This window comes from Vicia villosa, linkage group LG1 (genome assembly GCF_029867415.1).
Source record: "Vicia villosa cultivar HV-30 ecotype Madison, WI linkage group LG1, Vvil1.0, whole genome shotgun sequence".
Classification (NCBI taxonomy): domain Eukaryota; kingdom Viridiplantae; phylum Streptophyta; class Magnoliopsida; order Fabales; family Fabaceae; genus Vicia; species Vicia villosa.
Window position 1 is genome coordinate 238,440,872 of NC_081180.1, and position 72,089 is coordinate 238,512,960.

General features: G+C 35.1%; 2 protein-coding genes and 1 pseudogene across 6 annotated transcripts; all 3 read right to left on the reverse strand.

Annotated features, from left to right (window-relative positions):
• Positions 1 to 30,931: 30,931 nt before the first annotated feature.
• Positions 30,932 to 32,383, reverse strand: LOC131624090 (uncharacterized). Of its 4 annotated transcripts, none has more exons than XR_009290464.1 (4): positions 32,193 to 32,383; positions 31,725 to 31,883; positions 31,492 to 31,606; positions 30,932 to 31,404 (listed from the first exon to the last, which is right to left on the reverse strand). XR_009290464.1 is itself a non-coding variant. In XM_058895092.1 (4 exons), the coding sequence occupies exons 2-4, from the start codon at positions 31,848 to 31,850 to the stop codon at positions 31,270 to 31,272; spliced, it is 387 nt and encodes a 128-aa protein (XP_058751075.1). In that variant the 5' UTR covers positions 31,851 to 31,877; positions 32,193 to 32,383; the 3' UTR covers positions 30,932 to 31,269. The 4 variants fall into 4 exon arrangements, 3 of the variants coding, with proteins under 3 accessions (XP_058751075.1, XP_058751063.1, XP_058751069.1); XM_058895092.1 differs by having other exon boundaries at positions 31,481 to 31,606; positions 31,725 to 31,877; XM_058895080.1 differs by having other exon boundaries at positions 31,481 to 31,606.
• An 11,064-nt stretch (positions 32,384 to 43,447) lies between these two features.
• Positions 43,448 to 59,574, reverse strand: LOC131645003 (uncharacterized). Of its 2 annotated transcripts, XM_058915650.1 has the most exons (14): positions 59,267 to 59,574; positions 58,977 to 59,094; positions 46,740 to 47,054; positions 46,347 to 46,655; positions 46,152 to 46,268; positions 45,757 to 46,065; positions 45,405 to 45,662; positions 45,240 to 45,311; positions 44,874 to 45,154; positions 44,681 to 44,794; positions 44,400 to 44,513; positions 44,230 to 44,311; positions 44,041 to 44,136; positions 43,448 to 43,939 (listed from the first exon to the last, which is right to left on the reverse strand). In XM_058915650.1, the coding sequence occupies exons 3-14, from the start codon at positions 47,043 to 47,045 to the stop codon at positions 43,841 to 43,843; spliced, it is 2,157 nt and encodes a 718-aa protein (XP_058771633.1). In that variant the 5' UTR covers positions 47,046 to 47,054; positions 58,977 to 59,094; positions 59,267 to 59,574; the 3' UTR covers positions 43,448 to 43,840. The 2 variants fall into 2 exon arrangements, with proteins under 2 accessions (XP_058771633.1, XP_058771634.1); XM_058915651.1 differs by lacking the exons at positions 58,977 to 59,094; positions 59,267 to 59,574 and adding an exon at positions 53,965 to 56,687.
• On the reverse strand, positions 50,596 to 53,231 carry LOC131645004 (uncharacterized; annotated as a pseudogene).
• Positions 59,575 to 72,089: the final 12,515 nt, after the last annotated feature.

Genomic DNA, 72,089 nt, shown 5'->3' on the forward strand with positions numbered 1-72,089 from the left:
TAATCCCCCAATCGTTATTTCCTCATGAACATCCAAAGTTGCAAACAACCTAAACAACATCGCACCATCTTGCACAGACTTATTCACTTCCAATATTATCAAGATGGTAAGACAAGTCTATCTCATTCCAATACGATTCCGTCTACTATCAACAAGAGATTAAGGGTGATCAGTTCCTCAATTTGTCAATAGATAGCCGACAACCATAATGGTAGCGTAAACCATCGTTACTTAACTGCAATAGAATCCTTTACGTCACCAAAAATACCATACTTCATTAACTCCCAAAATCATCTGAACATGCTAACACACACCTTGTGATAACATTAGAACATAATTCCTTTACACCACTATCAACACTTTTTATTCTTGGAATTGTAGCAACCTGCCTAAAATTTCAGATTTAGAGCCGCCACCTATTCTGAAGGGCGAATAGGAAACCCTACGCAGATAAGAGATTGAGGGTAAGTTATTATAATCAGGCTGAGGGAAGGTGTTAGGCACCCTCAGCCCTTTCCTAAAGGCTAATGTTCAAAGATTAGGGTTGCATGGCAGGGTTTGTAAAGAAATGTGGCAAACAGAATTATAATAACATGATTGAGATTTTGAAGAGGGGGACTCGCCTTGTTGCCAAGTGCCTACGTACCTCCTTAGGGAGGATCAGAGTCTACGTAGTTCGGGAAGGGTTGTACGCCATTTAGAGTTTGAATTTGATTTGATATGGTTTTTTAGAGGCTTTTTGAATGGCCTATCGTAGTTTGATATTTTGTAATTTTGGATGGATTTGAGAATTATTTGAAGGTGTGGGCGTACAACCCTGATTTGGCACTATTAACCGCAATGATCAATAGGTTTGATCATCATAGTTAAAAGATTTGAAATTTGCATCACTACCAATTTTAATCGATTGATTCGATTATCACTAATAATGAATTAAGGTATATTTTAATAATTTTTATAGAATTTTTATATGTATTGTTACCCCTCGTAATCGATTGATTCGATTAAAAAGAATAACAAATTAAATCGAAGGGAAGACGGTTAATCATCACAATTAATAAAATAATTGCAACCATTTACCCAAATAATAGAGATTGATTGCATTTTAATTAAATAACATTTTAATTAAAATCATCGTTGACTATAGCGATTAATTGATTTAATCGGAACGGACAACGAATTATAATTTAATACAAATATTATATATTAATTATTTTATAAAAAGATAATTATTATACAAATAAATATTAACAAAGAATTAATTAAAATAATATATCAATTAAAATTTATTTAGTTTATTAGGTTTATGATTTAATAAGGCTATTATTAAGGCTCATGGTATAGGCACTGGATTCTGGAGCGTTGGATCTAGATGGGTGATAGATCAAAGGTCAGATCTGAGGGACGCATAGTGTTCTATACGCAGGCGCATGTACTGGATCAAGAAGTCATGTTTTCAGAAAAAATAATGAAGGAGGGGAGGCTCGAACCTGCGACCTCCCTCTCACATACGCGCCTGCTAACCACCCCAACCAAGTCACTTATTTGAAATATATATGCGCCCAGAATATTATATAATGAAATCAGAGTCATGTAATGAAAAGCGCGCGGGAATTCAAACCAGCGAATCAGACGATGACAAATCATCATCTTCCCCAACACACCTGCAAACAAACCTGAGGAATTGGCTACGAATTCGCTACGAATTCGTTCGTAGCAGAAGAACCTGCAAAATAGCGAACAGCACATACTGGGCAATAAATATTTCGCACCTGTCCTATTCCCTTCGTTTCAACCACGCGAATTCATTCACACCATTATCGCGACCTAATTTTACTCCTATAAGAAACCCCTAATCCACGAACCCTAATACCTTGCTCGGTCAACAATGGCAGATCATTACAGAGTGCCCAGAAATCCAATTAAACACACCAGAACATTCACAATCATCATACAAATCATACCACGCAAACAAATTAACACATGGATGCATAAATCGTGCCAATCGATTCAAGGTTTAGAACGACTTACTTCGGCTTGTAGGAGGTTATTCTGGGGGTGCTGATGAAGCGTGACGATCCAGGTAGCTTCCAAATTGCCTGAAGAAGCTTTTGCAATCTTTAAATTTCCTTGAGAGCCTCTAATTCTCTGAAACCGAATCCAAGTTCTTGAATGACTTTTGAAGTTCTTGCAAGTTTGCGTTCTCTCAGAATTTCGTCCCCAACCCTTATGCCTTGTGTTTAGTACTTATAGGAGAATAGAATTAGGGTAAATCTTTGTCCAAAACCTCACTTAAATCCAATCTTCCTAATTTGAGAAATTGATTTTATTTCTTGCACTTTAAGCTACTATTCTTGGCCCAATTTATATCAATCTTTTCCTAATTGATTTGCCACGAAAATTGAAGTGTATTTTGCCATTATTGTTGATTGGAAATCAACCAAATATAATTCTTAACAAAATATTTGATTTTTAATCTTAATTAAATCATAAAAATGAAATAAAAAATCATATTAATTCAAATATAATGCTAATTTTCGTGGAAAATGCTTTTGGGCATGCTGATGGCTTGTGGACCAAGTTTGCATAAAAAAACCATAGGCCCATTTGCAAAATTTCTCAATTTGAACCCTCTTTTTTCACATTTGGTTCCTCAAAATCACCTGACTTTGATCAAGCATATCTCCTTCAATTTTTAAGCTATGAGGGAGATCTAATACTTTTTGGAAACCTCAAGAGGTCCTCTACAAGCCACTTTGGAATATATTTTTCATTTGGAGCTTTTATCTTGATCATATCCTCTTTGGAAAAAAACTGTTTCTGAAGGATGCCTGAAAATGACCTGTAATCTTTTGCCTTGTATCTCTTAAATGAAGCATTTTTAGCCTTGGCTTGTGAGACACAAAGTTGTAGAGAATTCAATTTCCTTCACAATAGGCTTTGAGTGGGGAATTTCTGATGTTCCATGTGAAAGTTATGCCTAGTCAAAGTTGGGTTGACTTTCTCCTAAGAAACCCTAATTTGAACCTTTCCATCTTTGTTCATCTCTGAGTTTCTATTAATGGAATCATGATCAATTCTTGATCAAATGATGGTTATGCACCCCATACTTGATATTTGCCCAATGGTTAAAGTTTGGATCATGCCTTGATTATGATTGACCTTTCAATTTGGATCAGTTGACTGTGAATTATCTGGATTATGTGAATGAGCCATGCTTTGAGATTTGAGCCTTGCTTTTGTTATGAGAAAAGTGTGGGAGGTAAATTTTGGGGTATGACAGCTGCCCCTATTTAATTACCTTGGATTGGGTGACAAGAGGGTGTGTAGACTTCGCGTCGTTCCGATCGAAGAGTTATTAAATACTGGAAGACCCTTAAATTTACCTTGAACCCGGTAGTGGAGAGGGATGCTTTGTTAAAGTAGTTACCTTGCTTATGGCGCTAGCAGGGGTTTGCAGCTTATGGGTAACCCACTTACTATAATTCTAGTAAGTCGTCGCGGTTGGTATACCCATTCACTATCGTAGTTGGAATAAGTCTGTCGTAGATGGTATGACCCACTTACTATAGCTCTAGTAAGTCGTCGTAGTTAGCCATACCTGCTTACTATCGTAGTTGGAGTGAGCTTATCGTAGATGGTAAGGTCCACTTACTTTTCAGTAAGTCGTCGCAGTTGACCGTACCTACTCATTATCGTAGTTGGAGTGAGTTTATCGTAGATGGTAAGGTCCACTTACTTTTCAGTAAGTCGTCGTAGTTGACCGTACCTACTCACTATCGTAGTTAGAGTAAGCTTATCGTAGATGGTAGGGCCCACTTACTGTCAGTCTAGTAAGTCGTCGCAGTTAGCCGTACCTGCTCACTATCGTAGTTAGAGTAAGCTTATCGTAGATGGTAAGGTCCACTTACTTTCCAGTAAGTCGTCGCAGTTGACCGTACCTACTCACTATCGTAGTTGGAGTGAGTTTATCGTAGATGGTAAGGTCCACTTACTTTCCAGTAAGTCGTCGCAGTTGACCGTACCTACTCACTATCGTAGTTAGAGTAAGCTTATCGTAGATGGTAGGGCCCACTTACTGTCAGTCTAGTAAGTCGTCGCAGTTAGCCGTACCTGCTTACTATCGTAGTTGGATTAACCCCAAAAGGGTTACTTGTCTTGATGCGGGCGAGTTGTGTGTACAAAAGGTTATCTTGCAAATGTGTATGCTTATGATTTTGTTATTCGTATGATGAATGTTTGTATGCGAATGCAGGTCATGTGAATGTTTTGTATGTAAATGCGATGTGTATGAGTGTTTATGTAAGTGAATATGTAAGTATGATGACTTTGGGGCACTATCTTTTGTCACCAATTGGAATTTGTTTAAGATCTTTCGAGCAACTTTACGGGTCTTGACTCAGATCGCCCGGGGCTAGTATGTTGGAATGTGGCGGTGTGTTTTTTTTTTTTTAGGGTTATCAGATCATCAGGCGTATATTGGCTGCCGGAGGTATCGTGGTTTTATCCCCTTTATTTCAGTCTAATGATTTGTAAGTTTCCTGTTTTAAATTCGAAGTTCAAAGTTTATGAGAAATAAATTATTCTTTGCACTTGGTATTGAAATGATGAAAAGATAAGTATGAAAGTGAAAAGCTTTTATTGATTATTGCCTTAAATTGGCGAATGTACAAAGGGTATGAGAGAAAGAAAAATGACAAATAGAAATGACATTAATACTGCTATTGCTCTTTTTTGCTATCGAGGGCCCCAGTAATCCTTTTGACTTCGGAAGTTGATGATTGCTCGATTTCCTATCCTTTACGAATTGTCTTGGGCTCGTAGCTTGAAGCCTTATCCCTGCTAGGCATAGTACCTCTTGACTGCATCTGAATTGATTGGGTGCGGTAGCTCATCCCCATCCATTGTAGTGAGGACTAATGCCCCTCCCGAGAACACCGTTTTTACAATGTATGGACCTTCGTAGTTAGGTATCCATTTTCCACGGGCGTCGAGTCGAGGTAACAGTATCTTCTTGAGGACGATGTCACCTTCTTTGTAGGTTCGAGGTCGGACCTTCTTATCGAACGCTTTTTTCATCCTCTTCTGATAGAGTTGTCCATGACACAAAGCTGTCAGTCGCTTTTCTTCAATGAGATTAAGCTGATCGAAACGAGTTTTTACCCATTCCGATTCTTCTAACTTTGTGTCAGCTATGACTCTTAATGACGGGATCTCCACTTCGATTGGGAGGACAGCTTCCATACCGTAGACTAGGGAGAAGGGAGTTGCCCCTGTAGATGTACGCACCGAGGTTCTGTAACCGTGTAGGGCGAAGGGAAGCATCTCGTGCCAATCCTTGTATGTTTTCACCATCTTTTGTATTATCTTTTTGATATTTTTATTTGCAGCTTCGACAGCGCCGTTCATTTTAGGCCTGTATGGTGAAGAATTGTGGTGTTCAATCTTGAACTCCTCGCACAGCTCCCTCATCATGTTATTGTTTAGATTCGACCCATTATCGGTGATAATCCTGCTTGGAACCCCATACCGACATATGATATTATGCTTGATGAACCGAGTGACTACTTGTCTTGTTACGTTGGTGTAAGAGGCAGCTTCGACCCATTTGGTAAAGTAGTCTATGGCGACTAATATAAATCGATGTCCGTTCGAAGCTTTAGGTTCTATCATCCCTATCATGTCGATTCCCCACATTGCAAATGGCCATGGTGAACTCAGAACGTTCAACGGGTTTGGTGGTACGTGCACCTTGTCAGCGTAGATTTGGCACTTGTGACAGGTCCTTGCATATTGGAAACAGTCGGCCTCCATCGTTAACCAGTAATACCCTGCCCGCAGTATCTTTCTAGCCATTGAATGTCCGTTTGCATGAGTTCCGAAGGTTCCTTCATGTACCTCCCTGATAATTTCCTTGGCCTCGTTTTTATCTACACACCTCAATAACACTGAATCATAGTTCCTTTTGTATAGGATGCTTCCGCTTAAGAAGAACTTGGATGCAAGTCTCCTCAGTGTCTTTTTATCAATTGTTGAGGCATTCTCCGGGTATTCTTGTTTTTCCAGGTACTCTTTAATGTCGTGGTACCATGGTTTGTTGTCAGACTGCTCCTCGATCGTGAGACAATAGGCAGGTTCGTCGAAGTGCCTAACGGTTATTCGTGGTTCATGGTTTGGCCAGGTCACTTTGAACATAGAGGAAAGCGTTGCTAGTGCATCGGCTATTTGATTTTCTTCCCTCGGGATATGAGTAAAGGTGATAGTATCAAATTCAGCTGTCAACTCCAGTATAAGGTCTCGGTATGGGATTAGCTTTGCATCTCGAGTGTCCCACTCTTTGTTGACCTGATGGATTACCAATGCTGAGTCTCCGTATACATCAAGGAGTTTGATTCTTAGGTCGATTGCAGCTTCTAACCCCAATATGCATGCTTCGTATTCTGCAATGTTGTTGGTACAGTCGAAACATAGTCTTGCAGTGAAGGGTAAGTGTCGGTCATCGGGAGATGTCAATACTGCCCCTATGCCATGTCCTAGTGCATTTGAAGCACCGTCGAACATGAGTTTCCATACCAAACCCGGTTCGGGTCCCTCATCGGGTCCCGGTATTTCATAGTCTCTTACTAGCATAATATCCTCGTCTGGGAAGTCGAACTTCATAGATTGGTATTCCTCGAGTGGTTGGTGGGCAAGATGTTCTGCCAATACACTCCCTTTTATTGCTTTTTGAGTTACATACTGTATGTCGTATTCGGACAACAACATTTGCCATCTTGCAATTCTACCCGTGAGAGCCTGTTTTTCGAACACGTATTTCAAAGGATCCATTCTCGATATCAGCCATGTGGAGTGGTTCAGCATATATTGCCTTAGACGTTTGGAGGCCCATGCTAGGGCGCAACATGTCTTTTCCAATGGTGAATACCGAGACTCGCAATCCGTGAATTTCTTACTGAGGTAGTAAATAGCGTGTTCTTTCCTGCCTGTTTCATCTTGTTGCCCCAGTACACACCCCATAGACCTTTCGAGTACTGTGAGGTACATGATTAGTGGCCTTCCGGGTACAGGAGGTAAGAGTATAGGTGGTTCTTGTAAGTAGTTCTTTATGGTTTCGAAGGCTACTTGACAATCATCATTCCACTTGATAGGTTGATCTTTCCTGAGTAGTTTGAATATAGGCTCGCATGTAGCTGTTAGATGTGAAATGAACCTTGAGATGTAATTCAATCGACCCAGGAAACCTCGTACCTCTTTTTCTGTTTTTGGAACGGGCATCGCTTGTATGGCTTTTACTTTATCGGGATCAACCTCTATACCTCGTTGGCTTACAATGAATCCCAACAGCTTTCCCGATCTTACACCAAACGTACACTTGTTCGGGTTTAACCTTAGCTTGTACTTCTTTAGACGTTCAAACAGCTTATGTAGATTTGTAATATGTTCTTCTTCAGTGCGAGACTTGGCAATCATATCATCTACATATACTTCGACCTCTTTATGGATCATATCATGGAATAATGTGACCATGGCTCTTTGATATGTTGCCCCTGCATTTCTCAACCCGAATGGCATTACTTTGTAGCAAAAAGTGCCCCAAGAGGTCATGAAGGTAGTCTTTTCCATATCCTCGGGAGCCATCTTAATCTGATTATACCCGGAGAAACCATCCATAAAAGAGAACACTGAAGCTTGTGCTGTATTATCCACCAAGATATCTATATGTGGAAGTGGGAAATCATCTTTTGGACTTGCTTTATTTAGATCCCTGTAATCTACACACATGCGCACTTTCCCGTCTTTTTTAGGAACCGGCACTATGTTTGCAATCCAAGGTGGGTAGTCAACCACAGCAAGAAACCCGGCATCGAACTGTTTGAGCACCTCTTCCCTAATCTTACTATCCATATCTGGTCGAACCCTTCTGCGCTTTTGCCTGACCGGCGCACATCCTTCTTTGAGAGGTAACCTGTGTACCACGATGTCTGTATCCAACCCCGGCATATCACGGTATGACCAAGCAAAAATCTCTGCATACTCGTGGAGGAGCTTGATTAACGTTGCTTTTACGTCCTTACCTAGCGTTGCCCCAATCTTAATGTTTTTGGGTTCTTCATCTGTTCCCAAGTTTATGGTTTCAATGGCCTCTTGTGGAGGGAGCATGCTCTTGGATTCCTTATCCACTAACCTTGACAACTCTTCCGGAGGTTCATCGTCTTCCTCATCCCCTCCTTCAGCCTGATTAGCGAGAGCCTCGAGTTTGTATAGAGTCTCAGCAGTATTATTATCGGTGGTGTTAGGAAGTGATCTGCACATGTTTTATGTTTGTTTTCTTTTAGTATGCAGATGTGAACGTGCTTTGTTTGTGCAAGAAATTTATTTGTCATTTTCAGAAATGGGAAAGGAATAAATGCGAGAAAAGACAATATTTTCAATACCAAAATGCAAAGACAATTTTATTAATAAACTTCGAACTTGAAAGTAAATGGGGCCCTTACAAACCAGCTCTATGCTTCGGGCGAGGCATGAGCGTTATTGTTTTTCTTTATCAAAAAGGGGAAATAAAACACACAAAAGCAAATTACTTTGAAATGAAAACTATCTCCGGTATCTCCAGGCTTGTCCAATTCTGAAGCTGTTCTCCTGGCCTGATCTCTCGAATGAAATTGGATGTCCCTTCTTGAGAGTCCTGATTGGACACCATAGCCACATGCTCATAACCGCCAGTCACAAAAGTTTGCATTATTGGGGGAAATGGTCGTTCTTCTTTCTTAATGCTTGTGACCTTGGTGGGTTGGTATCCTAACCCCAGGCGATCCTTCTTCTCCAAAACTTCTGGCAGCTTGCCCCAGCCTTTAGTATCTGCGTCTTGTAGGTCTTTCCATGAGGTTACCGCCCTTCTTATCTTCTCCACTGGTAGTGTGATAGCAGTTGCAATTTCTAGAGCTTGAAATGCGGTACCCAATGCTTCGTCTCCAGCCTCAATATATCTGTATGAGTTTAGATTGCTGATAAATATATCCTCTTCTCCATTGATAGTTACTATGGAGTTCCCATTCACAAACTTTAGTTTCTGATGGAGGGTGGAGGTGACTGCCCCAGCTGCATGGATCCAAGGACGCCCTAGTAGGCAGGTATAAGCTGGCTCGATTTCCATCACTTGGAAGTTGATGCAGAAGGTGTGGGGACCAATTATGACAGGAAGGTCTACTTCTCCAAATACCGGACTCTGTGATCCATCGAAAGCTTTAACCACCAGACGACTAGGTCTAACCACGAGTCCCTCTAAGGCTATCTTATCAAGTGTGGCTTTTGGCATCACGTTTAAAGATGACCCTGTGTCGATCAAAACTCTAGCCAGATGAGCCTTCCCACATTGCATGGAGATATGCAAGGCTTTGTTTCCTTGTAAGGGTAACTCATTGTCACTGAAACCCAGGCATGCCCCAGCAGTTAGATTGGCCACCATCCCATCAAATTGATTGACTGTGATGTCCTTAGTTACATGGGCAGCGTTTAGGATCTTCATCAAGGCATCTCGATGCTTCTCGGAGTGTATCAATAATGATAAGAGCGATATTTTAGACGGTGTCTGTTGCAACTGATCTACCACTCTATAATCACTCTTCTTAATCAGAGCGAGAAACTCCTCATCATCTTTATTAGAAGTTTCTTTATCCTTAGGTTCAGCCTCGTCAATTGGTCTCGTGACAACTTGTTCTCCAGATTGTGTCAAGTTTCCACTAGACATTGGTTGTGCTTGCGCAGTTTTGAATATGCGCCCACTACGGGTCATACCTCCAGGTCCAACGATGCTTGATACTGCAGTATTAGTATCGGTCTCGTATTCCCATGGTACCGCTTTCATCTTGTCCAAAGGATATGGTCCTCTGATTGGGATGATCTTGGTACGTTCTTGCGCAGGTATCATCACTGGCGGTCTAGAGCATGGGATAATCAATGGTCTCCTTGCCCCTTGTGCAGGTATCATTAAAGGCTCGTTTCTTTCCACCATCGCCACATATTCCTCTTCAGGGTGTTCCTCCAATTGGATCAATCCTTGATCCATGAGTCTTTGCAAAGTGTCTTCGAAAGCTTCGTTATGTTCTAGGATAAACCCCTTTATAAGAAGATACCTCTTAAGTGCATCTGTGGGGGAGTTCCGTTGTTGAACCAACTCTTGCTCATTGACAACTTCTATTGCATTGACTGCGCCTTCATGGTGTGGCATTGGATTTGTTTTCACATTGGGTTTGTCAAAAGCAATTGCTCCTGACTCTATCAAGTCCTGAACCTTGTGCCTAAAGGCCCAACATTTTTCCAACGTATGTCCAGGAGAATTATCGTGAAATTCGCACCTCTCATTCGGGTTGAATCTGGGTGGAATCTTTCCTGGAATTAGGGGTGGCATAGGTCTAAGCTCTACCAATGATTCACTCAGCAAATATTTTAGTATTTCACTCTTGGAAGTGGGTAGAGGATCGAATTTCCTCGGAGGACCTTGGAACCTGCTTTGTTGAGGTGGGTAGGACACAGGAGGTCTAGGCTCTTGATGCACTACTGCGTTGGTCTCCCCTTCCTTCTTTTTAGCGAAGGTTGAGGTGGGCCTTTTTGAGTGATAAGAGTTAGATGATGCTCCCTGTATTTTCCCGCTCTTAATTCCGTCTTCTATCCTTTCACCAATAACCACTAAATCTGAAAACCCTGAAGACACACTCCCTACCATTTTATCGTAGTATGGCCCTTGTAATGTAGCCATAAACATTTTTACGAGCTCTTTTTCCAACAGGGGAGGTTGGACTCGGGAGGCCATTTCCCTCCATCTTTGTGCATACTCCTTGAATGATTCTTCTTTCTTTTGTGACAAATTTTGGAGTTGCATCCGATCGGGTGCCATGTCCAAATTGTATTTATATTGTTTCAGGAACGTATTAGCAAGGTCGGTCCAGCTTCGGATGTGAGACTTCTCTAATTGCATATACCAGTCAACCGATGCTCCACTCAGGCTATCTTGGAAAAAATGCATCATCAGCTTTTGGTCATGAGCATAAGCAGCCATTTTTCGCACATACATGCGCAAGTGATTCCTCGGACAAGAGAGTCCCTTGTACTTTTCGAAGTCGGGTATCTTGAATTTGTGAGGAATAGTCAAATCCGGCACTAAGCTCATTTCATAGGTATCCACATCAAAGACATCATATCCTTCCATTGCTTTCATCCTTTCTTCCAGCGCCTTGATTTGTCCACTCTCCTTGGAATTCTCCCCAGAATCAACGGAGGTCAGCTTTGGTTGAGGGACTTGATCTGTGTCATTAGTGTCCCCATACTGTAAATCCAAGTAGTCCTCATCCCTAAGCGGATTGTTGACTGGAATGCGAACGGTGCGAGACGCCCCTTCTTTCTGAATAGTAGGGATAAATCCTTCTTGAGAAGCCTCTCCCTCTTCATGAGTTGTGATAGTCCTTTTTGAGGAGTGGGCTTTTGCCTTGTAAGGGTCATGACCCTTAACATATCCTAGCAATGGATTGCCATCTTTAGGTATCTCTTCATACTGATCATGAGCTTCCTTAGCTTTATCTTGCTTATCTTTGAGTTCTTTCATGAAGCTCAGCACTTGGGCCATTCCTCCCTGGAGGTCTTCAACAGTACCCTTTAGTTGGGTCATTTCCTCACGAAGGGCGGCTTGGTTCTGTTCCAATTGTTCCATTGCTTTCTTCTTCTGAGCTCTGGTCTTGATTTGTGGTTGAGTTGCAATGGTGTGACTGGAGATGAAGATAGTTTTTTGCTTTAATGCTTTGAGAAATAAATATGATATGCATGTTATGAATGATATGGTTATGCAATGTTTATGTCTTATCCACACTATTATAATACACATATATATTTATATATTATTTTTATTCTTCTCTTTTTCTTTTATATATACATGTACATTTTTCCCTTTTTTTTTGCGCATATGTATTATGTATATATATATATATATTTTTTTTTTACATATGTATTTATAATTTTTTTTTATATATTTTTTTGTACATGTATATACACATATGTTTTTTTTAGAGAGGTAAACAAGGTTGGTGAATTTTTATAGAAACGATGAGTAACGAACAAAAAGAAACACACTTTATTGAAAGGAAATACTAAACAACTCCATTGTTGGTTTACAAAAAGGAAAAGGAAACTGAAATTAAAATGCTCAAAATAAATTAAATTAAAAGTACTTGAAATAAAAGCAACAAGGAAATAACATAAAGCTAAGAACGCCTTTGGATGTCTTCTTTGAACTTGTCCACCATGTTCCTACAAAGCTCCATAAACTCTTTGACGACTTTCGGAAGGATGATGGGAGATGATTCTGCTTTTTCCAAACTCTTTGGAATATCTTGAATTAAATCATTACACAGGAAGACTAGCTTATCATAATCATCGCGACATTTCTCATAGTCTTCGAGCATCTTAGGAACCATGCTCACATGCTCGTAAGCTGTAGAAACAATTGTGTATTGTCTTTTCCAATAGTCTCTTTCGTTCAAGGCTGCCTCGTGTATCTCTTTTTCTCTCATGAACACTTCCCGAAGTGATACCATAGCTTGAAATGCTCTTTCGTACTCACCGGTGCGCTGTAAAAGTTCTTCTTCCGTGGTTAATCTTCTTGCGTGCTCTTGTTGTCCAGCATTGAGGGCTTCTTGAAGATCATATTTGAGATTCCTTATTTCATCCTCTTGATCTTTAGTCCTATCAGTTAATTCAAAGATTACAGCTTCCAGATTTTTCTCAGATTCTGCTTTGTCATGGGAAGCCTTCTCATAACGCCTTCTCCACCTTGCAATTTCCGTATTAGCTTGCTCCAACCTCTCATCATGAGCCTCTAAATTAAAGTTAGCACTTAAATACCCTTCAGTTGCACGCTTTCTTTTACTTCTTTGCCTATCATTTTCTTCTTTCATTGCTTGGAGTTCTTGATTTTTCTCTTTAAGGTCAAAGCGTAGTTGGCTCCTTTCATTAGTAAGCTGATGCAAATCAAGCTCTAATTTCTCTTTCTCCTTTCGGGACGCCTCTAGGGCAGCCCTAATTCCTTCTATCTCTTCGATGGATAAAGGAATTGGATCAGGAGAATCAGGCTTGTAGGCGGGATCCACAACAAAAGGAAGCAATACTTTCTTAACTCTTTCTTGAACCCATGTGGTGTAAGGTTCTTTTGCAATCGCATTCTTTGGCCCAAAATCTCTTCTATGAACACTACTCCAAGCTTGAATTACCTTCTTCCATGTCCTTGGCTCACCTTTCCCATTATCATGCAAAATCAATTCTTTTGTACGTTGCTCGGAAGGTTCTTTATCCATGGAATGACCCAATTGACGTAGTGCTAAATTAGGATTATAATTAATACAACCAAGAGTTCCTATCAATGGCACATTGTTGAATTCTCCGCATTTGTAAATGATCTTATCTGAATTTAATTTTCTTGCATACCATAGAATAGAGTCCGCTTTAAGAGCCCTTAATTTTTGAGACCAATCGTTCCTGGTTAATTCTTTGATAAAGCAACTAGCTTTGTAGAGATGGGAAGTCAACCAAGAATAAAGCAAATGAACGCAACAAACTAGCACTCCTCTCTTTCTTTCATACCTCATATGAATAGCATAGTAAATGTTTGCGAGGATAGTCGGAGTTGGATCTTTGTCAAAAAGTCTAAAAGAAGTGAAGGCATGAATAGCAGAAGGATCCACATAATCAATATTTTTTGGTAATAAAATGACACCAAAAATCAAGAGAGCTAACACATGTCCACAAATGTCCCATTGTTTCCTTTGAGCAAACATTAATGCTTGACTTTCTAAATAAGATCTTTTGAACCCATGCACTTCTCCTTCAGTTTTATAATGAGTTTTTAATTCTGCAGCGGACGTTCCCAAAGCTTTCTCTAAATCTGAAAAGTCAACTTCTTTACCCACACCAGTATAGAATTCCTTTTTTATTTTTGAGAAACCCAACATAGCATCCATCTCTTCTATGGTAGGTGCTAACTGAAAGTCTTGGAAGGTAAAGCATCTCAAAGGCGGATCATAGAATTGTACCAAAGCAGTGATAGCTTCTTCTTGCACTTTTACCCTTAGCAAATCCAAGATATTACCATAGCGAATCTCAAACCTATCCAAAGCGCCTGATGGCAATTTTTCTTTGATGATCTTCAATTTCTTGATGTCTGGAGTAGAAACAGTAAAGTGGACAATTGTCTTCTTCGTACTCATCCTTCCTACATATTCACCACCAACATACATTTTACGAAAAAATAAAATATACATATATGTGTATTATTATTTTTTTTTTGTGGATAAGATATGATGAGAATGCAAATGGTTAGATGATGCATGCAAACACACAACGGCAAACAAAACATAATAAAAATAATGCAAACATAGAAAAACAAAACAACAAAAAAAACAAACAATTATCATGAAAATTCAAGAAACCCAGGTTCATAGGTTCGACGTAGGGGGCTCTCGGGAGCCAACCTTTATATGGGGGGTCTAAAAGGTCTCATGGGGTCGTTCGTAGCCTCCGAGACTTTTCGTCTCTTCGGGTTTTGGAACAACTCATTTTATCCATGAGGTTCGAATTTTTGGGTAGGTTCCCGGAGAGATCAGCTAAGTATCCAGTCCAGCCCTCCACAAAGTCTAGCTTCGTTTCGGACCTTTCCAAATACCTAACCCACTCCGAGTGGAGTTATCAGTGAGATTCGTAAGGCGATTCATGTCCCCTTTTGGTCTCAAAGTTAACTCCCACATTTAAGGTTTAACCGACATAAAAATAGAGCAAAAATATAATAATAAAAGCAGATATTTTCAGGCAGATAAAAAACATAAAACAAATAAACAAACAGATAATTTAATGTTTATTAAATAAATAGACCTCCCCCAAACCCTAAATGTGGCAATTTGCCAACCCTAAAATGCGCCACAAACCCTAAACCACAAACCACGAACCATAAACCTAAACCCACTCAAGCCTTAGGAGCATAATAATTCACTAAAAGTGTAGTCCCCAGCAGAGTCGCCAGCTGTAGCAACCTGCCTAAAATTTCAGATTTAGAGCCGCCACCTATTCTGAAGGGCGAATAGGAAACCCTACGCAGATAAGAGATTGAGGGTAAGTTATTATAATCAGGCTGAGGGAAGGTATGAGGCACCCTCAGCCCTTTCCTAAAGGCTAACAGTCAAAGATTAGGGTTACATGGCAGGGTTTGTAAAGAAATGTGGCAAACAGAATTATAAGGACATGATTGAGATTTTGAAGAGGGGGACTCGCCTTGTTGCCAAGTGCCTACGTACCTCCTTAGGGAGGATCAGAGTCTACGTAGTTCGGGAAGGGTTGTACGCCATTTAGAGTTGGAATTTGATTTGATGTGTGTTTTTTAGAGGCTTTTTGGTTAGCCTATCGCAGTTTGTTTGGTCTTTGTAATTTGAATGGATTTTAGAATGATTTTTTAGGGTTCGGGCGTACAACCCTGATTTGGCACAATTAACCGCAATGATCAATAGGTTTGATCATCATAGTTAAAAGATTAAGGATTTGCATTGTTACCAATTCAAATCGATTAATTCGATTATCACTAATAACAACTTATTGTATTTTATTATTTTTATAGAATTTTTATATGCATTGTTACCCCTCGTAATCGATTGATTCGATTAAAAAGAATAACAAATTAAATCGAAGGGAAGACGGTTAATCATCACAATTAATAAAATAATTGCAACCATTTAACCAAATAATAGAGATTGATTGCATTTTAATTAAATAACATTTTAATTAAAATCATCGTTGACTATAGCGATTAATTGATTTAATCGGAACGGACAACGAATTATAATTTAATACAAATATTATATATTAATTATTTTATAAAAAGATAATTATTATACAAATAAATATTAACAAAGAATTAATTAAAATAATATATCAATTAAAATTTATTTAGTTTATTAGGTTTATGATTTAATAAGGCTATTATTAAGGCTCATGGTATAGGCACTGGATTCTGGAGCGTTGGATCTAGATGGGTGATAGATCAAAGGTCAGATCTGAGGGACGCATAGTGTTCTATACGCAGGCGCATGTACTGGATCAAGAAGTCATGTTTTCAGAAAAAATAATGAAGGAGGGGAGGCTCGAACCTGCGACCTCCCTCTCACATACGCGCCTGCTAACCACCCCAACCAAGTCACTTATTTGAAATATATATGTGCCCAGAATATTATATAATGAAATCAGAGTCATGTAATGAAAAGCGCGCGGGAATTCAAACCAGCGAATCAGACGATGACAAATCATCATCTTCCCCAACACACCTGCAAACAAACCTGAGGAATTGGCTACGAATTCGCTACGAATTCGTTCGTAGCAGAAGAACCTGCAAAATAGCGAACAGCACATACTGGGCAATAAATATTTCGCACCTGTCCTATTCCCTTCGTTTCAACCACACGAATTCATTCACACCATTATCGCGACCTAATTTTACTCCTATAAGAAACCCCTAATCCACGAACCCTAATACCTTGCTCGGTCAACAATGGCAGATCATTACAGAGTGCCCAGAAATCCAATTAAACACACCAGAACATTCACAATCATCATACAAATCATACCACGCAAACAAATTAACACATGGATGCATAAATCGTGCCAATCGATTCAAGGTTTAGAACGACTTACCTCGGCTTGTAGGAGGTTATTCTGGGGGTGCTGATGAAGCGTGACGATCCAGGTAGCTTCCAAATTGCCTGAAGAAGCTTTTGCAATCTTTAAATTTCCTTGAGAGCCTCTAATTCTCTGAAACCGAATCCAAGTTCTTGAATGACTTTTGAAGTTCTTGCAAGTTTGCGTTCTCTCAGAATTTCGTCCCCCAACCCTTATGCCTTGTGTTTAGTACTTATAGGAGAATAGAATTAGGGTAAATCTTTGTCCAAAACCTCACTTAAATCCAATCTTCCTAATTTGAGAAATTGATTTTATTTCTTGCACTTTAAGCTACTATTCTTGGCCCAATTTATATCAATCTTTTCCTAATTGATTTGCCACGAAAATTGAAGTGTATTTTGCCATTATTGTTGATTGGAAATCAACCAAATATAATTCTTAACAAAATATTTGATTTTTAATCTTAATTAAATCATAAAAATGAAATAAAAAATCATATTAATTCAAATATAATGCTAATTTTCGTGGAAAATGCTTTTGGGCATGCTGATGGCTTGTGGACCAAGTTTGCATAAAAAAACCATAGGCCCATTTGCAAAATTTCTCAATTTGAACCCTCTTTTTTCACATTTGGTCCCTCAAAATCACCTGACTTTGATCAAGCATATCTCCTTCAATTTTTAAGCTATGAGGGAGATCTAATACTTTTTGGAAACCTCAAGAGGTCCTCTACAAGCCACTTTGGAATATATTTTTCATTTGGAGCTTTTATCTTGATCATATCCTCTTTGGAAAAAAACTGTTTCTGAAGGATGCCTGAAAATGACCTGTAATCTTTTGCCTTGTATCTCTTAAATGAAGCATTTTTAGCCTTGGCTTGTGAGACACAAAGTTGTAGAGAATTCAATTTCCTTCACAATAGGCTTTGAGTGGGGAATTTCTGATGTTCCATGTGAAAGTTATGCCTAGTCAAAGTTGGGTTGACTTTCTCCTAAGAAACCCTAATTTGAACCTTTCCATCTTTGTTCATCTCTGAGTTTCTATTAATGGAATCATGATCAATTCTTGATCAAATGATGGTTATGCACCCCATACTTGATATTTGCCCAATGGTTAAAGTTTGGATCATGCCTTGATTATGATTGACCTTTCAATTTGGATCAGTTGACTGTGAATTATCTAGATTATGTGAATGAGCCATGCTTTGAGATTTGAGCCTTGCTTTTGTTATGAGAAAAGTGTGGGAGGTAAATTTTGGGGTATGACAAAGACGAGTTGATGAAATAAGTTTAACTGGCTAACAACCTAGTAAATTAATTAAATTTAGCTTCATTTTAGAGGAGCAACAGTGGCGGCGGGTGGCGAGAGCAACAGTTCAGTGAAAATTAATTTTTTGTGAGTTATGGTTTCGACTTTATGTCTTTTGGAGTTTGGTTCTAGATATGTGTTTTGATGAAAGGAAAGAAACGTAAATAAAGATGGAGAATGGTTGGACCAATATGAAATTTGAGCTTAACGATGTGTTCAATAAAAGATTTAGAGCTTAATTATTGTCATTGATTCGATTCATTAGTTTGGCGATTTCTAAAAATTAAAATCAAGAATCGAACTAAACCATGCTAGTTTTCATTGGTTCGGTTCGGTTTTGGAACCGAATAATGATACAAAAACATATCATATGTTTTAACTCGATTCAAATGTGTTTTGATTTTGATTTTATGTATATTTGTAGTACTATGCTTGTAGTATGTGCTTATTTCAAGTATTTAGGAGTTGGAGGCTTATGTGCGATAAAATGCTGAGAAACGCCAAAAACGGGAAGAGATTGCAAGCTTTCTACTATCATGACGGTCACTTTAATGTCCTTACGGTCGTCAGCACCTCAGGGGAGTCAACCTGTTAGCGAAAATTCAACGAAACAAAGAAGAAAAGCTCGAGCCATGTCACAGTTGGATCGTCAGTAAGAAGACGATCGTCATGGTCATGATGGACACAATGTCAGCAACGAGACGCCCGTCATGATGCTGTAGTCCAATTTTTTCGCCCTCAACTCAGAATTTAATTTCCCACCTCCTCCAATTTCTCCATCACTTTAGCACAACTTTAATAACTTCCAGTACGAGTATTATTGATATATATGTGTAACTACATAGTTTATTATTTCATTCTTTTCTCTACTTGTATATAGTTAAGATAAGTAGCTTAGCTGACATAGTTTAATTGGTCACTGTATACCTGTATATAAACTCTTATCCACTTCTGTATCAATTAAGTGAGAATAATACTTTTCTTCTTCATCTTCTTGTTCAATGAGCTCTCTCTCTCTCAGCTGCATGTGTGTGTTCTGTTATTTCAGTTACACCATTTATGCATAGTTAATATGGTATCAGAGCTCACACAGCTCTGGTAGCCATTGTTGATCACGATCCAGCTCCTTCGTCTTTCCCTTTCTTCTTCCACATCTTGCTCGATCGCGTTTCTCTTCTTGTTTCATGTTTGTCTTCAATGGCTTACCAAAATTACGCCGATTTCACAACGAATCCCTGCAAATCCGTTCTATCTACTCCCAAACGAGAATCCAGCACTCGTTCTCGTTACGCCGGCACTCACTGATAAGAACTACCACACCTGGGCTCGATCTATGCAGATAGACCTAATCTCCAAGAACAAGGAGAAATTCATTGATGGAACTCTTACGAAGCCACCAGTTAGGGGTGTGCATGGATCAATAACCAAACCAAATTGAACCATATATATGGTTTGGTTTGGATCTTAAAACTATTTTATTAAAACCGGTTTATTTTTTTAAAACCGATTTACATATGGTTTGGTTCGATTCTAAACCGATTTTTTACAAAAACCAGTTTTAACAAAAAAACCTGTTTTAAACCGGTTCTCTCAAAACCAGTTTTTATTTTCTTTTTAAAAAACCAATTTTATAAAAAAAAACCAGTTTAAAACCAGTTTTTTTTTTTTTTTAAAAAAAACAATTTTAAAACCAAATTTATATAAAAAATGGTTTTATTTTTTGAACCATCCTTTTTATTTTAACTTAAACAAACAAATGTTCAATATAAGTGACAATAAGAATAAAGATGACAACAATGACAATATTTCACTTGGCAGAAGGAAACAAAAAACAAGTGAATTCAAGTGCCCTCGAAGCTGCATGTGTTTGGCTGGAGGATCCTTCGCGATAGGCTTCCGTCTAGAGATCAATTGGCTGCTCGTGGAATTATCTTAGACAAAAGTGATTCGGTATGTGTGTTCTGTTATAACGAATTTGAAACCGTTAACCATTTATTTGTTGATTGCTGTGTTTCAAGAGCTGTCTGGCAGAAGATGGGGGTATGGTTAGGAGTGGTTTTGAATAGCTATGAGGAAATTGATGACCATCTGTTGAGTTTTGCTGAGAATTTAGTTGGGTTGGTGCATAAACGGAAGCGTCTTTTGGTGTGGTTGGCAACAGTTTGGGCGCTATGGTGGATGCGGAATGAGATCATTTTTAATGATCAAGATTACCATGAAGATGAGGTGGTTCACAAAGCAATTACTTTAGCATGGATGTGGAATGTATTAGGCTCTAAATCTACTATTGTATCTGATTTTTACTTATGGTGCCATTGTTCGGTCCAATTCTTAAATTGTCGATAATTGTATGTTTATGTCTTGAGTACGTTTTGTGCTCTTGATTTTTCAATATATCATTGCTTATCAAAAAAAAAAGCGAACCTTAACAGCCACGAAACAAATTCAAACTATATAGTAGGCTTACAGACAGAAAATAAACCAAAAATTGAAACAAACTAAAGATATAATACAAGAAGATCAAGTGTACCAATGAGGAATAAGGACACCGACTATACATATTCTAAGCAAACATAGTTGTCGTTTGTTTTCATCCCACAACACCATGCCATTTGTGTCCTTAATCTCATCGACCTATGTCTTCTTCTGTCTCTCACAAACAAAAACACGTACACAACTCTTCATATTTATATATCTCTCTCTATACTTCAACATTAACATGTTCAACAAAAACCAATGGCATTGGTGATGATGCTTCCTCAAACAAATGATTCACATGATACAACAATTATCAAACTTGAATCAGCATATTCTGATTTAGAATTACTTCTTCAATCATCATAACAAATAGAACAAAACATCGAAACAATGGAAACAAGGTTTGATCTTTTACAAGGATCAATCACAACAGCCTCAAGAAGAATCAACCCTATACAATCTTTGTCCATGTCAAGAAAAGCACTTGATGCAAGAATCAACAGAGCTATTTCACCAGCTCTTTCTCTTCTCGAAACGTTCAAACTCGCGGAATCGCTTCAAAAAGATCTCCTTAATCATTCTTCATATTTAGAACAATGGACCTTTCCTTATAAATTTTCATATTTGTAGTAACTCCCAACAACTAGTGTGTTCAAAAAAATAAATTGACAACAGTGTGTGAATTCTATTTATGCTACCAAATTTCATAATTCGTACATTACATGTATTAATGATAGACTTGTGGATGAAATTGGTAGTTGTCTTAGTTTAATAAGCTAAAAGTTGTCTCTACTTCACAACTAGAGATTAAAGTTGCTGCTACTTAACAATGGGTTTTGCTTGTTGCTGCTAGAGTTAAAACTGTGCACAGTGGATCGCACTAGTGAAAACTACCAATTTTAGATGGTAATGAATTCTGCAGAATAAAAACCTTTCTACATTCAGTACATACAAAAGAGTCTAAGTTGAAAAAAGATGGAATCAGGGAGAAAATTATAGCAGTGATTGTCCATAAAAAAAGCTCACGTTTTAAAGCAGTTTTCCCCTTAAGTTTTGTTTGGGATAAGTCTAAGTTTTTTGCTTTCTTATGGTACTGCTTTTCAAAAGAGTTGCAATACCAACCTTTCATAGCCATTGGGAAAGAAACATTTTCCTATACTTTTTCTCATTGTTCAAATAAGCACTTACAAATAAGCTATTCCTATTACACAAAATAAAATAAACTCAAATCATTTTCAACAGTAATATAAAAAGATTCCTATACACTATAAACCTCCGGTACTTTACACTTCACAACAAACTAAATCACCATAAAAACAAAAACTTTCAATGGCCAAATACAAAATAATAACTGCATCATATATTTATAGTTTATAGCTAGATAAACAATGGATGCATAGTATGAAATTTATCTTGACATCAGTCTCAAAGAATGGTTAGCGAAGGATCACACTCTCAGAGAAAATAAGTTTTAAGATGGAATAGGCTTAAAGAAACTCTCAGATTCAAACAAGTGCCTAAGTCATTTTCACAGATTTCCACAAACGATGCGACCAACGGTTTAGCAAAATACAAACATGTCAAAGTAATCGATGGTCTCCTGGATATAGTAAACAATGGAAAGCTTTCCTCACAATGGTTAAGGCTAAGCCGATCCAACAAAAAATTGTGTACCACAAAGAACTTCTATTAGTATTTACTAACAACCTATGTTTCATGCATACACTAAGAGTTTACGTTTGAAAATTCATACCTGCCTTGTGACTCTTATTGAAAAAGAAAGGGAAAAATTAATTTTTCAAAAATTTCCACTCACTACCACTTTCATGCATGTTGCTCCACTGTTGGTATTCTCATTGTCTTGCCTGAGCTTTTCATTATGCTGTGGAACTACTCATTCTAAACTGGGGATAAATAACAAAAATAAAAGCATAAAATTGAAAAGTGCAAAAGAGTAAATCCACCCCCAAACTTGAATTAAACATTGACCTCAATGTTTCAGAACAAGCCCGGGGAGGTTGACTCACAAGGGGTATTGCCATATCAATTGATTCTTCCTAGCTTTCACCAGAAAGGTCCCCTTATTATTTCCTGAAATAAAAATAAACAAAACAAAATAAAAAATAAAACATTAGAAGTGTGGGTTACCTCCCACGAGGCGCCTCGTTTAACGTCACATGGCTTGACGGTTCATGGTTGAATAATCAACCATTGTCTCTTTTTCTTGGTACTTTTTTTACCAATGTGAAGCCCCAAAAGTATTTAAAGTTTGCTTGTTTGGTTTCTTCATCCTTAATTCTTACCACTTCAACTCGCGATCTCTCTTCCTTCATTTTTTTTTTCTCTCCTCAAGAGAGATAACCTCCTTATCCGTTAATTTCTTCGTCGGTGAGAACCTATTCTTGATGACTTTGACACATTTTTGCTTTAACTCTAGACCTTCTAAGAATGGGATGGTGATTTGCAAACGGCTAAACATCTCCATTGGCCGAAAGTAATGACTCTCATTCCCTTCTATATTAGGAACTTGTAGAGGAAGGAATTCCAATGAGATTTTATGCTTCTTTGCATTACTACTCTTCTTCAACTCTAAGTCCACCATATTCTCTTTTGAAAAAGTTTCAACTTTTGAAGTTTCTAACTCATTCACGACTTCTTTGATTATATCCTCTTTTTTTGTTCCTTCGACTAACACATCATCTACTTTTTTAGGAGGTCTTGGATAAGGTAGCTTCATTGAGAGCTCATACTCAACTTCTACATTTTTCTTGATGTTTACATACTCTATATTATCCTTTTCAACAACATCTTCCTTGTCATCCACTTCCTCCTCCACTCTCTTATTTCCAACATCCTCACCAATCACTTTTACACTCCTTATAGAAGTAGTATTGCAAGTTTCTACACAAGTCGTAGGGTTTTGAAAAGTTGAGACTTGACTTACGTTTTGCTCAGTTAAGAAGTTGGGAAGTTGAACATCTTGAGGTTCCCGGTTTTGTTGAATGGCTAAAGAGAATTGCATGAATTGATTCATGGTTTCCTCTAACTCAGAGGGACCTCTTTGATAACCTTGATTATAGTGTGAAAGCCTTTGTTGTTGATATTCATGGTTAGCCATATGATACTCCATCGCATCTTTCGGTGTGCACCATCCGATATCATGAAATTCATTAACTTGAGGTGTGAACTGTGACGCACTTTGAAGGAGATGTGCCATTTGTTGAGTTAGGATCTCGTTTTGAGCATGAATCGCAGCATTTATATTTGGGTACAACATTCTGACAAACAAAAATCTACAAAAATAGCAAACAACTGAAATAACAAGATAAAAAAATAATAATAATAAAAAATCAAAATTAACAGACTATTGCAATGCGTGCAATATTGACACAGTCCCCGGCAACGGCGCCAATTTGTTGAAAGTATTTTGGGTAAATATTTTCTAATATCGTATCCACAGAGACTGAGTTAATTTTGCTGTCATTCTATAGTCGAATTATAATGAGTAGTGAAAAGTCTTGGTTTTGATTGTTTAATCTCAAATTGCAAATAACAGAATAAGTATTAAATGGCTAAAAGCTTAAAGAACGAATAACAATGGTGATGAATATGTTGAGTTCTAGGGTTCATCAACCTATTCATATGCAATAATCAATTAATCCACAGGTGAACATTATCTAAGTTATTATCTTCATTCATCCTCAAAACTGTTATTATGTCTAATGATCAATTTAGAAACACCTCCACCAATATGATATTCGATCTCTTAGAATAACTATAAAGATAAAGGGAATTAACCACGATGATTTATGAAAACTTCTTCAAAATCTCATCTCTGAGTAGTAATCAACAAGTCAATATAAGAACCTAGGGCAAAAGTATAAACCCTATCTCTCGATTGATAGTTTAACAATGATGTAAAATAAAAGCAAGGTTCTTTATTGATAATAAAACTTAAACAATTGTTCACAGGAATTAATCAAAGTAATTGCATCTTCATAGGTTAACTACTACCTTAAACTCAACACAATGGGGTTTAGCTCTCCATAGACACGAAGAACACACAAAACTTCATAGAGGGATTCATCTTCATCAAGAGAATGTCTTCAATTGATGTTAAATTCTCCGTCGGATGTTGTTTTCTGCTCTGGAATAGGATTTCTCTCTGAATTTCGCTCACCAAAGATCTCATTCTTATGAGGATTAGGGCTTCTATTTATAATAATTTTCCTTATTAACGAAGCTACCGCGACTCGGCACGGATTGGCGAGGCGCAAGCCAATGTCAGAAGTGATGGCGCGTCTCGCCCCTAATCACCGCGGCTCGGCCTCTGCTTCATCCTCCTTCTTTGTGATTTCTCTTCTCCAGAACCTCTACGCCTTCGTGTTTCTTCGTCTTTTACTTTTCAACTTTAAAATCTGCACAAATAACACCCAAAGTGATGCAAGTCGCTCTACAATTAGCATCGAGCCTCTAAAGTTCGATTCTAACCATAAAATCCTTAAAACTCACAAGATATGTTCAACTTAAGATCAAACAGTAGTTATTTTAACACATGAAAACACTACTAATTCACTCCTAACACTGGCCCCACAGGCGCTGCTAAAGGCCCACTTTAGCCAGCGCTTTTTTCTTAAAAGCGTTGTTAAAGGCCCCCTTTAGGCAGCGCTTTTCTGAACAAAATTTTTAAAGAGCTTTTAGGCAGCGCTTCTCTTTTAAAGCGCTGTCTAATGTCCACGAAATTTTTAAATGCATCTATTTAAAAAAGGCTTGCCCCAGGTTTTCACCACATTTTGCACCTGTATATACCATTACAAATTTCACATATAAACAACAAAAAAAACTCTATTTTTCAGAGCTAAGATGGTAAGAATATATATATATATATATATATATATATATATATATATATATATATATATATATATATATATATATATATATATATACGAATAAACTTTGTATTTTTTATATGCTAAGATGCTAAGAATATATTAATAAACAACAACAAAATTACATCCAATTCAATGAAAACAATTTCATCATCCAAAACATTGTTATTTTTTACACAAGTCAAAAGGATGCTAAATATCTACTTTTTCTTCTTGCCAGCAATTGTAACCTTTTTACCCTTCAATATCCTTGCATCAAACCATTACAATCACAAAACAGAATAACAGAAAACCAAAAACAAAAGAATATAAAGTTGAAAAACATTCTACATTAGTGTCCATAAAACCATTCTACATTTGCCACGAATGTATTTCAAACGGCCTACATATCACTAAATAATCTATGTAGATAAATCAAATATTGCAACATGCACTTGGCTATACACAAAATTCTCATCAATTATAGTAAGATTTCAATATACCTATTCAACTTTCAACTCAATCCTGAATTGACACCAATCCTCCTTAAGTTCATCCAACTTAGATCTTGAGTAAGTAGCACACTTGAAGTCATCAAAGTACTACAAAATAATATAACATGGTATGTTTAAGTTAAAACTATTTAATTATATGTGAAATATGTGTTAAATATTAAAATAACTCTTAAGTTAGAAATCCATACCTTGGACGGAATCTCTATTTGATTCAAAAGAAGAATTTCTTTCATAAATCGCAACATGTAAAAACCGCAATCTACTTCATTACACTGCTCAGGACACTACACATGGAAAGAAAATATGGATAAGGCCTAAGTTTTATCACGTATCATCACTATTTATATAATCAAAATTGTGATAATTAATTAATATACCTCCACTCGAATCCACGTGATGTTGTTGGCTTTACTCTTTGGTACTTGACTTCCTCTCTGTGCTCGAAAAACTTGTATAACGCTAATAAAACATAAACGCATAATTTAGAACAATTCACATAAATAAATAAATAAATAAATATACACACGAATATTTAGAACAATCTCACTTACGTATCAACCAACTCCTTCATAGCTTCGTATGTACTAATTAGATCATTGTGTAAGGAATACAGAAAATATACAACTTCTCTGATAGGATTAATCGCGACCAACAACCAATGTCCACTGTAAGGCAAAACAAATGTGAGATGAAAACTTTCTACACAATGTCAAAATATGAAAAATTATAATAGATGGATTTAGAATTAAATTCTAACTCGTTGCCAGTATTAAACGGTAAAAAGAACAACTTTTATGAATTTATGCTGGCCATAAAACGGTTGAGTACATACGCCATGACTTCATCCGGTTTAGATATGATTAACCCTAAGTTGGTATTGAAGGGAGCTAAGAAAGCGAATCTTTGCCTCAATCCACTCGGGTGCATCAGTTTAATCTTAAATAACACTTTTGTCAACAAAAGAAAATCTTATGTAACACTCAAAGTAAATTCTAAACATAAGATCAGGCAAAGAACACTAGCAGGCTGTATAAGATCCCATAGAAATGAATCAATCCTCATATAATTAATGATAAACTCATACTCTAGTCCTCTAGTCCACAGCCAGCAAATTCTTTAATAAGATCAAGATAGGCCGCAGAACTTGTTTGAGCTACTTCGAGAGATCGTACAAGTAGTCCATGCTTCCTCATCACATTGCTCCTTGCTCCTTGGCTACTGGAAGGAGGCTGAGAACTTCGGCTGGAAGCAGACAGAGATTGTGCCGGGTGAGTGGAACTCAAAGGCGGTTGCCAGGTTGACGTAATAATCTCAGAGAATCTACAATCACCATTTCCCTGCCCATACACACACGGAGTTAATACAACTCTAAAAACAAACATACTTGAATATAATAGCCCTTAAAATTCTCACCATAACACAACAACACCAATATTTTTTTTTATGTCGAAAGATTGTGCGGCAAAAGCCACGTCCATAGGGACAGTACTTGAGTTCATCCTCAAATGAGTAGAAATTACAATCACTGATGTTATTTTCCTGTCAAATAATAAATGTTAAGATATATAACATAAAACAAAAATTTCAAGACTTGCCTTATCAAAACCAGGGCATTTGTAATATGGACGACCCATGTTAGGGCCTTTTGTTGTTACCTTCCTGATTAGATATCCATTCCCGCAGGGACATGTAAGCTCCATGATTCTGAAGTTTAGTTTACAATGATTAAACAATAACAACCCTAAATTAAAAAATCCTAACTAAAAAACCCTAAATAACAAACCTGAGTGAGAGATAACAACAATCATAAATTAATTAATTCTAACTAAAAAAACCCTAAATAACAAACCTGAATGAGAGAGAGGAGGAGTGGAGATTCTGACCGGAGAGAGACAGACGAACGGATAGAGGACGAAGATTTATAGCATCTGAATTCAAATGAGATGAAAAATGAAAATTGATTTTAGGAAAACTAGAGATTAAAGAGAAATGGAGAGAGAAGAGCACCTTTATTTTTTAAGATTTGAAGAGCCTTTGTGGTTCTCGTTCCGTCGGAGTTCGTGTGTGGTGGTGGATGATGTCTACGGCTTTGTTTGGAGTTTGAAGCGGAAGAGACTTTTTCAAGGGTTTTGGAGTTTGGATTCTTTAACAAATTAATAAAATATAAACTCATAAAGAAAGTTATTTTTAATTTTAATTTTAAAATAAATTAAAGAATTTGGTTTATTAATTTTTTTTAACGCAAAAAATCTTATTAATATTATTATTCTTAGCTCAACAATTATACATAAAATTAATAATAATTATTTGATTTTTTTTAGAGATATGTAGTGTTTGGTTGTCATCAAAATATAGCAAAAACTCATATACGATGGGTTTGAGGTGTTCCACACCCCGGCATATCTATGGTTCGGAGGCGGACGACGAAGTGCGTTCTCCTCCACGCCAAAACTCAAACCCCGGTGTTGAATGCGTCAAGGAATTTAAATTTTTCCCTGAGCACCTGCATGGCACCAGAGACAATTTTTGTATATGTTTTGTTCAACATTACAAAATATAATAACTTGTTGGCACAAATGTATTTAGCACCTCGGTAGAAACTATTTCCTTTGAAGTTGGACTTACATTCATTTTTTGGGATGGTCTAAAGTTTGCTCCACTAGCATGCACTATTAGTAATATCTACTTCACGGTTTTTTTTACCTGAAGACTTTGTAAGATCATTAAATTTAACTTCTGCATCAAGATGCAATTAGTTTAACTTTGAAATCATACTCTCATGCATTTTCTAGAATATTTTGTCAAGCGCGTTGAAACCCAGATTTTGATAACTAACCCATACTTTAACTGGATATGATAGAGAACTGACATGCAATCACCCGGTGTAACACCCAATACTTATGGTTACACCTTATACTTACTTAAGTCATGAGTGTTATGATTCAGTTCTCTATCATATCCAGTTAATTAAAGTCTGGGTTAGTTATCAAAATCTGCTCAAGTGTTTTGTCTTGAATGAGCTGCATCATAGACCTCTTAAGGCTCAAAAAAATAAGAAATTATTCAGATCACTGCAAGCAACAAAGTTTTTCCAAACTACAGAACTTGATTTGGTTGAAGCAGGATGTCACTCCGGTTTTCTATTGGGGTATGGCTCGCTCAGTCTCTCTCTAGCTCTATGTGTTTTGATATTTGCCTAGGTTTTTTTGGGGTTTTATTTGATTTTGCTTCAGATCTCTGCCCTGCATATACTCATATATCAACTAGGCAGGTGAAAGATTTTTAATAGCATAATGTCATTATGTAAGTGAAAGATTTTTTCACACCTTTTCTGGGTAGCCTTTTGGTTTAAAAAATAATTAAAATAAAAAATTAATAAGTTAATAAATATTTTATGAGTGTTATGATTCAGTTCTCTATCATATCCAGTTAATTAAAGTCTGGGTTAGTTATCAAAATCTGCTCAAGTGTTTTGTCTTGAATGAGCTGCATCATAGACCTCTTAAGGCTCATAAAAATAAGAAATTATTCAGATCACTGCAAGCAACAAAGTTTTTCCAGACTACAGAACTTGATTTGGTTGAAGCAGGATGTCACTCCAGTTTTCTATTGGGGTATGGCTTGAGTGTGTTCCAATGGCTGGATTTCTTTGAATCTTGTTGAGCCTTCCTCTCCAACTCAATTTGCATTAAGTGATGACAATGCCACCAATGTTTACTTCTTCGAACACCATGAGATTGGGGTACCAAATACTTGAAAGAAATATCCAGTTGTGCTTCTTCGATCTTCTTTATCTCCACAATAATCAACATCTGAAAAACAAGTAATTGTTGCTTCTTTGTCTTCAGAATCTCATCGAAATAGAATTCCATAATCCATCGATCCTTTTAAGTATCTCAGAATTCTTCTTGCAGCCTCCATGTGTGACACTCTTGGTTCACCTATGTATCTGCTCACTAATTCGATAGCGAAACCTATGTTAGGTCGACTGTTGCACACATATCTTAGTGATCCAATATTTTGTTTGAACAACGTTGCGTCGACTTTGTATTCCTCTTCGTGCTTCTCCAAATTCAAATTTAGTTCATCAGGTGAAGATGCAAGATTCGCATCATCCATTCCTAACCTTTTGAGTATCTCTTTGACATGCTTACTTTAATTTAGCATCATTCCTTGCTTCGACATTTGAAAATCCATGCCTAGGAAATAAGACAATTTTCCCAGATCCGACATTTCAAATTCTTTCGTCATCATTTCTTTGAACTTCGAAAAGTTCTCCAAGCTACTTCCAGTTGCCAGCAAGTTATCGACATACAAGCAGATCATTGTAATATTTTGTGCCACAACCTGAACATAGACACCATACTCGGATTTTCATTTGAAAAATTCCAATTCGACTAAGTATGAGTCGACCTTCTTGTTCCATGCCCTCGGTGCCTGCTTGAGGCCATAAAGCGCTTTGTGCAACTTATATACTTTACTCGCCTCCTTATGAATCATAAACCGATGAGATTGTGTGGCATAGACCTATTTGTCTAAGGGACCATTAAAAAATGCTTATTTCACATCTAAGTAAAATGTCGATCAACCTTAGTTACATGCCAACGCTACCATTAGTCGAACAGTCTCCAGTCTTGCTACAGGAGAAAATACTTCAGAGTAGTCGAGTCCTTCTCTTTGAAGAAACCCTCGAGCTAATAATATTGATTTATGTCTTGCTATCGAAACATTGAAAAATCTAAAAATAAGCATATTAAAATCTGAAAAGAAAAATGAAATCAAAATAAACTATATTTTTTAGTATTTAAATATGAAAAACTAAAAACTAATCAATTAATATTTTTTTGTGTTTTTGCAAGAAAATAGTCTAATTAATCTAAACATATTTTAATATTTTAATAAAGAAGATAGAATTTAACTAATCTAATTCTAATAAAACTTAATTATAATATATATATATATATATATATATATATATATATATATATATATATATATATTATTTAAATAAAATAAATAAACTTAAATCTTACTTGTTACTATTATTACACGTGCATGTTTTGAAGAGTGCTACCGATTGGTCCACCTTCACATAAATTACATAAACTAATTAACTAATTATAAGTACAGTACATAAGTTGGCTTCTCAACACAAAAGTTTACAAATTTTACTAAATAAGCAACTTAATACCATTTTGAAATTTATCTGTATCATAGCTCAAAAATAGTTCACATTTGTTCGGGTCTTGAAACCCTTCAACTAAAAATTTGTGGATAAACTCTTCAGTTAACCACTTAACTTCCTTTTCCATTCTTTCTTTCAATTTAATCATATTCGGCGTATATTGTTTATTCACTGAGCTTGTGCTTTTGGAGATTTTGCTTCTTCCAGATGACTAATTTGTTGATTTCCTTTTGCCAATACTTCTAGAAGAAACCTGCTTATTATATATTTTATAAAAGAAACTTTTCAACAACTTGAAATTTCTAGTAACATTTCTGTACTTATACTTCAGGGCAAGCTCGGCCTCCTGCAAATTTATGACATTTGAGAATAAGCAACAAAAAAAAAGTATTAAAATTTACTTAGCAAATAAATGCATTTACAATAGTACAACCAAATCCCTGAGCGGAACCAGTGTCATAGTTGAATAACACACCCTTCATCCCCTTTCTCATTATTGCACAATAAGCTTTAAAGTCATCAAGAATATTGTTTAACACCATCGAGACCTTCCAATAAAATACAATTGTAAAAGATATGTATTTTTCATATATAATAATAGACAATTATACATATACAAAGGACGAGGGATCAAATTATGCAAATACATATGATATATACTTGTACCTTTATTGCAGACACAATCTCTGATTCCATAATTCTAAAGGGATTACTATCTTTAAACAGGCCGTGGCCTTTGGCAAGAATTAAAATGGTTTGCACCACATCATCTGAAATATTAAAATTTATCATCCGACTGATAGCATCTTCTTGAGAATTCTGAACCTATGCAGGGAAGTTGTTCAAACATACAAACATTATAATCATGTATATAATAACTCCGCATCATTGTTTCTGTCAAAAAAAAAAAAAACTCTGCATCATTGTAAGCGATGCATCTATAATTATGCAAGCTTCCTTATAATTTAATTGAACGCATATACCACATTTATCACTTATAACTAATAAAAATATAATAATATAATATTTATAGAAAAAAAACAAATAATAACAATAAAAATAATTACCCTCTCTAAAAAGAAAACCAGTCTTTATATATGATGGTGAAAGAGAAGAGCATAGATGAAAGTTTACCTTTATAAACGAAGGAGTGAATTATGCAGAAAAGAAAGTGGGAGAGCTTAGATCTAGAATCCCTTCTTATGGCTTCTTTCGTTGTGCTCCTACCTTAAGTCACTCACTCACACTATTTAATATGTGGTTGGTGAGAGTATTGTATTTATTTTGACACAAATGGTAGGTTAGAGTGTATTTACGTTGGGAAGTTGTTGGTGCTATTTGAATTTATTTAAAGTGATGGAATCTGTCAGCTACTTTATGGTTCCCTTTTCCCTATTAATAAATTATAGTTGTTATTTACGCATTTGCTTTATCTTTATCTTGTGAATGTATTATTTTATATTATCAATACTATACAATATCTCTTTTAGTATATAAACAAAATACAAATATTTTTTATACATGTAAAATTCAACTAATTAGCAATTTTTGTAAAATTAAAAATTTAAAAAATATACAAAATCTATTTGAAGAAATATATTACTCTCTTGATTAACAATATATTTTTCACAAATAAAATTTTCAAATAACATAGTATTTATTCTTCTCTGTGACATCAAGTAAATTTTTTTTAAATGATATTTTAATTATCTCTAATTTTGCATGAATGATCTTAATAATGATCCATTTTTTCAATTAATTTAAGATATTTTAATTAAGTTCATAGTAAAATATATTTTAATTTAAGATATTAAAAAATATAGAACTAATAAAAGATCTAGAAAGAAAATCTAAAATAAGCAGTATAATAAATTTGTAAAAATAAACAAATGCTTTTAAAAATACTTTTTTACTTTTTAAAAATATAGAACTAATCATAGATTGTCTTATTTCTTATCGTTAGTGGGTGCAAGTTACTTGTAATTGATAAAAGAAGAGATAAATATGTAAAATTAAATGAGTGGGCTATGATTCTCGTGGGGGCAAGAGCCCCCAACCCCAACAATGTGAATCCGCCCCTAGGAAGGGAGGAGAAGACTTTAAAAAAATAGAAAGATTGAGTGGAAAGACATATTTAGCTATGTTTGAAAAATAGCACACACAAAAATTATACACATTAAAAACAAAAAGTTTTGTTGAATTTATTTTATGTAAATTTTATTTTGAATAAAAGAAGTGAAATAAACGAGGATATATATTTAAATATACTTGTATAGAAGTGAATTGAAATCGATTCCAACTTTAAATTAAAATCAATTATGAAGCTAAAATTATTTATATTTATAAATAATTAAATATATAAAAAACAATTTTATGTATTCAAAATGATTTCTATGTGTTTCAAATGTGAAACCAAACATAAAATATTTAATATGAACAGATTTGAAAAGTTTAAATTAAAAATAGTTGCCTTCAAAATAAAATATATGAAAAGAGGAAAATGAACTACCAAAAAAACAAAGCGATGTGAAGACGAGTTGATGACATAAGTTTAAATGACTAACAACCTAATAAATTAATTAAATTTATCTTCATTTTAGAGGAGCAGCAGTGGAGGCGGGTGGCGAGAGCAACAGTTCAGTAAAAATTAATTTTTGTGAATTACGGTTTAGACTTTGTGTTTTGGAGTTTGGTTCTAGATGTGTGTTTGAAATTAATATCTCATGATCTTTTTCTTAAAAAAAATTCAATGTAATAACTACATTTATAAAAACTATTATATATTATAATATAATTAAGACTAAATTCTTAAAATTTCATAAAATTTCATCTTAGGGAATGATAGAAATAAGTATGTTTTAAAAATGGGAAGATCTATCTCATACAAGATAAAAACGTTTCATATGTGTATGACCAAATTCTTAACATTTAAATTACTTTAATTATAATTTATTTTATAATCATACATGTCATAAATGTTTATTTCTAATAATAATAATTAGAATACAATCATTTTGTTAGTAATTTCATGGGTGATAATTATTATTTGGAAAAGAGAAACTATTCAAATATTTAATAAATATTTAATTATAATTATCATCTTAATAAATTTATTTTCTTTTAATATGAAAATTATATTAAATAGAAAAATTAAACTATTAATTCAAATATTTAAATATGAAAATTAATGAACTATTAAAATATTGAATATTAACGGGAACATGAAATTACTGATCAAAATATTGAATATTAATGGGAATATGAAGTTACAGATCACAATATTGAATATTAACGAAGACCTGAAGTTACTGATTAAATATTGAATAATAACGAGAACATGAAATTACTAATCAAAATATTGAATATTAACGAAAACATAAAGTTACTGATCACAATATTGAATATTAACGGGAACCTGAAGTTACTGATTAAAATAGTGAATATTAATGAGAACAAAAAGTTACTGGTCACAATTTTGAATATTAACGAGAACCTGAAGTTACTGATTAAAATATTGAATATTAATGGGAACATGAAGTTATAGAGTAAAATATTGAATATTAACGGGAACATGAAGTTACTTATCACAATATTGAATATTAACGGGAAATTGAAATTACTGTTTAAATATTGAATATTAACGAGAACATGAAATTACGGATCAAAATATTGAATATTAACGAACATGAAGTTATTGTTCAAAATATTGAATATTAACGGGAACCTGAAGTTACTGATTAAAATAGTGAATATTACGGGAACATAAAGTAACTGATCACAATATTGAATATTAACTAGAACCTGAAGTTACTGATTAAAGTATTGAATATTAACGGGAACATGAAGTTATTGATCAAAATAGTGAATAATATTAACGGGAACATGAAGTTACTTATCATAATATTGAATATTAACGGGAACCTAAAGTTGTTGATTAAAATATTAAATATTAGCAGGAACATGAAATTATAGATCAAAATATTGAATATTAACGAGAACATGAAATTACTGTTCACAATATTGAATATTAACGAGAACCTGATGTTACTGATTAAAATAGTGATTATTAACGGGATTATAAAGTTACTGATCACAATATTGAATATTAACGAGAACCTAAAGTTATTGATTAATATAATCAATATTAACGGGAACATGAAGTTACTGATCAAAATAGTGAATATTAACGGGAACATGAAATTACTTATCACAATATTGAATATTAACGGGAACATGAAGTTATTGATCACACTATTGAATATTAACGGGAACCTGAAGTTACGGATTAAAATATTGAATATTAACAGGAACATGAAGTTACTGGTCACAATATTGAATATTAATGGGAACCTGAAGTTACTGATTAAAATATTTAATATTAACATGGACATGCAGTTACTAATCAAAATATTGAATATTAACGGAAACATGAAGTTACTGATCAAAATATTTTGAAGTTAACGGGAACGAAGTTCTTGAGCAAAATATTAAATATTAACAGAAACATGAAGTTGTTGATCAAAATATTGAATATTAATTAAGAGAACATGATGTTACAAAAGGCTGTTTAGACAAACTTTAGTTTTGGTGCTTTCAATTTTATTTTTAATTTTTTTAGACACAATTTAATGTTAATTATTCTTATTTTTTTCCACAAAATATTAATTAATTTTATTATACATTTTTTCTATTAAAAATATACATTTAAAACAAATGCGTGTCCCGTACCAGAATCCGTGCACACGTCCAGGTTTGTTACTAGTTTATTTTCTTAGTGCATGCATAAAATTTTTAAGTGAACGTCATTTTAAAACAGATGAAGCTTATATGTCCGTCTCGACTAATAAAAAGAAAATGATTCTTCATCCATGGTCTTATTATTAGCACACACAAAAATTGTACACGTTAAAAAAAAAAGTTTTGTTGAATTTATTGTGTAAATTTTATTTTGAATAAAAGAAGTGAAATATATGAGGAATTATATTTAAATTGTCATGAAATTAACCAAAACAATATAGAGATGAAGGAGAGATGAAGGAGAGAAGGAGAAGAGGAAAAGTAATATTGTATTATCATCTTTCAAGTAGATAGCTTTACATTGAAAAGTGGTCTCTATTTATAGGATATTAGGAAGGTGAAAAATTATAACCTTACTATACCACTTAATAGGGAATATGAAGATGAAAGATAAGAATATATATGGACATCCACAATAATATTTATTCATAACACTCCCCCCTTGAATGTGCATTGAGGATATGCCTCGTTAAAACCTTACTAGAGAAAATTCAGTGGGAAAAATCAATTATGAAACTAAAATTATTTATATCTATAAACAATTAAATATATAAAAATCACTTTTATGTATTCAAAATGATTTCCATATATTTCAAATGTGAAACCAAACATAAATTATTTAATATGAATATACCTAAATAGCTGATTAGAATAAATTTAAATAGAAAATAGTTGCCTTCAAAATAAAACATATGAAAAGAGGAAACTGAACTACGAAAAAAACAAAGCAATATGAAGACGAGTTGATGACATAAGTTTAAATGGCTAACAACCTAGTAAATTTATTAAATTTATCTTCATTTTAGAGGAGCAACAGTGGCGGCGGGTGGCGAGAGCAACAGTTCAGTGAAAATTAATTTTTGTGAGTTATGGTTTCGACTTTATGTCTTTTGGAGTTTGGTTCTAGATATGTGTTTTGATGAAAGGAAAGAAACGTAAATAAAGATGGAGAATGGTTGGACCAATACGAAATTTGAGCTTAACGATGTGTTCAATAAAAGATTTAGAGCTTAATTATTGTCATTGATTCGATTCATTAGTTTGGCGATTTCTAAAAACTAAAATCAAGAATCGAACTAAACCATGCCAGTTTTCATTGGTTCGGTTCGGTTTTGGAACCGAATAATGATACAAAAACATATCATATGTTTTAACTCGATTCAAATGTGTTTTGATTTCGATTTTATGTATATTTGTAGTACTATGCTTGTAGTATGTGCTTATTGCAAGTATTTAGGAGTTGGAGGCTTATGTGCGATAAAATGCTGAGAAACGCCAAAAACGGGAAGATATTGCAAGCTTTCTACTATCATGACGGTCACTTTAATGTCCTTACGGTCGTCAACACCTCAGGGGAGTCAACCTGTTAGCGAAAATTCAACGAAACAAAGAAGAAAAGCTTGAGCCATGTCACAGTTGGTTCGTCAGTAAGAAGACGATCGTCATGGTCATGATGGACACAATGTCAGCAACGAGACGCCCGTCATGACGCTGCAGTCCAATTTTTTCGCCCTCAACTCAGAATTTAATTTCCCACCTCCTCCAATTTCTCCATCACTTTAGCACAACTTTAATAACTTCCAGTACGAGTATTATTGATATATATGTGTAAATACATAGTATATTATTTCATTCTTTTCTCTACTTGTATATAGTTAAGATAAGTAGCTTAGCTGACATAGTTTAATTGGTCACTGTATACCTGTATATAAACTCTTATCCACTTCTGTATCAATTAAGTGAGAATAATACTTTTCTTCTTCATCTTCTTGTTCAATGAGCTCTCTCTCTCAACTGTATGTGTGTGTTCTGTTATTTCAGTTACACCATTTATGCATAGTTAATATGGTCTCAGAGCTCACACAGCTCTGGTAGCCATTGTTGATCACGATCCAGCTCCTTCGTCTTTCCCTTTCTTCTTCCACATCTTGCTCGATCGCGTTTCTCTTCTTGTTTCTTGTTTGTCTTCAATGGCTTACCAAAATTACGCCGATTTCACAACGAATCCCTGCAAATCCGTTCTATCTACACCCAAACGAGAATCCAGCACTCGTTCTCGTTACGCCGGCACTCACTGATAAGAACTACCACACCTGGGCTCGATCTATGCAGATAGCCCTAATCTCCAAGAACAAGGAGAAATTCATTGATGGAACTCTTACGAAGCCACCAGTTAGGGGTGTGCATGGATCAATAACCAAACCAAATTGAACCATATATATGGTTTGGTTTGGATCTTAAAACTATTTTATTAAAACCGGTTTATTTTTTTAAAACCGATTTACATATGGTTTGGTTCGGTTCTAAACCGATTTTTTACAAAAACCAATTTTAACAAAAAAACCAGTTTTAAACCGGTTCTCTCAAAACCAGTTTTTATTTTCTTTTAAAAAACCAGTTTTATAAAAAAAACCAGTTTAAAACCAGTTTTTTTTTAAAAAAAAAAAACAATTTTAAAACCAAATTTATATCAAAAAAATGGTTTTATTTTTTTAACCGTCCTTTTATTTTAACTTAAACAAACAAATGTCCAATATAAGTGACCATAAGAATAAAGATGACAACAATGAAAATATTTCACTTGGCAGAAGGAAACAAAAAACAAGTGAACCTTAACAGCCACGAAACAAATTCAAACTATATAGTAGGCTATCAAGTGTACCAATGAGGAATAAGGACACCGGCTATACATAATCTAAGCAAACATAGTTGTCGTTTGTTTTCATCCCACAACTCCATGCCATTTGTGTCCTTAATCTCATCGACCTATGTCTTCTTCTGTCTCTCACAAACAAAAACACGTACACAACTCTTCATATTTATATATCTCTCTCTATACTTCAACATTAACATGTTCAACAAAAACCAATGGCATTGGTGATGATGCTTCCTCAAACAAATGATTCACATGATACAACAATTATCAAACTTGAATCAGCATATTCTGATTTAGAATTACTTCTTCAATCATCATAACAAATAGAACAAAACATCGAAACAATGGATACAAGGTTTGATCTTTTACAAGGATCAATCACAACAGCCTCAAGAAGAATCAACCCTATACAATCTTTGTCCATGTCAAGAAAAGCACTTGATACAAGAATCAACAGAGCTATTTCACCAGCTCTTTCTCTTCTCGAAACGTTCAAACTCGCGGAATCGCTTCAAAAAAATCTCCTTAATCATTCTTCATATTTAGAACAATGGACCTTTCCTTATAAATTTTCATATTTGTAGTAACTCCCAACAACTAGTGTCTTCAAAAAAAGAAATTGACAGCAGTGTGTGAATTCTATTTATGCTACCAAATTTCATAATTCGTACATTACATGTATTAATGATAGTTTGTGGATGCAATTGGTAGTTGTCTTAGTTTAATAAGCTAAAAGTTGTTTCTACTTCACAACTAGAGATTAAAGTTGCTGCTACTTAACAATGGGTTTTGCTTGTTGCTGCTAGAGTTAAAACTGTGCACAGTGGATCACACTAGTGAAAACTACCAATTTTAGATGGTAATGAATTCTGCAGAATAAAAGCCTTTCCACATTCAGTACATACAAAAGAGTCTAAGTTGAAAAAAGATGGAATCAGGGAGAAAATTATAGCAGTGATTGTCCATAAAAAAAGCTCACGTTTTAAAGCAGTTTTCCCCTTAAGTTTTGTTTGGGATAAGTCTAAGTTTTTTGCTTTCTTATGGTATTGCTTTTCAAAAGAGTTGCAATACCAACCTTTCATAGCCATTGGGAAAGAAACATTTTACTATACTTTTTCTCATTGTTCAAATAAGCACTTACAAATAAGCTATTCCTATTACACAAAATAAAATAAACTCAAATCATTTTCAACAGTAATATAAAAAGATTCCTATACACTATAAACCTCCGGTACTTTACACTTCACAACAAACTAAATCACCATAAAAACAAAAACTTTCAATGGCCAAATACAAAATAATAACTGCATCATATATTTATAGTTTATAGCTAGATAAACAATGAATGCATAGTATGAAATTTATCTTGACATCAGTCTCAAAGAATGGTTAGCGAAGGATCACACTCTCAGAGAAAATAAGTTTTAAGATGGAATAGGCTTAAAGAAACTCTCAGATTCAAACAAGTGCCTAAGTCATTTTCACAGATTTCCACAAACGATGCGACCAACGGTTTAGCAAAATACAAACATGTCAAAGTAATCGATGGTCTCCTGGATATAGGAAACAATGGAAAGCTTTCCTCACAATGGTTAAGGCTAAGCCAATCCAACAAAAAATTGTGTACCACAAAGAACTTCTATTAGTATTTACTAACAACCTATGTTTCATGCATACACTAAGAGTTTACGTTTGAAAATTCATACCTGCCTTGTCACTCTTATTGAAAAAGAAAGGGAAAAATTAATTTTTCAAAAATTTCCACTCAATGCCACTTTCATGCATGTTGCTCCATTGTTGGTATTCTCATTGTCTTGCCTGAGCTTTCCATTATGCTGTGGAACTACTCATTCTAAACTGGGGATAAATAACAAAAATAAAAGCATAAAATTGAAAAGTGCAAAAGAGTAAATCCACCCCCAAACTTGAATTAAACATTGACCTCAATGTTTCAGAACAAGCCCGGGGAGGTTGACTCACAAGGGGTATTGCCATATCAATTGATTCTTCCTAGCTTTCACCAGAAAGGTCCCCTTATTATTTCCTGAAATAAAAATAAACAAAACAAAATAAAAAATAAAACATTAGAAGTGTGGGTTACCTCCCACGAGGCGCCTCGTTTAACGTCACATGGCTTGACGGTTCATGGTTGAATAATCAACCATTGTCTCTTTTTCTTGGTACTTTTTTTACCAATGTGAAGCCCCAAAAGTATTAAAAGTTTGCTTGTTTGGTTTCTTCATCCTTAATTCTTACCACTTCAACTCGCGATCTCTCTTCCTTCATTTGTTTTTTTTCTCTCCTCAAGAGAGATAACCTCCTTATCCGTTAATTTCTTCGTCGGTGAGAACCTATTCTTGATGACTTTGACACATTTTTGCTTTAACTCTAGACCTTCTAAGAATGGGATGGTGATTTGCAAACGGCTAAACATCTCCATTGGCCGAAAGTAATGACTCTCATTCCCTTCTATATTAGGAACTTGTAGAGGAAGGAATTCCAATGAGATTTTATGCTTCTTTGCATTACAACTCTTCTTCAACTCTAAGTCCACCATATTCTCTTTTGAAAAAGTTTCAACTTTTGAAGTTTCTAACTCATTCACGACTTCTTTGATTATATCCTCTTTTTTTGTTCCTTCGACTAACACATCATCTACTTTTTTAGGAGGTCTTGGATAAGGTAGCTTCATTGAGAGCTCATACTCAACTTCTACATTTTTCTTGATGTTTACATACTCTATATTATCCTTTTCAACAACATCTTCCTTGTCATCCACTTCCTCCTCCACTCTCTTATTTCCAACATCCTCACCAATCACTTTTACACTCCTTATAGAAGTAGTATTGCAAGTTTCTACACAAGTCGTAGGGTTTTAAAAAGTTGAGACTTGACTTACGTTTTGCTCAGTTAAGAAGTTGGGAAGTTGAACATCTTGAGGTTCCCGGTTTTGTTGAATGGCTAAAGAGAATTGCATGAATTGATTCATGGTTTCCTCTAACTCAGAGGGTCCTCTTTGATAACCTTGATTATAGTGTGAAAGCCTTTGTTGTTGATATTCATGGTTAGCCATATGATACTCCATCGCATCTTCCGGTGTGCACCATCCGATATCATGGAATTCATTAACTTGAGGTGTGAACTGTGACGCACTTTGAAGGAGATGCGCCATTTGTTGAGTTAGGATCTCGTTTTGAGCATGAATCGCGGCATTTATATTTGGGTACAACATTCCGACAAACAAAAATCTACAAAACTAGCAAACAACTGAAATAACAAGATAAAAAAATAATAATAATAAAAAATCAAAATTAACAGACTATTGCAATGCGTGCAATATTGACACAGTCCCCGGCAACGGCGCCAATTTGTTGAAAGTATTTTGGGTAAATATTTTCTAATATCGTATCCACAGAGACTGAGTTAATTTTTCTGTCGTTCTATAGTCGAATTATAATGAGTAGTGAAAATTCTTGGTTTTGATTGTTTAATCTCAAATTGCAAATAACAGAATAAGTATTAAATGGCTAAAAGCTTAAAGAACGAATAACAATGGTGATGAATATGTTGAGTTCTAGGGTTCATCAACCTATTCATATGCAATAATCAATTAATCCACAGGTGAACATTATCTAAGTTATTATCTTCATTCATCCTCAAAATTGTTATTATGTCTAATGATCAATTTAGAAACACCTCCACCAATATGATATTCGATCTCTCAGAATAACTATAAAGATAAAGGGAATTAACCACGATGATTTATGAAAACTTCTTCAAAATCTCATCTCTGAGTAGTAATCAACAAGTCAATATAAGAACCTAGGGCAAAAGTATAAACCCTATCTCTCGATTGATAGTTTAACAATGATGTAAAATAAAAGCAAGGTTCTTTATTGATAATAAAACTTAAACAATTGTTCACAGGAATTAATCAAAGTAATTGCATCTTCATAGGTTAACTACTACCTTAAACTCAACACAATGGGGTTTAGCTCTCCATAGACACGAAGAACACACAAAACTTCATAGAGGGATTCATCTTCATCAAGGGAATGTCTTCAATTGATGTTAAATTCTCCGTCGGATGTTGTTTTCTGCCCTGGAATAGGATTGCTCTCTGAATTTCGCTCACCAAAGATCTCATTCTTATGAGGATTAGGGCTTCTATTTATAATAATTTCCCTTATTAACGAAGCTACCGCGGCTCGGCACAGATTGGCGAGGCGCAAGCCAAAGTCAGAAGTGATGGCGCGTCTCGCCCCTAATCACCGCGGCTCGGCCTCTGCTTCATCCTCCTTCTTTGTGATTTCTCTTCTCCAGAACCTCTACGCCTTTGTGTTTCTTCGTCTTTTACTTTTCAACTTTAAAATCTGCACAAATAACACCCAAAGTGATGCAAGTCGCTCTACAATTAGCATCGAGCCTCTAAAGTTCGATTCTAACCATAAAATCCTTAAAACTCACAAGATATGTTCAACTTAAGATCAAACGGTAGTTATTTTAACACATGGAAACACTACTAATTCACTCCTAACACTGGCCCCACAGGCGCTGCTAAAGGCCCACTTTAGCCAGCGCTTTTTTCTTAAAAGCGTTGTTAAAGCCCCCCTTTAGGCAGCGCTTTTCTGAACAAAATTTTTAAAGAGCTTTTAGGCATCGCTTCTCTTTTAAAGCGCTGTCTAATGTCCACGAAATTTTTAAATGCATCTATTTAAAAAAGGCTTGCCCCAGGTTTTCACCACATTTTGCACCTGTATATACCATTACAAATTTCATATATAAACAATAAAAAAAACTCTATTTTTCAGAGCTAAGATGCTAAGAATATATATATATATATATATATATATATATATATATATATATATATATATATATATATATATATATATATATATACACGAATAAACTTTGTATTTTTTATATGCTAAGATGCTAAGAATATATTAATAAACAACAACAAAATTACATCCAATTCAATGAAAACAATTTCATCATCCAAAACATTGTTATTTTTTACACAAGTCAAAAGGATGCTAAATATCTACTTTTTCTTCTTGCCAGCAATTGTAACCTTTTTACCCTTCAATATCCATGCATCAAACCATTACAATCACAAAACAGAATAACAGAAAACCAAAAACAAAAGAATATAAAGTTGAAAAACATTCTACATTAGTGTCCATAAAACCATTCTACATTTGCCACGAATGTATTTCAAACGGCCTACATATCACTAAATAATCTATGTAGATAAATCAAATATTGCAACATGCACTTGGCTATACTCAAAATTCTGATCAATTATAGTAAGATTTCAATATACCTATTCAACTTTCAACTCAATCCTGAATTGACACCAATCCTCCTTAAGTTCATCCAACTTAGATCTTGAGTAAGTAGCACACTTGAAGTCATCAAAGTACTACAAAATAATATAACATGGTATGTTTAAGTTAAAACTATTTAATTATATGTGAAATATGTGTTAAATATTAAAATAACTCTTAAGTTAGAAATCCATACCTTGGACGGAATCTCTATTTGATTCAAAAGAAGAATTTCTTTCATAAATCGCAACATGTAAAAACCGCAATCTACTTCATTACACTGCTCAGGACACTACACATGGAAAGAAAATATGGATAAGGCCTAAGTTTTATCACGTATCATCACTATTTATATAATCAAAATTGTGATAATTAATTAATATACCTCCACTCGAATCCACGTGATGTTGTTGGCTTTACTCTTTGGTACTTGACTTCCTCTCTGTGCTCGAAAATCTTGTATAACGCTAATAAAACATAAACACATAATTTAGAACAATTCACATAAATAAATAAATAAATATACACACGAATATTTAGAACAATCTCACTTACGTATCAACCAACTCCTTCATAGCTTCGTATGTACTAATTAGATCATTGTGTAAGGAATACAGAAAATATACAACTTCTCTGATAGGATTAATCGCGACCAAAAACCAATGTCCACTGTAAGGCAAAACAAATGTGAGATGAAAACTTTCTACACAATGTCAAAATATGAAAAATTATAATAGATGGATTTAGAATTAAATTCTAACTCGTTGCCAGTATTAAACGGTAAAAAGAACAACTTTTATGAATTTATGCTGGCCATAAAACGGTTTAGTACATACGCCATGACTTCATCCGGTTTAGATATGATTAACCCTAAGTTGGTATTGAAGGGAGCTAAGAAAGCGAATCTTTGCCTCAATCCACTCGGGTGCATCAATTTTTCATACAAAAACCTTAAATAAAAGACCTCATTAACATTTGAAATGAGTAAATGAATTGTTCATTTAATTAAACAAATTAGATCGGATATACCTTATGTATGTATCAATAATACCGAGGCCTAATTGCGTATGTTCAAAAATTTGTTCAAAATCCTCCATACCAATTGTTTCTTGATACTCAATACCAAACAAATCTTCCTCCATAGGTACAAGATAGGTGTTTCCTTGCGGAATATCAGAGAGTTGTAAAAATGTGAAAAGGCACGACCTAAACTTATTGGGAGTAGGTTTTTTCTTAGCTGCGGTCTTCTTAGGAACAACCTTTTTAGGCTTCTTACCCTTACTGACATCTTCAATCTCTTTAGCATGCATCTAAAGATCATATAATTAGTTAGGTGAAATATAAAATCACGAATTAACATTTTTCATGCATAAATATCATATAATTGTGATGTACCTCTTTCATTGATGCAACTGACTCGATTTTCTGCGGAAGCTCCTTGTCTTTTGCTTTGGATTTTGTTGGAGTCTAATTAACATAACCATGTAAAAACAAATGTACGTAAAATGCGCGTAAAAACTTTGAATACTCAAAGATTCATATATATGGTTTTAAGCATACCTCATCATCTACACTAATGAGGCTTGACGGCCATGCAACAAACGAACCTATTGCATCTCCCACCAATGTGGCATCCGAAACATCGTCAGGATGCAGTAATAACGCATCCTTCTCTAAAGCAGTGTCAACCGATACTTTCAAACAGCCAGTAGGGAGCGGTCTAGTGTGAAGTAACTCTCCCAAAGTGTTATGCACTTTTCCCTTGCCAACCATCCAATAAGTCGGTGACGATAAGTAGAGTTGGCAAGGTGAAATGCCCTAAAACCAATAATAAATTTCAAATTGTTATTGTGTTTATATTTCAATTAAATAAATTAAGCTACTTTAATTTCATAATAATATATATAATTACCTCTGAAAGATTCGGTTGAAAATTACAACCGATACTACCTTTGTCACTAGTAGCTTTACAACCCGAAGCTTGCTCTCTTAATTCTTTTTCCCTTTTCAATTCGCGGACTTCAGCTTGTAGTGCATACAAGGTTTCCTGCAGTTCTCTATTTCTAGGAGCCTTCTGTTTTTTCATCTTCAAGGATGTAGGAGTGATTCCAAATCCCTTACCCCTCACTCGACCAGAATATTCAGGAATATCTAATGCGCGGCTAAGTATGCTCCTGCAATCATTGCTTTCATCTGGAGATATAGACTGAGATAGAGTCTCCTGAAATTCATATGAATATTCAAAATTTGTCTTAATAATATGTTACTAAACTTTTGATTTAATTAAAGAAATAATGCTATACTTACGCATTTTTCAAAAACTTTTTCAACATCTTCTTTGACAACTCCATCCTTTCCTACACGGGCTTCCTTCCACAAAACATGTGGTGGAACAGATGTTTCAGGACCACTCTCCCTTGTTAACTACACATTAAGCCAAATAATATGATCAAATATAACTCACGATGAACAAGTATAACATTGAAATTTATAGATACTTACAATAGACTGTTCTAAGCGTCCATATCCCATACGCCCTTTTCTGTATGGATATAGGGGACCTGATGCTCTTTGCCGATTTGTTTCACTTCTACTCCGAAAATTTGGGTTTTTTCGTTTTGCTTTAAACGTTACCCATTCTTCACGTGAAATCAAACTGCTATATCTTTCTGGATAATCTGCATCAACAAAATTTTTATTCGCATCCATAAGATATCTCCTAGTTAAAAAAGTCCTAAACCCTCTTAGTAGTCTTCCGGCCAATTTAAGACAATTTTTTCTTCTATTATCCTCCAAGTTGTTGAAACTCCTCTACGAAAAACATACACAGTGCGTTAGTACAAGTAATTTAAAGACGTAATCATCATTAAAAACAAATAACATCACATATGGTACCTGTATCTCAATCCAAAGTTTGTCTTTAGCTTTTCCCAAATTTGTATCTCTCCAATCATCACAAGTAATTGGAATTGCATTCCTTACGAGTGTACCAATAAAACTTGTAATCTTTGAACCGTTAGGCTCAATTAGTAGGCCACTTTCGCTCCAATGCGCATCTAAAAGTATGCTTCGGTCTCTATCTCGAATGACTCTCTTCATAAGTGTTATTCCTCTTCTAATTTCTGCTTCCTGATCAACAATGTTCTCATGATATCCATCATCAATAGTATCATCTTGTGGTTGATCCTCGTTACTAGCCATCTAATTAACCTATAATAAAGAAAAACATAATCAATTGACACTCATAGACACTCATAAAATTCCATAATCAATTGAATATAAAACATAAAATTATTACATCATAAGATTATACTGTACACAATAATTTATTGATTAACACATTCAGACATACTAGTAACACTCACATAGTTACATTATCAAATATTATCATATAGTAATCACAGGATAACACGATGAACAATGAAAATAAAACAAAAAAATAAGTACTAAATATCACTCACACAGCAGAACACGAACCAAATATGCATATAAATTACAGACACATATACAAATAACTATAAAAACACGTGACACATTATATAAATTTATTGACAATGACATAATATATAATATTTTATGATATTACTTCTTTCACTAACATCTATCTCTTTTCTTGGTTGAAATACGAATTACTTGTTTCTTAGAAATGCGGACGTCAGAGTTGATCCCAATTCCCTCATCATGATCCTTTCTGATATATGATTCATCTGTTATACTATTCTCATCTTGATCATTCTGTCTAACACTTGACTGATTCTCAACATCAATATCACCTTGATCTACACCAGTATCATCAACCACTTTGTTAGATAAAAGCACTATAGACCATTTCGTACTCGTCGGGTCAGTGACATAAAACACCTGTTTAGCTTGAGATGCTAGAATAAAAGGCTCGTCTTTGTACCCCACCCTAGTAAGATCAACTTGCAGAAATATTGACTTATCCATTCGTATGCCACTACTATTTACCCACTTGCAACCAAAGATAAGAATCTTAAACTTCTCGTAATCAAACACCCAAATGTGCTCAATAACCCCAAAATATGACAGATTTGCATATTTGGGGTTTAAGTCCTTCATACTTGATATGTGCATTACTTCAGCTAGCACGGTGACACCACTATTTTGCATAGTACTTTTATCATCTTGTTCTTTGGTATAAAATGTGTATCCATTTATTGCGTATGCGCTGTGAGAAAACACATGCAAACTTGGACCATATGCCAAACATCTCAACCTTTCTGTTATTGAAGCGGGATCTGAAGAGCGCTTTGAATAAATATGATCCTTAAGCCATTGTATAAAACTTTGATTGTGCTCTCGTACTTTCCAATTTTCATTGCTGTTATGATTTAACCCTCGGAGTACAACCTTGTGCATTTCAACATATGACTCAACCTCACTGTCATTGGGCATAACATACAAATGCACTTGCTCCCGTTCATCCCTTGATACTGTCACAATTTCATTTCCAATTAATTTTTTACCTTCCTTTTTTTCAAAAATATGAGTTTTGGGGAGCCCAACGGATTGAACATTGGATAAATATTCAGTACAAAACTCAACCGCTTCTTCAACAATGTATCGTTCAACAATACAACCCTCTGGGCGACTCCGGTTTTTCACGTACCCTTTTAATATTTTCATATAACGTTCAGCAGGGTACATCCATCTCATATAAGCTGGTCCACATAACTGTGTCTCTTTCACAAGATGAACAACTAGATGTACCATTATGTCAAAAAAAGAGGGAGGAAAATACATCTAAAGCTCACACAAGGTAATAACTATTTCTTTTTGCAGTGTTGGTAAGACCTCAGGATCGATCATCTTACTACAGATTGACCTAAAGAAAAAACACAATTTAGTTATGGCACTTCTTACTTTTTCTGGCAAAATGGAACGTATACCTATTGGTAGAAAATGCTCCATTATAACATGGCAATCATGTGTCTTTAAACTCTTCAACTTGAGGTCTTTCATAGACACGAGCCTTCTAATATCTGAAGAGTATCCTTCTGGAACTTTTACTTCACTTAGAAACTTGCACAATATTTTTTTCTCCTTTCTAGATAGAGTAAAAGCAGCAGGTGGTAGATATGTTCGTCTTCCTTTCTTCACTGGTCCCAATTCAGTTCTTATTCCCATCTTTAACATGTCCTCCCTTGCATTAACGCCATCCTTAGACTTTCCTTTTATATTGAGTAACGTACCAATAACACTTTCGAATACATTTTTTTTCAATTTTTTATCCATGGAATTATCACTAATTAAGGTAAACAAAAACACTATAATTATTCACGCAACTATTTCAAAAGAACATAAATAAACGAGTCGGTAATGTTGAATTTGAACTTGACTTACCAAAGAAAGTCAGGGGTTATTGGTGCCGACGACGGATGAAACTATTAGAGAACAATAAACAAAAACACTATAATTAATTGAAGAGAAAAAACATTGGAAAATGGAACACCACACAAAATTGTTTTACACCACACAATATGAAACTATTAGAGAACTATTCAAGTGAAATTATTAGAGTTAAAATTGTTTTATTTTATAATCTTTGATTTATTTTATAAGTATTTAAATATATTATGCAGTAGGATTCTTAACCTTAGGTGTTAGGGAAAACCCACTATTCTTTATGAAAATCAGAAAAACCACGTGTATCCATTGACCACACACTTCATTCCACTTTGTTTTAAAATATTAGAATCTAATGTTAACAAACAGATATTCATGCATTGTATTAAGATAATGACAAAATACACACCTAATCTAATCCTAAAAATAGACATTCATGCATTGTATTGCATGGTTTAAGAAGTTAGTACAAAATTATTATTTTTAATTTTTTAAACAATAATTTAAAGGCACTTGAGACTCTAATCATAATTTCAAATTAGTTCATCTATTTTGTTTTATTATCCATATGTTTTCTTGGTTTCTCCATAGCAACACTAGTTGCAATAAACAATATGTATTCAATTAGATCTAGCTATTGTTTTATTTGGAAATATGCAGCATTATATACTCTTCTTGATTCCTTCATCATAACCTAATCTCTTAAAAGTTGAAGAAAGATTTGACTCTTGAATTTTTCTAAAACCTTTTCATATATACACTACAATTTAGACTCTGTTCAAATTAACTAAACAATTTCAATGAATCTACATCTCTAATATGATAAAAGACAAGCTACTCAAAATAGAGAGATCCAAATAACAGAACACATCATTCTACAACTTCTAAAGCAATTAGAAGACATATAATAGTATATAGAATTAAGATGCCAGTGTAAAAGCATTAAGAGTTAAAGTGAAACAATGAAGAGCTCTTAAGTTGAAAACAAGCACTGCATAGACAAGAAAATTAGATCCAAACACAGGCAGATTCAGTTAGCAGATAAACACAAGGTTTTGAATAAGCTATGAGCAGGATCTCGGCCTCAAAATTAAGGTTTTTTTTAACTATTCACAATATCAAGGATTGAGAATGTGGCCAAAATCAAAAACCTATCACAATATCATTCATAATATTTATTTCAAGTTGTATTCCACTAACCTATCAAAAAATCATTCCTAACAGCTTGTATATCAGAATTATAATTAAACTACAATATCATATAAAACCATTTTCTCTAAAATATCATACTAAGAATTAAATATCAAAATAAATTTATATCTTATTGACCTAATAACTAATTGTTCGTTTTTCTATATAATCATATCATTTTACATTCATATATTCATAAAGAAATAAGTCTTTAGTAAACTTCAGGCTCCTATCAGATTTTTATAAATGTCAAACTCAAACATAAAAATAAATCTACCAACATATTACAGACCAAACCAAGTAAATATACTACCATATTACACACAAAACCAAATAAATCTACTAACTAATAACAGACCAAACCTTAAATTCATTGATAGATCAGACTTAGTACATGTAAACAAACTTATAACTATCTTCAGTGATGTTTTATTAGTTTATATACAACATCACCTCCTAAATCCTAAAACCGCTCTTCCGTGTTAATATTTGAAAGAAGCTTGAAAGCATAAACCTTGAATAACTGTACAACATAGCCTCCATAAGTAACCTAAACAGGACACCCAGTCTCCTTCATTCCAAGCACAGCCATCTTTGTGCTTTATACGTATAGTACATACAAATTACTAGGATACTATCGAGTATTAACTATCAAACCAATGCCTAGGACAAACAGACAATCCGGATTTGGATAATTCCTATAAGATACCTAAGATCCGAACCATTCATAACCGCGAAATCAAATATCTCGTTTCTAACAACAACAACAACAACAAAAATTGGGCAACGAACACACATAAGTAAAAGAGAGGTGAAGAAAATTACGAGTAGGTGCCGACGACGGGGTAACCAAGAGAAGAGCGCTGATCCAATTTTTAGAGACCTTGTGAATTTAGGGCTTTGTATGAATGTCATCGAGTGAATGCTGTCGAGTGTGTTAAAGTTGAGAGGGGCAGCGGAGCACGGAGCTGCGTGAGGGAGAACACTGTTTTTTGGGTGTTTAGGGTTTTTTTTTGCGTGAGGGAGAAGAGGAAACAAATCTGGGAGATTATCGTATACAGTCTCCGTGTTTTATTTTTTATTTCACTTATAGCAGTGCTTTTGTATGAAAGCGCTGTGTAAAATCCTTTTTGGCGTAGTGAGGTCGCTTTTGGTACTTTCCAAAGACAGCAGTAATGCCCTGTTGTCGTTGATAAACTTCCTCTCCAGTTAAGGGCTTTGGAGCAACACCATGCTTTTGTTCCCCATTGAAAGCTTTCTGAAATCTACGATATGGATGATAATGATTTATAAATTTTCGATGCCCGAGATAAACAATCTTCTTTCCTTTTTCAAGTTGATGGTAACTTGTGTCTTTTTCACATATAGGACACGCTTTATGCCCTTTAACTTTTTATCCAAACAAATTTCCATATGCCAGAAAATTATTGATGGTGCAAAACAACATGGCACGCATATTGAACTGTTCACCAGAATCCGCATCAAAAACATCCACCCCTTCCTCCCCAACACTTTTAAATCATCAATCAGTGGACTTAGATAAACATCTATGTCATTTCCTGGTTGTTTTGGGCCCGAAATCATCATCGATAACATAATATATTTACGCTTCATGCACAACCTAGGAGATAAGTTGTAAATCATCAGAAGAACAGGCCAAGAAGAATGGTTAGTATTTAGATTACCAAACAGATTCATTCCATCAGTAGAAAGTCCAAGTCTAAGGTTTCTCGACTCTTTGCCAAAATTTGGAAACAAAGAATCTATTTTCTTCCATTGCAAATAATCAGCTACATGGCGAATTTGTCCATCGCATTTTCTTTCTTCTGCATGTCATCTAAGATTCTTTGCGTCGTCTGCATTAGCGATTAATCTCTTGACCCTTGAAATGATCGGTAGGTACCATACCACTTTCGCGGGAGGACCCTTTTTCACCTCCTCATCATCACTAGATTCACCATGTCTCTTTTTGTAGCGTGACGCCTTGCACTTCGGACAATGGTTATAGTTTACATACTCTTTTCTGTATAATATGCAATCATTAGGGCATTCATGTATCTTTTCATACTCCAAACTTATCGAACACAATATTTTCTTCGCCTCATAATAACGACTTGGCAGTACGTCACCTTCTAGAAGCATTTGTGTCAATAATTCAAGCAATTCGGTTAAACTTTTGTCAGTCCACCAGTTATTTGCCTTCAGATTAAACAATTTTAACACGGCTGAAAAACGTGTAAAATTTGTGCATCCCGGGTACAAAGGTGTATCCTTGTCATTGCATAAACTATCATACGCATGTGCCCTCTTAAAGGAATCTTGTCCAATATCACGCATCATGTCTTCCAGACGATCATCCATTTCTACACTAACATTATCTCTTTGGGACACATTTGACTTTGCTACTACTTCACCGTGCCATATCCATTGTGTATAACTTTGACAAATCCCTACACAAATTAGATGATTCATGATTTCTTTCTTACTAAGTTTTGGTTCTTGATTTGCACAACGAACACATGGACAGAGAAAAAGCATTACTTTTAGGAGGAGGAAGATCTTTTTTAGCATTACTTTCAGCAAACTGTATAAATTCCATCACTCCATGTTCGTACTCAGCATTTAATCGATTAGCTCTCATCCAACTACGATCCATACCTATGTTCCGAAATTAATGCATAAATAATTAAATCATTATGAGGTTGACATTAAAAATTTGTCCAAAAGGCGGGGGTGCAGACATTATTTCTAATAAATCATTAGTTCAATTTAAATAAACAATTTTTCTAAATGATAAAGTTGCGAAAGTTATCACACCTAAAATAGAAAGTGCTATGTTGCCTCAACAACGTAAACTTAAGAACAACTAAAATATTGGTGAAATTTGTATGAACTCAAAATTTGTACATTCCATTAACTTTGAATGAGGGACAACACTTTAGGCTCACTCAAGTAGTCTTTTAACACTTAAAATCAATTCTAAGTATAGTTTATATATAATATTCATTTTGTAGCCTATATAAAAAAAATAACAGTAATAAATAATCATAGATAAGAAGAATCACCCTTCTAATCATGCATTAATTTTTCCTATAAGGCATAATCATGTTTGAAACACGTTTAAACACTAAATTAAAATATAATTCTTTTGTTGGAGTTCAACGATTATTGATTTAAGAATCTAGAATTTCATACGATCTTACAAGGAATACCTCTTCATTTCATATAGTAAAGGAACACCAATTTTTTAAAAATAAAGGAATACTATTTTTAACAATACGTACAGGACCTTGTTTGTTTTAAGTGATTTTTTTTTTAATTTCAAAAAATTAGTTAGCCATTGTCTTTCAACTACAAGAAAAACAGAAGCAGAATGATTAGGTTTTATTCTAGCACTCAAAAACCCTTTCTTGAATAAGAAGAGATGGAGACTATCAAACGGTAGCGTTACAGTGTATAATAGGAATAGAAATATATATCATGCCAACAAACGGTATGGTCTTTCCCAAGTCCAACTCAAGATATACTTAAAAAGTGAACACTTTACAGGAATGAAGCTTACCGGTGAGGAAGTCTGGCCGCGGAGGAGGAACGCTAACCGCGGAGACGGACCTGTGCGGAGGAGGAAGGCTGGCCGCAGAGCGAAATCGATGAGAGGCAGACGGCGGTTGCGGCAGTCGAACTCGGTGAGAGGCGGACGGCGGTCGCGGGTTGGTCGGGCGGTCGCGGGTTCGGCAGAGAGAGGTTTGAAACGTGTGATGAAAGAAGAAAAAAGGAATGTCTTAGTTTTAGTGGAAAGGGGGCTAGGGTTTTAGTGGAAAAAAGGCCTTTCCCGTCGGTTTTGTACATGGGCCGATGTAACAGCGAGTACCAATTAAGGGCACCTCTCCCATCAGTGCATATATGGGCCGATGTAAAAGACCAATTAGCACACTTTTCCCATCGGTGCATATGTGGACCAATGTAAAAGCCTACGTAGCCCTTTCCCATCGATTATTTTTAGCACCGGTGTAAAAGCATTTATAACCCATTTTCATTTTAAATACAAGTTTGCCACCGCGTTATTTTTCCCATCAGTGGAGTTAAATGTCTGATGTAAAATCACTAAATCAATTTTTTTCACATCAATTTGTTATAAAATCTAATGTAAAATCCTTTGACAAATATTTTTCACATCAGTTATCTTGATACCTGATGTAAAATATTGAAACCAAATGTCTTATTTTTAGTAGTGATCGTCCTACTCAAAGTTATCAATGTGTGTGAGATTATTGGGCGCCAAGTCAAATTGGAATGTTCCTGATCAGTGTTTGGAATTCTTTTTAAAAATGATGTTGGACTCAACTGCAATGAAATACAACTTGCCTACAACTTTTTATGATGCAAAGAAGTTGGTGTCAAAGTTGGGTTTAAGAGTAAGAAAGATTGATTGTTAAATTAATGGTTGCATGTTGTTTTATGACAATGAGTTTGGTACGCAAGATGGATTGTTGGAGGAATGTAAGTTTTGTATGAGTCCAAGATATAAATTTTGCAGTAGAGCCATTAACAGTAATCAAGCTAGTGTAGCAGTAAAGTCCATGTTTTATCTTCCGATAATACCAAGGTTAAAAAGAATATTTACTTCAATGCACAGTGCAAGTCAAATGACATGGCATCATAGAAACAAAATAAGTCCAAGCACTATGCGACATCCATCTGATGGCGAAGCATGGAAGAACTTTGATCAAATATATCCTGATTTTGCCGCAGAACCTAGAAATGTCAGGCTTGGATTATGCTCAGATGGTTTTGCTCCATATGTCCAAAAGTCCGGAAGTGCGTATTCATGTTGGCCAGTTATTGTAACCCCTTACAACCTCCTTTCTGATATGTGCATGACAAAACCATACATGTTTTTGACGTGCGTCATTCCAGGATCTTCGAATCCAAAAGCCGGAATTAATGTGTACTTACAACCTTTAATCGACGATTTGAAGAGGTTGTGGATTAGAGAATGGACTTATGATATATCCCGTAAACAAAACTTCTATGTGAGCTGTTTTGATGTGGACCATTAACGACTTTCCAGCATATGGCATGTTGTCTGGTTGGGGTACACATTGCAAAATGGGTTGTCCATATTGTATGGGACACACCAAGGCGTTTACGTTGGATAAAGGGGGGAAAAGCTCGTGGTTTGACTGTCACCGCAGATTTCTACCAAAAAATCATCCATATAGAAGAAACAAGACAAATTTCAAAAAAGACGAACGAGTAACATATTTGCCTCCTCCTCAATTGTCATCAGGTGCTGTATGGGTCCAAGTTTATGAACTACCAAAATTCATAGATACTAGAAAGGCATGTAGAATTGAAGGATATGGGGTCGAACACAATTGGACAAAAAAGTATATTTTGGAACATCTCGTATTGGAAAGATAATTTGTTACGCCATAATCTTGATGTTATGCATATTGAGAAGAATTTTTTTGATAATGTATTGAACACAGTGATGGATGTTAAAGACAAAGCAAGATATAATGAGAAGGCTTGACAATATATGAAAATTTTTATGTAATCGAAAAGAGTTGGAGTTCAAGCCTCAACCTAATGGAAAATTATTAAAACCGAATGCTTGTTTCAGTCTGAGCTCCCAAGAAGCTAAAGCGGTTTATCGATGGTTAAAAGACTTGAGTATTCCCGGCGGATATTCTTCAAATTTAGAAAGGTATGCCGATCCTAACACTAGGAAGTTGCATTGTATGAAAAGTCATTTGCTATATTTTTATGAAACAATTGCTACCAATTGCGTTCAGTTCTCTACCCAAACATGTCCTTAATCCACTAACTGAAATTAGTCAATTTTTTAGAGTGGATGACATCATTAAGTTAGACCGAAATATTCCAGTCATTCTCAATAAGTTGGAACAAGTATTTCTGCCTAATTTTTTTGAGTCCATGGAACATCTACCTGTGCTTCTTGCCTTTGAAGCTTATCTTGGAGGACCTGTTTAATATAGGTGGAGGTATCCGATTGAAAGGTTCATGGGTGATTCAAAGCGATTAGTGAAAAATAAAGCTGAGTTGAAGGATCAATATGTGCATATTACTTATATCGAGAAATATCACATTTTTGTAGTCACTATTTCAACCACTTGATGTTAACTCCAAGAATCATACGAAATCCTGTAAATGTTAATGAAAGAAGTCAATTTAGTTTATCAGTCTTTGGGTTTCCAGGTCGTCCATTTGGAAAGAAGGGTGTGCATTGGTTGACCCAACAAGAAATGCAATCCGCACATGTTCATGTCTTGATCAACTGCGTTAAAGTTAAACCATATCTTTAGTAAGTATACCCTAGCTTTTAATTTTCTTTACAATCATAAAACTTATTACCTTGAAACGTATGCTACTGATCTTTCAAGATAATAAGTTTTAGGATTGTAAAGAAAATTAAATGTTAAAGTATACTTACTCAAGATATGGTTTAACTTCAACGTAGTTGATCAAGACATGAACATGTGCGAAGTGCATTTCTTGTTGGGTCAGCCAATGCACACCATTCTTTCCAGATTGACGACCTAGAAGCCCGAAGAATGATAAGGTAAATTGACTTTTTTTCATTAACATTTACAGGATTTCGTATGATTCTTGGAGTTAACATCAAGTGGTTGAAATAATGACTGCAAAAATTGATGTTTCTCGATGCAAGTAATGTGCACATATTGATCCTTGAACTCTAGATTTTGTTTTCATTGATCGCTTTGAATCACCTATGAACCTTTCAAACGGATACATCCATCTATATTGACAGGTACTCCAAGATAAGATTCGTATGCAAGATGTACGGGTAGATGTTCTAGGGAGTCAAAAAAGCTAGGCCGAAATACTTGTTCCAACTTATAGAGAATGACTGGAATATTTCAGTCCAACTTAATTATGTAATCCACTCTTAACAATGACGCACAAATATCTCTAAAATTCGATTAATTTCAGTTAGTGGATTAAGCACATGTTTAGATAGAGAACCGAACGCAATTGGTAGCAATTGTTCCATAAAAACATGGAAATCGTGACTTTTCATACCATGCAACTTTCAAGTGTTAGCATCGGCACACCTTGCTAAATTTGAAGAATATACGTCGGGAATTCTCAAATCTTTTAACCATCGACAAACCGCTTCAGCTTCTTGGGAGGTCAGGCTGAAACAGGCCTTCAATTTTAATATTTTTTTCATTCGGTTGAGGCTTCAAATCCAATTCTTTTCGATTACATCAAATTTTCATATATTGTCAAGCCTTCTCATTATCTTTTGTTTTGTCTTTAACATCCATCACTGTGTTCAATACATTATAAAAAAAATTCTTCTCAATATGCATAACATCAAGATTATGGCGCAATAAATTATCTTTCCAATACAGGAGGTCCCAAAATATACTTCTTTTTGTCGAATTGCGTTCAACTCCATATCCTTCAATTCTACATGTTTTGCCAGTATCTGTGAATTTTGGTAGTTCACAAACTTGGTCACATATAGCACCTGGTGACAATCGAGGCGGAGGCAAATCTGTTACCCTTTCGTCTTTTTTGAAATTTCTCTTGTTTCTTCTATATGAATGATTTATTGGTAAGAATCTGCGGTGACAGTCAAACCACGAGCTTTTTCTCCCCTTTATCCAACGTAAACGCCTTGGTGTATTCCATACAATGCGGACGATCCATTTTGCCATGTGTACCCCAACCAGACAACATGTCTAGAAAATCGTTAATGGTCCACATCAAGGCAGCTCGCATATTAAAATTTAGTGATATACAATAATTAATTTAAATTAAATAATGAATAAAATATAGCCGCGTAAGTTTCACGTTGGAAACAGCAATATCTCAGTTGCCTCTTGAAAATTAAACAACTTAGCAAGACAACTAAAGAAGACATGGCTAACAGTTTGTCACAATCTGTAAACTCCATATACCATATGGAACAATATGCATATGCAATTTAAGATGATGCCATATTGCCATATCCCTAAAAAAACAAGGACCTAATATGTGGAAAATAATTGATTATAACTTATTAAGCTAACAATTAAAGACCGGAAGTATCCAATGCAAATTGAGGTTGCGAGGTGAGATGGAAACTATAACCAGTTCGTGCATTCATATTATAAATATTCAGTTTTTCCTTAGAACATAAATTTATATAGTGAAGGTAAGCTATAGAAACTATAATAAACTCTTTAAACATCACAAAAAGAACAGGAAAGACATAAACTTAATATGATTGCAATAAGGATTTTAAAAAACGGTCCGCGACCGCGAAAACGTCCGCGACAAAACAGATTTTGTAAGTGCCGATACCGATACGTTATTACCGTTTTTTATATTAAAGAACAAATTATGGTTAGTTTACACTGCCACGACCGCAATCATACATGTACCGATCGAAATTGCAAAAATCTTTACGCGATCGCGACGCAACCGTTACCGCTTTTTAAAACCCTATATATGATTGTAGTGTTTTATTTTTATGTAAGTATTTACACAATCAAATAAATCATAATCAAAAGCCTTTTAGAAGTATAAACATCATACCTTATATTTTAATCAAAGAAATCATAGTTGATATAATTGCAAACGTTTGAGTCTTGTCAAAATAATCAGAAGCCATTGTCTTAAAAACTTCTACAGTTTGAAATCTTCAACAATTGCACTAAAAAAGGAAAAGTAATCACATGTTAGTGAATGTGTCAATAATGAAAAATAAAATCAGTCTTTAAGATCAAACTAAAAATCAACTCAACAGAAAGATATTTGGATTTCAATTCAAAATCTTGTAAATATAAAGTTGGAAGAAAAAGAGAAGAGCATAGATGAAAGTTTACCTTAATATATGAAGGAGTGAATTATGCAGAAAAGCAAGTGGGAGAGCTTAGATCTAGAATCAATTATTGGTGAATTCTTATTTACCCAACTCAAAAAGATGGGTAAGGTTACCTTTAGTGTAAAATGTATTGAAAACATCAAAAAATTATTCTATATAATAAATGATTAGATACATAAAAATTAAATGGTGTCATCTGATTGGTGGAAGGTACACTACCCATCTTTTTGTGATGGGTAGAGAAGTTCTTCCCTCAATTATTTAGCTTATTTTGTTGTGCTCCTTCCTTCGGTCACTCATACTATTTAATATGTGGTTGGTGAGAGTGTATTTACATTAGCCAGTGGTTGGTGCTATTTGCTGATTTATTCAAACTGATGGAATCTTTCAGCTTTATTACGGTTCCCTTTCCCTATTCATTCACATGCTTATTTAATATGTCTGTGTTGTGGCAGACATATGTTTTGTTCTTCTCATTATGATTCCCTTTCGTCTCTTTCGAAAATTTATTCAATTTTTTAATGCATGCATACAAATCCTATGTGACGTTCGTTTTACAACAGATGAAGTGCATAAAGGCATGTCTCTAGAGACGCTAGTAAAAAAAATATTCTTTAATCATTGTCTCCTTATCTATTGTCTTTCTATTAAAATCGAACTATTTGAAAATTTCATGTTTAAATTTTTGATTAAATGTTTAAATTTATTTATTTATTTATATTTTATAAACAAGAAGGCCAAAGCTCAAAGACAAAAAAAACTACACTACTACCATTTTAGAGATAGCTAAACAAATAGAATCTTTGTAAAGAATACCCTTCAGGAAATCAAGAGCTTCTTTATAAAATTTGCAAGACTATTCTACGCCATGCTTTAACCGTATTTACTTGGCAATTAATATTGCTGATGTGTCATCACATAACATTTTGTTACATTATTTATTTATTTTAATCATTTTTTACTTTAATTGCTCCACTAATGCAGCATTTTAAACATCAACCCTATCTCCTTCTATTTACTACACGTTCATGCATTTATTAGGAATTAGAAAAGACACTTTTCAAATGCACACAATCACAACTTTTCATATCCATTTAGTTCTTCCAATAAAAAGCCACAGCTTTCTCCATCATTCTATATTATATATGATTCTCTTACTCTAGAATCTATTATCTCACTCAACAAGTCAAAACTATTTCTCTTCCACTCCCTCTATCCTCATTCTCTAACGTTTAATATTTAATTAAACACATATATGCAGAGTTTATCAACCATCACCTTCACCTCGACTTCAAATTTTCTCTTTCTTTTCAGCCATCATAACACATTCACCTCCATCACTCCACCGCTTTCAGAACCGCCATCGACGATCCCATCTTGCTCTTTCTTCATTTATAACTTTTTTGATTTTTGATGTTGATTCAACTGTAAAAGTCATCGTGTTATTTAAATCGATTAATGTATTCATTGATGTTTTGAATAATTCTAATCCTAATTAATATTCTATATTAGGTTTTACTACAATTAGATTCGTTTCTCAACTAACTCACCAGCATGTTCGAGCCAACACTGAAAAGAGTTTTGTCTGGGTTACTCTTATATGATGTATGTGTTGTCGTTGATGTTGTTGTTTTTTTGTTAGATTTAGTCAATGTTTTGGGTTTATAGATTCTTAAACTTACTTTTTATTTGTATTTTGTTGTTTTTTATTTTGTTTCTTTTTTCTATTCAACATCCTTGAAATCTAAAGTTCAGAAGAATCAATTACCCACTGCTAAAACGACTCAGTTAGAGGTATTTGATTTTTTCCTAAACTATTTACTTTATTAGTTAATTAGTATGGTCAGTTCATAATCTAAACGTGTTAATATTTCTTTGTTATAAGGTTAAAAATTCATGGCTTGGACTCAGGTATGGACATTGTGCCCAAGTGACTAGAGGTTTTCATTAATTTTGGTAGTAGGTATTTTTGTTCTGTTGCTTCTGTTCCTTTATAGATAGGTGCAAAACTACCCTTGAGGATTTATTTCGAGTCACTTTTACTTATGATGAATTTGTGCTTGGAAAATATATTGTATTTTGTTTGTTTTCTCCTCAAAATGTAGAAGAAATTACTATGTTGTTTCAGTAAATCATTTTGGTGAAAACTCAAATGGTGATATAAATGCATGATGATTAGACATTTGTGGTTTAGTTTCACTACTACGGAAAAGGGATACGAAAGCGTTTTTTTTGGGCTACTTAAGTGCTTTAAAGCGCTGCCAAAGCCAGCGCTGCCGTAGGTAACGAAAGAGCTTTTGAAAGCGCTCTGGTAGCCATCCCTATAAGAGCGCTTTTTCCAGAAAAGTGCTTTGGTAGCCCCCCCTATAAGAGCACTTTTACCAGAAAAGCGCTCTGGTAGCCCCCCCTATAAGAGCGCTTTTTCCAGAAAAAGCGCTCTGGTAGCCCCCCCTATAAGAGCGCTTTTTCTGGAAAAAGCGCTCTGGTAGCCCCCCCTATAAGAGCGCTTTTCCAAAAGCGCTTTCGTAGGTTGCGTTTTTTTTGTATGCTTTTTTTTAATCTTAGGCAGCGCTTTTAGTAATAAAGCGCTTTAGTAGGTGGCCCTTTAAGAGCGTTTTTAAAAAGCGCTGTCGTTGCTAAATGAAGTATTTTAAAGTGCAACCTGTAATTTAAGCCTCCCAGTTCGACCTGTAATATTTTCGACCTGTAATATATTTTGAACCTGTAATATTTTCTACCTATAATATATTTTCGACGATATATTTTCAACCATAGGTAGGACAATATATATATATATATATATATATATATATATATATATATATATATATATATATATATATATATATATATATATATATATATATATATATATATATATATATATACTAATATAATAACATTATAATATCCAAAATTATATATATACATCAGTATAGTTCCTGTCAAACAAACTAAATCATGTAAAGTATGATATATATATATATATATATATATATATATATATATATATATATATATATATATATATACAGAAAGTTTCACATGTAACTAACTCATGTCAAACAAACTAAATCAGTAACATCAACAATAATATACTTCAAATATTGTCAACAGTATGAACAAAGTTAGTAACCATCCTAGAGTACTATGATATTATACTTCAAAAGTTTGATCGTTTCCTGGCCTGGTCCTGCAAAGTATGAACAGAACAACACGGTCAATTAAAGGCTCAACAACAACAAAAACAAACATGAACCAACATCCACCAAAGAAACTCAAACACAAAGTCATTATCAAAATAATGTATTCATAAAACTGTTCACACAATAATGTATTCATACCTACATGAATAGCTGATGAATATAAAATTGACACAAATCCTCTTTGATTTCTTCCAACTTAAGTCTCGTAAAAGAAGCAGCATAGAAGTCGTCAAAGTACTACAGAACAAAAACATAATATGAATGATTTAGTTAAATGTAATAAATTATAAGTTATCTAATTATGTTATAAATCCATACCGTGATTGGAATCTCTAATTGATTCATTTGAAGGATTTCTTTCATAAACCTCAAAACATAGTATCCGTAAACTGAACTGTTTCGCTGTATCGGACACTACATAGAAAAACAAATAAGATTTTATAGTTGTCTTGTTTTATCAAGTAGCATAAATATTATAAGCAAAATTGTGAAAATTAATGTACCTGCACTTTGATCCAAGTAATGTTGTTTGATTTAGTCCGGGATACCTATGTGTCTCGTTGACTTCGGAACACTTGTATTGATCTAACAAAAATATAAAAGCATATATTTAGATCAATCTCACAAATAATTAAATATATAAATATATACGAATATTTAGAACGATCCCACTTACGTATCAATCATTGTCTTCATAGCCGGATAATTGGTCCACTCACCATCTACCGAATTCAGAAAATATACCACTTCTCTTATAGGGTTGATAGCAAGCAACAACCAGTGTGCTCTATAAATTAAAACAATAGTTTATATGAAAATTTTGCTACGCAAAAGAAACAAAGATTAGATGAACCAAGAATGAGAAACTAACCCTACTGGTCGGGTATTATACGCCCAAAGAATCAGACTTTCTGTATTGCCGGTGGACAGGAATCTATCGACTAAACGTTGTCTAACTGATTCCGGTTCCGTAGCAATTGTCATTCCGCTGCAATGGGCGGAAGACACGAAACGGAATCTGTTTGACAATGCAGTCCCGCGCAACACTCTGTCATACAACAACCTTAAATAAAAACATAATAAACATTAGATTATTTTCATTGAAATGTGTAATAAAATTGTTCGACTAATTAAATAATATATCGGATGAGTGAATATTACCGGATGTATGAGTGCATATTACCGACGCCTAGTTGTTCATGCGTAAAAATCTCTTCCAAGACATCTAGTGCAATATTTGACATGAATTCAATACCGAAGATACATTCATCCATATTGATTTCACGGAAAGCACCACTTTTCAAATCGGACATATCAACAAGTGTTTCGAGCGTCGTCCGGTATCGAGGCACAAAAGCACCACCTTTTTTTGCCGCTGGCTTCGGAGGACCCTTGGGTGGTACGCTACGAACTTGCTGCGTCACTTGTTGTGACCCCCGAGCAGATGCCTAAAAATCATATAAGTTAGGTAAAATATAAAATCATGCAGTTTTAGATTCAGATTATATATTAACAATTTAAATGTACCTCTTTTAGTGATGCAACATACTCCTCCTCCTGTAAAATCCCTTTACCCTTAATTGGGGGTTTTGTAGGAGCAGTCTAAAATTAAAATGTAAAAAATAATTAACGTAACGGTGCATAATTGACATTCGAAAACTAAATGATTCATAATTAATGGTTTTCAATATACCTCATCACCAATGATAATGAGCTCCGAGGGCCATGCAACAAATGACCCTATTGCATCTCGCATCAATGTTGTCTCTGAGACCATGTCAGGTACCGGTAGCACCGCATCATGATCTAATACAACATCAACTGATACTTTCAGGTGTCTATCCGGGAGCGGTCTATGGTGAAGTAAATCTCCCAAAGTGTTGTGCACTTTTCCCTTGCCAACTAGGCGATAAGTCGGTGACGATAAGTATAGTTGGCAAGATGAAATGCCCTAAACCAATAGTAAATATAGAGTCATTATCATTAATAAAATAGAACAATTTGTAAGGAAAAAAATTGTTAATATATACAGTTTCAGTATACAAACCATAACAATATCGGCTTCTAAAACCCAACAGTTTCACTATTCAAACCATAACAATAGTTCAATGTTAAAAAAACGCAACAATTTCAATATAAAGACCAAAAAAAAGAGCCATGAAAAAGAACCATTTCAACTTATCTACATGAACAAACTCAAACTCAAAGCTACCAATACAACATGTTATATCCTATTCTAATTTATAAACTCTCATAAGTGTTTTAACTTAAAGCTTTCTAGTCTCACTGACAATGGAATCAAAAATTAACTACTCTTACCACTCTAGGCTACATTCAATCCAAATCTACTCTCTATTAACTAAAGCTAATAATCATTCTTCTGCACAAAAGATATTGAAAACAAAATATTTTCTCAGTTTCAAAATTGTAAGGACCTCTCAAGGCATTTCAGTATGCCAACACAAATACAGTCTCGATCTTCTTCAACAAACCGACCTCCTAGAAGATACACCAACAATACCCCTATATCCCATAAATTTGACTATAGTAAAGGTTCACGTTTATCTAATCCTATTATTTACAGTAGCTAGGTTGGTAATGCTAGAGATGAAAGAACTCAGACTTGAACTTACCTATTGAGAGTGAGAAATAAACTCACTCAATGCCTCTGAAATACTGCAAGAAACCCTTCTGATTCTTACTCTCGAGCTTCAACACCGTGAAAATGAAGGAACAATCAAACAAAATCGGTGATAGATGGTGGTGGTGTGGTGCTGTTCGCGAAATAGGGTTCTAACACTGTTCGAGACGGAGGAGAGCGGCGGAGAGAACACAGAGACGGAGGAGAGCGGCAGAGAGAACACAGAGACGAAGGAGAGCGGCGGAGAGAACACAGAGACGGAGGAGAGCGGCGGGGAGAAGGGGAGAACGCAATATTGTGTGAAAACGAAAGTGAGAAACAGGACTGGGTGAGAAACGCGTGTTTTTTTTTAGAAATAAAGGCTACTAAAGCGCTTCTGAAAAGCGCTCTCATAGCCTGGTCTATACCAGCGCTTTTGACATAAATGCGCACTCGTAGCCTGATATCATTACCCACCCTACCAGAGCGCTTTTCAAAAACGCTCTCATAACCCACCCTACCAGAGCGCTTTTCAAAAACGCTCTCATAACCCCCCTACCAGAGCGCTTTTTAAAAGCGCTCTCATAACCCCCCTACCAGAGCGCTTTTTTGCATCATTTTCCCTTTGTTTTTTACTTTTGTTTTTACTGAACCCTACTAGAGCGCTTTTTCTAAAAGCGCTTTCGTAGCTGTGCTGCTAAAACTTAAATTTGGCGTAGTGTTTATAATTTAATATCAGTGTCCCTATATTCAATTCTTTTCACAAAACTTCATTTTGCACTGTAGGACCAATTCGAGATCATATCGTTATCAGGTGATATGCACCTTTCCGAAAACAGTGGTGAGCATAGCATACCAAGCAATTTATATGTTTCTTTTGCAATGGGCTGATGCACGAGTTTTGGGTGGTAATGATATAAATTGTTTTCCTGCCTTCAAACTTCAAGTACAACTACACAGGTAATACTGAAATCATCCATCTGGATTTTCTCTACTTTTCCTCTCTGTTTTACCATTTGCGGATTATGTGATATTTTGCTTTAAAGTTGAAAGTTTAAGCATGGCATTATAGCACCGACATTAACTCAATGGTATGCTATGCATCTTCTTTATCATTGATCTATTATTTACTGTTGCTTCATAACTGAATTTAATTCATTGTATTCCGTTGATTTGAACAAGGCAAGTGCAAGTGTACATAATAATAATAATAATAATAATATGACTCTTTATGGATATTGTGGTGTTGTTTTTTTTACCTCCCCGTTTCACTTGGGAGGACGGCACGCCAGACCCTTCACGCGAAATTTGGAAGGAGAGAGGCGCCCTTGTGGGAGGAAATTTATTTCAGTTCTTCCTACGATAGCACACGTACTTTTTAATTATTCTACGAGGAGGAAGGGGAAAAAAAATCTCAAATAAACCCTAAGAGTTTTCTAGGTGTGGGGATTTCACCTAATCAGATGTTCTGGAGTCCGGGAGGTCAGTTATACATAGGGAAAGTTTTAAGCACCCTACATAACCGTAGTACTCTACGGGAACCTTCACTGTGTCTATGTGTTTGTGACGCTGCTTGATTGGGAAAGTTTCTCCTTTGTGTTAGGAGAGAGAATTGAATTGAATTGAAAGACAGATGAACTGACTGTTTTTGGTTTTTTATTAGCTCGCTGAGATTCCTTGTGAATCTCATGCCTACATATTCCTAATGGAAGTCAGAGCTTTTTGATTCCTGACTGTTTTTTATTCGAGGAACTAATTAGGGAAATGAATTGATTTAGGGTGCCTTGTTTGAACTCAAGGTTGAAGTTTCAATTAAATCTTTGTTTGTAGAAAAGAGACGAGTCGTCATCTTAACGGAGAGATATTTCAATTGTTTTACCACAAACATTTGAAAGTGAATGAAAATGAGGGTTCTTTCATGGTAAGAGAGGGACCTTACTTGTGTGTGTGTGCAAGTATGCCAGTATCATCTTATATGAAAGAACAACCATAATGAAAAGTTTACTTTATGATAAGAGAGGGACCTTACTTGTGTGTGTGCAAGTATTCCAGTATCATCTTATATAAAGTAAAAGATTTCAACCTTTAGAGGAAGACAGCAGTCTGGACTCGACAGAGCAGACAGTCTTATATCAATCTAAATGGGAAATGTTTTTATGAAAATGAGGTTTGTTATGTTTGAATGTGGTATAACAATTAAAAAGTCTATTCATATAGATGAACCATGTCTCACCTCTGTAAGAAAGATTTAGATTTTGACTGGCTTGTACAAGGCCCAAGCTTGAGGCTTAAGAGAGTTTTAATTGACCCTGGGAGATGACTCCACTGGGGATTGACTTTGACTGAAGAAATTTGTGTTATGTATGAAGCCCAAAATTGTTGCTGACTTTAGCTGGAGAATGTTTTTTTTTATTTGACTGAAAGATTTATTTGGTCTTCTGTACAATGCCCATAATTGTGGCTGACTCTAGCTAGGGAGACATTATTTTCTGCCTTGTACAAAGCCCAGGGTTGTGGCTAACTCAACGGGGAAAAGACCCAAGGATTATGAGTCTTTTGACACGGGAAAGGATGTTTATCTGTCTTGTACAAAGCCCAAGGTTGTGGCAAAATTTGAGGATTATTTTGAAAGTCCAGAACTGAGGTTAACCTTACAAGGGATATTATTCTGTTGAGGACTAATTTATGGAGGCTAACCCTTTACAGGGGATTTTTATTTATGAGGGAATGAATGATGGAGGCTAACCCTTTCCAGGGGATTTTTATTTATGAAGGAATGAATGATGGAGGCTAACCCTTTCCAGGGGGTTTTTATTTATACATCTTGTTTAAAGCCCAAGATTAAGGTTGACCTAGCTGAGGATATTCCAGATGTGGAATCTTGACTCTACTAAGGAGAAGACTTACTGGAGATTGAAGATATGGGTGACAGAGACTATTCATGTCTCTCATTCCAAAAGGTGAACTCTGAAGGATAGAAAAACACTTAGAAAGGGGGGGGGGGGAGGGGTTGAATAAGTGTAGCTTTTAAAACTTGTAAGATAAAAACAATTTGCACAATGATTTTTATCCTGGTTCGTTGTTAACTAAACTACTCTAGTCCACCCCCTTGGAGTGATTTACCTCACCTGAGGATTTAATCCACTAATCACACAAGATTACAATGGTTTTCCACTTAGACAACTTCTAAGTCTTCTAGAGTATACTGATTACAACCTGATCACTCTAGGAACAAACTGCTTAGATACCCTCTAAGACTTTCTAGAGTATTCTGATCAATAACCTGATCACTCTAGTTCTTATAGATAAATGTAAACAAATTCTTTTAAGAGTTACAATGCTTCTTATAAAGCTATTATCACAACTGTGATTTTCTCTTAAGTTTAAGCTTAATCTCACTAAATATATTACAACAGCAATGTAGTGAGGTTGAAGATGAAGTAGGGGAGCTTTTTGAATTTGACAGCATTTCTGTATATTTGCGCAAGTGTTATATTCAGCTTCTCATCAGAACTTCTATTTATAGGCGTTTGAGAAGATGACCGTTGGGAGCATTTAATGCTTTGCGTGATCCGTACATCATTGCATTTAATGTTTCACTCTTTTGTCAACTACCTCGAGCCTTGCTTTCACTGTGTCTACTGACGTTGCCTTTAATAGCTACTAACGTTCCTTTTGTCAGTCAGCGTAGCCTGCCATCTTGTACTTGCTTCTGATCTGATGTTTGTGTAAACAATGTTTGAATATCATCATAGTCAAACAGCTTGGTGCAGAGCATCTTCTTGTCTTCTGACCTTGAAGTGCTTCTTAGCGTGATACCATGAGAACTTCAGTGCTTCTGCTTCTGATCTCAAGTCCTTCTGATGCTTCCATAGACCATGTTCTGATTCTGCTTGACTATCTTCTGATGTCTTGCCAGACCATGTTCTGATGTTGCATGCTGAACCTTATGAGTCAGTGCTTCTTGCGCTGATTTTGTGCATACTCTTTATGTGATTCCTGAAATGGAAATTGCATAGGATTAGAGTACCACATTATCTCATACAAAATTCATATACATTGTTATCATCAAAACTAAGAATATTGATCAGAACAGATCTTGTTCTAACAATCTCCCCCTTTTTGATGATGACAAAAACATATATAAATGATATGAATTTGCAATCAGAATATCAGACGGCTAAAGACAATTACACAGTTATAGCATAAGCATATAAACATAGTGTGTGAATATGCCTCCCCCTGAGATTAACAATCTCCCCCTGAGATAAATAATCCCCCCTGAAATAAATACTGGAAGAAATTTATAAATAAAGGACTTCCCTGAGTATTTTCCATTTCAGTTGAGACGATCACATATGCTTAGATCTTCAGAACATTCATAGCTTCTGCTTCTTGCTTCCATAGGACAGCTTCAGAGCTTGAATTTCTTCTTGGATCATTGCATGCTAGTTGTATAAGAACATTGTTGAATGTACCAGAGCATCATCAGAGCATCTCTACATCCTGAAATGTTACAAAACAACCTACACGACAAAAGTCAGAGCATGAATGAATTAGAACAAAAAATATGTATCCAAACATATAATATGTATTAGAGCATAAACAATAATGTTTCAGAGCATATTTAGAACAAAAACATGCATCAGAAAATTTAAGGGATAAGAATGAGTTAGAGCATATTCTATTATCAGAATATCATAACATTCTTCCTTCTTGCTTCTGATCTTGAAGCTTCATAGCACTCAGCTTGCTTCAATTTCCATGAGCTTGTTTCCATACATAATTGCTTTTCCCATGTCTTTGCTTCTCATGTTGAGCTTTTAAGATTGTCTTCAATCCTGCAAAACACTTAAAGACACAGAACTTGCAAATTCTTGTTAGAAATGTGGAGACTTTCTCCCAGCAACTGATAATATAAATCAGATCATTTATCACATTTTCTCCCCCTTTTTGTCATAACATCAAAAACACAAAAGATTCAGATGAAAAACAAAACAATATGAGAGAAAAGAAGATAATTTTCATTGATAGCAAAAGAGAATTATCAGAAGGTACAAGGAAGATGCATAGAAGACAAATGCAAGAAACAAAGAAACAACTAAGACACAAAGGACTAAGACGACCCTAGCTTAGACATAATCTTGGCCAGTATGTCATGAATCCTAGCATTGCTCTCAGTCTGCCTCTCCATGAAAGAGCGGAACTCGGCATTGATGTCTTCTTGCTTGTCCATACGAGAAGCTAGCTCAGCTTGGTTCTTCTGAATAACCTCTAGAGTCTTCACCAGAAGAGAGGGTTCACCAGAAGAAGCTTCACAACTTCTGTTCAGAGGGACAACAATCTCAACAGCAGCTTCCATAGTCAGATCATCATCATGATTTTCCTCAATAGGAATAGTCTCAGCAGGATGATCTTCAGCATCAGCTTCTCCCATATAAGCATCTTCTTCATACTCAGGAGTAGGAAGATCAGAATCTCCATTTTCAAGAGCTTGAAGAATGGCAGCAAGATTCCTTGGAGCAGAAGGACCTTCAACTTCTGGAGGATCAACAACTTCGGGAATGACCAAATTGGGGTCCTCCTCAGAAGGATTTTCCCTCAAAAAGTCAAACAGTGACTTGAAGTCTCCAGTTAGAACTGGATACTTAGGTCTCCAGACCACAATTTCCCTGCAAGGATTGGCTTCCAACTCCGCAGAAACTCGTGCTACAGCAAGTTCATCAATGAATTCCTTTTCTTCAAGACAATATCTTCCTCCAAGACGACTGAACCAAAAATATTCATAGGGCCTCAGAATTCCACAAGGTCGTGGAGCAAGTTCTACACAAATTTCCTAGAGTTCTTGAAAACAAGCATCTGCTTTTATTCTGAAGAGTCTCCAAAATCTTCGCATAGCAACATCATTTAATCCAGCATGATGAGCTATTCTGAGAGTGTCAAAGATACTTCTGAAATTCCTCTTTATCATTTCATAGATTACACCAGTAGGGTATGCTCGGCGAGAATTTATTTTGGTTATGGGAGAATCTGGTTTTGGGACAGAATAGGGTTGAGGCTCTCTATCAAGACAGAAGGATGATTCTGCTTCATTCTCAGAATCTAACACTACCAGCTCAGCTTCAGGACGAGGCTTGGGTGTGTAATTACAGTCACGGAGCAATTGCTCATGTGATGCAGAATCCGGGAGATCTGATACAGAGGGATTATTTTGAGAGGTGGAAGGAATGGGTTCATAGTTTGCATGAGGTGGGGGTTGAGAAGTGGATATATTTGTGTGAGGTGGAAAGAGTGTTTGAAGGGGTTGAATATCAAGAACAGGGTTTTCAAGGGCCTGGTCAAAAACAATGTTGGTTGTGGATGGAGAGGGAGGAATGGGAACATTTGTGACGGGTGAATGAGAAGGGGTAAGAGTATTGGTTACAGGAGAAAAAGGAGGTGTGAGAACATGGATATTTATGGGTGATTCTGATGGGGCTTTTTCTGGTTGATTTACTGGTTCAGGGGTTTGAGCAACATTTATTGGTGCAACTTCTGAACGTAAAGCAGGAACAGAATCAGGTTGAGAGAGATGTATACCTTTGGACATCTTCTGAATAGCCTCAAACACAGCCTCCAGTTTCCTCTGCTTCTTACTCTTCTGCTCTTCCACAATCTTTGCCTTCCCAAGAGAAATTTCTCTTCTTCTGGCAGATTCCAGTCTCTCCTTCTCATTATCAACATCCTTCTAACCTTCAACTACTTGAGTTGTTGGTCCTTGAATAATTCCTTCTGGCTGATTCATAGCTTCTTGAGCTTCTTCTTCTTCATCCGAATCTTCAATGATCAATTTTCTTTTTCTTGTCTTCTTCTTTTCAACAGCCTTTCCATTTTCCACATTCTTATTTTTCATTTTTCTCTTCTTCTTCTTCTCAGCAGTCTATTTTTCACTATCTTTATTTGCAACTACAACTTCCTGAACTTCTTCAGCAACAACTTCTTCTTAAGCATCTTTCTCA

Bases quoted from the DNA above. Each gene is read 5' to 3' on its own strand.
- LOC131645003 (XM_058915650.1), bottom strand. From the start codon at position 47,045: ATGGCTAGTAACGAGGATCAACCACAAGATGATACTATTGATGATGGA. The intron at 45,155-45,239 runs GTACATCACAAT...TATGATCTTTAG, and splicing joins CAGTTGCATCAATGAAAGAG to ATGCATGCTAAAGAGATTGA. The intron at 44,514-44,680 runs GTATGTACTAAA...TTTGCCTTACAG, and splicing joins AAACCGGATGAAGTCATGGC to TGGACATTGGTTTTTGGTCG.
- LOC131624090 (XM_058895092.1), bottom strand. From the start codon at position 31,850: ATGATAAATTTTAATATTTCAGATGATGTGGTGCAAACCATTTTAATT. The intron at 31,607-31,724 runs GTACAAGTATAT...TTTTATTGGAAG, and splicing joins AGATTGTGTCTGCAATAAAG to GTCTCGATGGTGTTAAACAA. The intron at 31,405-31,480 runs GTAAATGCATTT...ATAAATTTGCAG, and splicing joins AGGGATTTGGTTGTACTATT to GAGGCCGAGCTTGCCCTGAA.